The 72089-nt window shown below is 40.4% G+C and overlaps 1 protein-coding gene across 2 annotated transcripts; it reads left to right on the top strand.

Moving 5' to 3' along the window:
• Positions 1–33163: 33163 nt before the first annotated feature.
• Positions 33164–68103, top strand: LOC140575222 (cholinesterase-like). Of its 2 annotated transcripts, XM_072695448.1 has the most exons (5): positions 33164–33296; positions 50615–50714; positions 55784–57319; positions 58137–58294; positions 65449–68103. In XM_072695448.1, exons 3-5 carry the CDS (start codon positions 55797–55799, stop codon positions 65574–65576), a joined length of 1809 nt encoding a protein of 602 aa, XP_072551549.1. In that variant the 5' UTR covers positions 33164–33296; positions 50615–50714; positions 55784–55796; the 3' UTR covers positions 65577–68103. The 2 variants fall into 2 exon arrangements, with proteins under 2 accessions (XP_072551549.1, XP_072551548.1); XM_072695447.1 differs by lacking the exon at positions 50615–50714.
• Positions 68104–72089: the final 3986 nt, after the last annotated feature.

Below are 72089 nucleotides of genomic sequence, written 5' to 3'. Positions count from 1 at the left end.
CTAGAAAGATTAGAGAAAATGGTTGGAATCACAGGGACAGCCCTATCATGGTTCCAATCATATCTAACGGGACGCTTCCAATTTGAAAAAATAAAAGATTTATCTTCAAACTATGCAGAAGTAAGATATGGAGTTCCGCAAGGCTCATTTTTAGGACCACTATTATTTACATTATACATGTTACCACTGGGCTCAGTTATAAGGTTTGTTGACGGTGGAGCAGATAGATGCTGGTGTTCTCAGGGTACGCCCGTGTCCGTGTTACCTTCTGGCTCTCTCCTTTTAATTATGCTGTGATAATCAGACCTGCCGGAGTCGTCAGACATACCCAGATGCTGATTCTCAACATTCTCTGCACTCCATAAAATTCCTCTTAGAACTAACTTTTCTCTCTTTACCTTCTTCGAGTAAATGACCACCCAGCCCGATCTGCAGGAAGATTGCCCGCTGAGGTCCCCTCTACTTGCATCTAACCAGCTGCCACCTACCAGTCCGGCCAGCGGGTCCCCCCCCAACCCGCCACCACCCATGGCTCACCCGCCTGCCGCTGCTGCCTGTTTGGTGGCCGTACTGAAACCTAGATGGACTCGTGCCTGTCTGACACTATTAATATCACCACTATCAACTTTCTGTTGTATCTGCTTTGGTAATTTTTATCATTAATGTTTAAAACAGTCTGGCCAGAGGAGGATGGGTCCCCCTTGTGAAAAAGCAGTGGAAAGCAGTGGCACTCAGGCGGTGGAGTCTATCAGAGTCAGATCTGCTAGGAATCAGTCTGTGGTAAGTTTTGTCAGTCAGTGTAAACATTAACAACATTAGCAAACCTACTGATAACAATTTGAGTGGACACTGATGGAATTAACATTGATCTTTGATCACTGATCACGAACATGAGTAAATCTGTCCTACCGTTCAGCCCTGCATTCACTCCGGTTCAGATTAACTCTGGTTTCATTGGTTGCCTCATTAAAAATTACAGAATTTTTCTGCTGGAGTTGAATGTTACTAATACTAGAGATGCGCCGATCCAATATTAGGATCAGATATCGGTCCCGATATATAACAAAATTAGCTGGATCACATTTCACGGTTACACTACAGTCATTTTCCTGGTTACACTACGAGTAATGAGGATAGTGGAATGTGATCCAATAGATCAATAGATACAATAGATCATTCTATATTACTAGAAAGATTAGAGAAAATGGTTGGAATCACAGGGACAGCCCTATCATGGTTCCAATCATATCTAACGGGACGCTTCCAATTTGAAAAAATAAAAGATTTATCTTCAAACTATGCAGAAGTAAGATATGGAGTTCCGCAAGGCTCATTTTTAGGACCACTATTATTTACATTATACATGTTACCACTGGGCTCAGTTATAAGCAGACATGGCGTTAATTTCCATTTCTATGCAGATGACACACAGCTCTATATATCAGCCAAACCTGACGATAAATTTAGATTACAGAAAATGGAGGACTGTGTAAAGGATATAAAACTCTGGATGTCACATAACTTCCTTCTCCTCAACAGTGACAAAACCGAAGTTCTCCTTTTAGGTCCAAAAGACTCTAGAAATAAACTATCAGACTTAATGTTAGACTTGGCTGATTCTTCCATCATTCCTGGTTTAGCAGCTAAAAATTTTGGCATCACATTCGACTCAGATTTATCATTTGAGCAACATATAGCTAATATTAGTAGAACAGCCTTTATGCAGCTTAGGAACATCTCCAAACTAAGAAACTCCTTATCACTACAAGACGCAGAAAAGCTAGTACATGCTTTTATTACCTCAAGGCTAGATTATTGTAACGCATTACTGTCAGGTTGTTCCAGCAGGAACCTCAATAAACTTCAGCTGGTGCAAAATGCTGCAGCCAGGGTCCTTACTAAAACTAGAATTTTGACCATATCAGTCCAGTTCTATCAGCACTTCATTGGCTCCCAGTTAAATTCCGTATCGAATACAAAATTCTTTTATTAACATATAAAGCCCTACATGGCCTCGCTCCTGAGTACCTGCAGGATCTTATAGTATATTACGAACCATCAAGACTACTTAGATCTCAGGGTGCTGGCCTCTTACTCGTTCCCAAAATTCAGAAAACCTCAGCAGGGGGAAGAGCCTTTTCTTATAAAGCCCCCCAGCTCTGGAATAACCTTCCAGATAATGTTCGGGACTCAGACACAGTCTCAATCTTTAAATCTAAGCTGAAAACTTATATGTTTAGTTTAGCTTTTGGTAATGAATGTTTCTTAGATAAGGGCTGCAGGTCCAGGGGTTCGCGGACCCAGGGAATTGTATGTACACTGAGATGCTGGAGCTGTCATCTCGCTGCTTACACGCGATCACTCAGGTTTGTTGACGGTGGAGCAGATAGATGCTGGTGTTCTCAGGGTACGCCCGTGTCCGTGTTACCTTCTGGCTCTCTCCTTTTAATTATGCTGTGATAATCAGACCTGCCGGAGTCGTCAGACATACCCAGATGCTGATTCTCAACATTCTCTGCACTCCATAAAATTCCTCTTAGAACTAACTTTTCTCTCTTTACCTTCTTCGAGTAAATGACCACCCAGCCCGATCTGCAGGAAGATTGCCCGCTGAGGTCCCCTCTACTTGCATCTAACCAGCTGCCACCTACCAGTCCGGCCAGCGGGTCCCCCCCCAACCCGCCACCACCCATGGCTCACCCGCCTGCCGCTGCTGCCTGTTTGGTGGCCGTACTGAAACCTAGATGGACTCGTGCCTGTCTGACACTATTAATATCACCACTATCAACTTTCTGTTGTATCTGCTTTGGTAATTTTTATCATTAATGTTTAAAACAGTCTGGCCAGAGGAGGATGGGTCCCCCTTGTGAGTCTTGGTTCCTCCCAAGGTTTCTTCCTCCAGCTCTGAGGGAGTTTTTCCTTGCCACTGTCGCCGTTGGCTTGCTCACGGGGGTCTTTGACGCTTCATGTTATTCCTTCTTTCTTCTCTGTCTCTGTTCTTTATTAGGTACTAATTATGTAAAGCTGCTTTGTGACGACAACAGTTGTAAAAAGCGCTATACAAATAAATTTGACTTGACTTGACTTGACTTGATCATTGTGTAAATTAAGATGCAACGGAAAAGGATAGTTAAGGTAAAAGTGCAAGTATTTGTCACTGTACAATGTCCAGAGAATTGTGTCCTCTGCATTTGACCCATCTGTGGTGGTGAACACACATACTAATGAACAAGGGGCAGCGAGCACACACACACATCCAGTGCCAACTCCAGTACCCAGGGAGCAGAGAGGGTGAAGGGCCTTGCTCAAGGGCCTAACAGCGGTAGCTTGCGGAGCCTGGGTATCGAACCCACAATCCTGTCATCAATAGCCTGGAGCTCTAACTGCTGAGCCACCACTGCCACCATTTTTTTTCACTCTTCAATGCTAACAGTACCATTACTGTATTTTTGCTCCCCATTAGCAGATAAACAGTGTAATTGACAGAGCTAACTAGCTGGTTAATGCTAGCTGGCATTAACATTAACACTAGCTTTTGCTAGAACTTGAACCGGCAGAACTAGCTATTAAACCTCAAGTTAACTCCATCCCTAAGTTTTACTCAATATCACCAAAGCACACTATTCTGTTTCCACTATGGCTGCTCCAACATTAGAGCCAAAGTCTCTCCACACCACACCATTTATTGTTTACCAGCTTGCCAACCAAACCAAAGCTATAGTTTCAAGCACAAAATATATTACAAAAGGAGCTGAAAGACTGACTTCAAATCCAATTACTGAAGAAATGCGTCCTGAACAAACCCATGGCTGCAAACTGCAGACGGAATTCCAACTTTCTCAGGCTAATTTGCACACAGCTATTATACTCAAATAATCTAAACATCCCTTTAAGCTTTTTTTCTTCATTTCCGCTCTCCCTCCTTCCACAGTTGTGTGTTCTGCCGTCTTTAGCAGAGTTTTATTGTCAGAGAAAAGTGCTGTCTCTGCAGACTAGCAGCTAATATTTCTCTGAACCTCCTCTGTGTGTACTCTTCTGAAAATGCTCCCGTGTGTAGAATGATTTATATGGAAAGTGTGTGTGTGTGAGTGTGTGTGTTTTGCAGAGCTGTTTTAAGTGATTATCAGTCATATTTCAGCTATTTGCATGGTGACACTTTTACGTTAGTTTCAAAGACAAAACAAAAAAGAATCAGGCAAAAATTGAAGTATTCAAAATTAATTGAAGTGCCACATTCATTATTTCAGCCTTTCAGCTGTAGTTCATAGGATTTCAGCTTTATTTCAGAGTAAGTCGGATTTATTTTAGCCTTATTTCACAGTATTTTGGCCTTATTTCAGAGTATTTCAGCCTTATTTCAGATTATTTCAGCCTTATTTCATAGTATTTCAGTCATAATTCAGAGTATTTCAGTCATAATTCAGAGTATTTCAGCCTTAGTTCACCGTATTTCAGGCATAATACAAAGTATTTCAGCCCTATTTCACAGTATTACATCCATACTTTAGAGTATTTAAGTCATACTTCAGAGTATTTCAGCCATAATTCAGAGTATTTCAGCCTTATTTTAGGTTATTTCAGCCTTATTTCACAATATTTTAGCCATAACTCAGAGTAATTCAGCCTTATTCCACAGTATTTCAAGCATAATACAGAGTATTTCAGCCTTATTTCAAATTATTTCAGCCTTATTTCACAGTATTACATCCATACTTGAGAGTATTTTAGTCATAATTCCGAGTATTTCATCCAGGAGAGGATTGTTGTATTTACAATGTATAGATTGATTAGAGACTGTGTAGTAAAATGATCACTTCAGATACAATTGGGTCTTCAGCAAACAGGGCCAGTGCATCCAGGGATACTGCAGAGCCCAGTCTTCAGTCTGACCAGAGAAATGGTGCTGATTGTTCTGGTCTGGCCTGTCTGAATAAATGTGTTGCCATCAAAACGGCTCTTGTTTATGCTTATGAAAAAATTAGGCCAATGGCCTCCACCTCAGAGGTGAGCATCATGTTGGACGTGTGTGCACTAAACAAGCCAATGTCTTTTTTCACATTTCACATTCCAGCCAGATACGCTCCCTTCATTTAGCGAGGCCTCCCCACTGCTCACACAACTTGAGCCTAATTTTTATCAAAGCTTTAATTGACTTGCCCCGCTGTGCCTGGAGGTCGATAATAATCCAGGGGTGACAGTGACCCAAAGAAATCAGGCTACAACCTCCCCCCCCACCTCTTCACACAGGTCACCCAGGCAGTGTGGAGCTAATCACAGTGTTTATGTCACACACACTCATACAGTCACACTCCTCTCCACAGGAATCCTCATAATTACCCCCAAAAAAGAAGCTGCTGGTAATTAGCATAAATTATCCGGCTAGGCCCGGGATCCGTCACGTTTTATTTTTCCTCTCCAAAGCTTTCTGGGGAGAGGTTAAGTTAGTAATCAGTGGCTTTCGTCGCCCAACCGCCGCGAAGCTTGATTGGGACACTTTGGGTGAGGTTTCGACATAATTGGGTGTTTGGGAGCTTTGTTTGCTGACCTTTTTTTTCCTATATCGGCGTCATTTCCGTGGTGGTCAAGGCCCACGAAAAGGTTAATGAGTTTCCAGGATATCGTCTCCAGAAGACAATAATGATAAGTGGCGCAGAGGTTAAGTTCTGTAGCCCGAGCTTTCATTCATACGTGGTTAGATCATTAAAACGAAGCCTAATAGCGTTATTTGGAGGGAGGGTGTGCAGAAGGGGTGCTTCCTGCGCTAGCTGATGATGAGTCATGATGGAGAATCTGGAGGAGAATAGAAGGAATTAAGTAGTTGAGTGAGAGGAGAGATGAGGCTATCAGCTTACAGAGGAGCTGAGTCATTAATGAAGTGGATGCTACTTGCCTTCTGACCGAGCCATCAGTTGCTGTTTAATTATCCAGGGATCTTCACACCACACGCCCGAGGCTGTGATGTTCGCCAGGGTAGGCTATAGGGCTGTAGTCAAGACCACCAATCAATCGAGTCAAGAACAGGTCTATGTGATTGAGACCCAAACATTTCAGATTTTTTTAATGACTCAATACCTGTTAATGCAAACTCCCCCTATCATAACACAAATGGTCAATATGGTTGTCTTATCCTGTGTTGTCTCATAGTGCTCTCTCAGACTCTGGCTGTTGATGGCAAGCAGCATGACCTGATATTCAAACTATTGATCCTCAGATCATAGTCCACTTAGTCCACTGGAGTCCTAAACTCATCTTTAACTACTTTTACACCCCTTAAGACTCACTTTAGACAATCAATGCATTAAGTATTTTTTTATGAAATGATTGAAAGGTATTGCATAATCAAATTCTGATTCTGAATTGACATTCTATCATTATTATTATTATTATTATTATTGTATTGTTGTTGTTATAGAATAGTCTCTATGGCATTATTGCATGTATGCTGTTATATAGAAAAACACTGATTCTGTTCATTTCCTTATTTTTACATTTGAATGTAAGACATAAGAATATTTCTTTATGAAAAATAAATACGTGTTAAACAGGTCAGGGGAGCTGGATGTAAGGGTGTCTGGAAAATGCACTTCTAATACTGAACTGTGATCAGTACAAACCAGGCTTTCAGTTTCCTCTTAGAAATAAGAGGAGCAAAAGTGTTGTGCTGTTTTCTCATTTTAACATATGACCTGACCTTACTTGACCTGACCACTGTGCACAGATGCATTCCAGTGATCAGTGTATTTATACATAAATTATAATGTTTTGTTCTTCAAACCAGCTCACAGCTCAGCTACCTGTTTTAATGTAATCTGTAGTTTTTAGAGCAACAAAACTCTTTTTACTCTTTTACTTTTTCTCTATTACTGAAATAATTCAATAAAGAAATAGGTGTCTAAACATCTCTACAGTGCTGTATATGTAATTAAAAAAAAATTAATGTTCATATTTAATTAGATATTTAGACTTTATATTTTATTATTTTTATTTTGATTATTTATTTACCATTAAAATGTTTACAATTGTAAAATGTACAATTAAATTCTAATAAAAGCAATGTCCAGAATGAAATTCTAAATATGTTTATATTGTAATAAAATTAATATATGGTCACCTTATTGACTTGTATATGGACATATAATATATGGTCACCTTATTGAGTTGTGCTTAGTAATGTCTAAAGCTTAAAGGTATCTTTAAACTATTAGTCTATTCTAACTAGCTAAGGTTTTTCTTGGGTAAATAGCAAAGCACTTTTGTAAGTCGTTCTGGATAAGAGCGTCTGCTGAATGCCTTAAATGTAAATGTAAATGTAAATATACAAAATGCTATTTAATTTGTGTCACGTCAGGAAAAAGAAAAGTACAGTATTTGACTATATGATATTAAATGACATTATTGTTTTTTAATGTATAAAAGCTAAGGGTGGTTTCAGACTATTGAACAACAGTGGGCATACAGGAGTATTTAGCAGATCAAGTGGCCGATATTTGAGTGGTTATTGTTTTTTTTAGCCAATTTACACCTTTTACTCACCGTCATCTAAATCTATGTTAACGTTTTGAATCAGTTTAAACATTGCATGAAATCGTCTTTCTTGAGCTCCACCCTCAATAATGCTCCTCCGCTCCCTCCCGTTACTCCTCAATTTACACCCTCAGCAGCTCTCTCATATCTGTCCCGGCCTTCCCCTGACAGATTAAATGTGATGTTTTCTAATCGAAGTGTGGCTCATTCTCGTGCCATTGCCTCACATACTCCAATAACACAGTGTTTGAAAAATAATAAAGATATTAAATCTGTGCGATAAAACGGAATTACTTACTGAGGCCCTGCTATTTTAATGTATTCAGTTTTATTTTTGTATTCATTGAAATGTGCTTTTCCAATTTTGCCCCCGTGCGTCACCATGGAGCAGTGTCTCCTTCAGTGCCGCTAGTCATTCTGAAATCATTTGGGCTCCTCCATCCTGACTCGTTGATTTGCATGTATTAGCGCGTTCTTGTGCTTCTGCACGTGTGTGTGTGTGTATTGATTAAACTGGAACCAAATTATTCATGATGTAGACCAGCTCTTTGCTCCTAAGAGGCCTCATAGATCGTAGAGTTCAAATGTAATCTATTCACGTGAAAAAAAGGGACTGTATGCAAACACATACAGTGAGTCTTTAGGGTTGGGCGATATAATGGTAATACCGTATACCGCAGTACTTAAAGATGTTAGGGCGTGTCTGATGTGTCTAGTTCACGGCCAGATAGGAGCCACAGAGTGGGGGCGCTGTGGGAGCTCACTGAAAACAGCCGAAAACACTCCCTCGACTCTGCACTCTTAGGTATGCTTCTTTATCTTCTAATTGTGTGTGACATGAGCCTCAGTTAGCTGAAACACGGACTGTGCTGTGGTGTTTAGCGAGCTGGCTAACCTATCTAAATATAGATGGATAGATAGATAAGTCCAAACCCGTCAGACCCTCAGTCTTAACTTGATTTTTTGTTACTCCCAACGGCAATCGCCCAACTTTACTCTCAGGCACAAGTTTTTATTGCCTGTACCTCAGCAGTTGGTCAATAGCAGCTCCGTGGAGCTTCCTGTTCTTTCAGCAGCGGCCGCTCGAGTCATTTTCATCTAAACGTTTAGAAGTGTGCTTCCAGTCGGTCAGCTAGACTTGAATTTGTCCTGTGGTGAGCACCTGTGGTATCTTACTGAGTTAAGGCTAACCAACTCCTCTCTCCTGACTCAGAGCAGTTTAACATTTGCAATTGTTCTCCTTTTATGATTGAACACTTCTTGAATTACAAATTTAAAATTGAACTTGTCCACTTTCACCCTGTAAGAAAACTGAACTTTATATATGATCATTTTTTCATTTTAAAATTGGCAGGTTGAGGTGATTCAGAAGCCATATAACTGTAGAACTATTTGCGCTACTTGCACAACTTATAGCCCACGGAACTACTTTTAGAGATGGTATAAAAAATGTGGATACCACCCAACCCTACATAAACTAATGCCCGATCCTCTTTATCATCCAAGCAAACAGCAACTCGTCCTGTAGAATGGGTTGGTAGGCCAACCATGAAAGTGTCTCCAATGGTCAGGGTGAATAAAAGACAATATTAGCATGTGAAATGCTTGCTAATAAGATTTTCATTTATTTACACTGAAAAAATGGTTCTTGGGGTGAAGCCATTGGATGTTAGAAGTGTGTATACGGGTTCTTTACTAACTCAAAAGTTCTTCACACTCCTATCTCTTTTACAAAAATGGTTGTCATTCCTGCTAGAGCCCCTGCAGGATTTGTAATGCTATGTGATGGACATTTTTAGACCATTCAAGCTGAACAACTGACATTTTAAGCTCTTTAGTATATATAACCAAACAACTTTTAATGAAAAGCATATCTACTGGATGATTGGTTGTGACATTTTTGACACAATATAAAGGTTCACATTATGTCAAAAGGTCAAAAACACCAACTGTTGATGCATTAGGCATGACAGCACTGATACTGAGAGTCACTGGTAATGCTTTATTTTAACAGGCCCTATTTAAGAGGAACTTAATAATTATATAATAGTTTGAGGAGCAAAATCAACAAAAAAATAATTTTACTATTTTACTACAGACCAATGGAACTTTTTCATTTCCCTCCCCTTTTTATATATAATATATGAAACCAAGAAAGGCAAATTTCTATTATAGTCCACAATTAAGTCACTGTCTTAAAATAGAACAAAATCACAGTGAGTGTCCAATATTAGAGTATAAATATATAAATAAAACAGAGAGTAGATAATAGACACAACACAAGCGACATTTCTCACCCACCTACACAGAGTGATAATCATGTCTACTCTCTACGGCAAAGCTCTTTCAGCTGGTCACTGCTGAGAGGTCAAGGAGCAGGACCAACATCAACAGCACATTTTTATTTCATCACTTTTATGTCATTAGTTTTACCTAATCTACCCCTCCCCCTCTAGACAACCTACGAAAGTTAACCTATGAAAGTTCACAACAGTACAAAAGCAGCACAACTGACCAGATGGGGAATCTTCGGGTCCAACCAGGCCTTCAAAGAAAGCCTAATGATTTCATTCAAAGGTGCTACAGAAGGCCCCTTTAGTGTTTAAGTTGTTGTAAATTGTTGTTGTGTGATGAATATATAGCAGGCTTGTGACATTGGTTGGGGTGACAAATGCTCAGATGTGGTATTACAAGCCTATTTACCACCCTGTTATTTTCCTTCCGAATGAAACACACTGATTTTCTCTTTTTGGAGGGCTCCTGTGGAAAATAAAACATGATGAGCTCTGCTATGTTGGCTAGTGTACATCACAGCAGTGGCTCACAGCTGCATAGCATAGCCTAGTCTTTCATATAGACATAGTGTGTTTAGGCCATGCCCATGCTTTGGAGGAAACAACTGTGCACTTTCCACTGATTTGTATTGCAGATTTTGCATTATTGGTTTTAAACAAAATGGCAAATATGCCAGAAAGCTGTTGTGTGGTGGTTTGCCAGACAAATAAGATTAAAAACCTTGATTCAAGGTTTTACAGGTCCAAGACATAAAGCAGAGCCAAAAAGATGTCAAAGTTGTCCTAAATCTATCAACAGACAGGAAGGCTCATGTGAAAACTGAAGCTGTATAGAGACTTAATGGGACTTAAAACAGGACTAAATGGGATCCTCATAGTATCCAGGTCTATGAATTTGTTGTTAAAATTGTACTCGATTCTCAGATATATTATTTAAGCTGTTTAGTTAAGCTATATGCAATATTTTGAGAGTTCAGTGATCCTTCACATGTGCATTAAAGACAACTGGAGAAATGATATGGTCCTCCATGACACATTCACTGATAATGAAACAGGTTTCATTTTTCACAGTCGTAGGTGTGTAGATTTCAAACAACGATTAGGCGTTGCTACTCTAATGCTCCAACTACCCAAATTACATGTTGCGACAGTGACAATAAGGTTAATAGTAGTGCAGTGAATAGAGCATTTGATCTTACATGACAATATTGGAAGTTCATATGACTTTTTTTTTCAGACTGATACAGGTTAAAAAGGATAATGGTGGTAGTACTGCTAATAATATGTAATAGTGCAGCTATACAGTCAAGCTGGAAAATCTGCACGCCCCTTCTCACCTTCTCCACCTTTTATTACATTACAGACTTCTTCTACAATAGACTGAGTTGATTTTTTGTCACAATCGTTCTACGAGTGAAAGCAGGTTTTTAGACATGTGTGCCAATTTATAAAAAATCTAAATGTAAAATTTAAATATAAATATGTGCACACCCCTGATATGACACCCAAAAGTGAGCTGAGGTGCATTTTGATTCCACTGATAGTGCTTGAGGTTTCTACAACTTCCTTAGAGTCCACCTGTGGTAAATTAAATTGATAGGACATGATTGGGGATTGCCAACACCTGTCTATATGAAGTCTGTTGTCAGTTAAGAGTGCATGTCAGAGCAAACTCCAAGCCATGAAGTCTAAGAAATTATCTGCAGACCTCAGAAAAGAAGGGAACAGAACAATTGCTGCATTTACAGGTCCCAAAGAGCACAGTGGCCACCATCATTTGTAAATGGTAGAAGTTGTAAACCACCAAGAACCTTCCTAGACCCCGCCAAACTGAGTGCTTGGAGAAGACCGGTCATAGCCAGGGAGGTGAGCAGGAACCCGAAGGTCACTCTGACAGAGCGTATCCTCAGTGTATCCTTGTGGAGATGGGAGAACTTTTCAGAAGACCAACCATCCAGGAAGGAAACATTTAATGAATTGATTATTAATTCATTTTATTTAATTGATTATGCATTCTTAATGCATCCTAAAATATTAAATATACATATTTAGATATTATTGTCAAGCATCCCTCTGTAGCTGTAGGCTTGCATTTACAAAGAGAGATTCATTCATTCATTTTATTTAGTACAGAATTCTCAGTCTGTTGTTAATTTAAATACTGAGTCAGAGTTGCACTCTAAATTAAATTTTGCATGTTTAAATGATGCTAACCAATCAAAAACACTGCTAAATGTTTCAATTAAGAGAATAATAAGACATGTTGTAAGCTATTTTATCCTTTTCCGGAGTAGAATATTGGTTTTAGAGTTTGAGCATGATGGCTTTTAGATGGATTAGTAAAGCAAAGTGCATCCGGACAAATGTATTATTAATGGCTTGCTGTTTAAGAGAGGGAAGAAATATGTGATTGGATTGGTATCGGCAAATACTCAAAGCTGTGGTATCGGACATGAAAAAGTGGTACTGAGCCACCCCTAGCTTAACCATCCATGCTGTGTAAAACTGTAAGAACTTCAGCATGGTAGCTTGGTACTAACATGTCATTAGAAATTTCATTGATGTAATAGCAGAAGTACGCTTCATGAACTTGTTTTTAACTCAGTTTCTTTTTTGATACATTTGAATATTTATGACTTAAGCTACCTCTAGTCGCAGTTTGCTGCAGATGTCTAGGACAAAGTAAGCTGCCTAAGCTATAACAGTGGGGGGAAAAAGCCAGGAACCAGGTTCACTGTCATTGCAACGTGAGAGATACTTGTACTTATTTGCTGGAGGTTTCCTTCTGTTAGTGTAGGAGCGAGTGTGGGGGAGTGTGAAGGAGTGAGGGTCCGCAAGCCTGAGCGCAGTGAGGCATTTGTGCCTTTCTCTGCACCAGGCAGGGGGTGCACTTTGAGCAAAATGTTCTATCCAGTAACACTGCATCAGCACACCACACACACATACGCACACTAAGGCACACTGTCATCCCAATCTGCTGCATTTTCCCTGCAGTAAGCACCACAGGACACTGTACGGCCATCAGTTCTACACACTCCTGCACTGCCGAGCTGCTGTTAGTTTGCCAGGAGGGACAGCTGTTCGAGGAAGTGCTGTGCTGGGCTCGACGTTACTTCCTCAGCTGTGCCCATAATCAATGTCCTTGTTTTCATTTGGCATTGGATATATCTGATCATCATCGTGACCTGATCAATAATGATCACCATGATTATTATTCAACCAAAGCACCAAAGCACAGTATGTTTTTAGTTTAGTTTGAGGCACTAGGCTTTGGTAGACTATGGGTCAGTTTCCCAGACAGGGATTAAGCCTAGTCCTGGACTACCCTGTCCTTTCAAAGAGGAATCTTCAATCAGCATGCATTGCAGTCCAGCAGTAGGCTATATGTACTAAGGTAAGCAGACAATATTCAGATGTTTCAGTCATGCCTGTTGCTAAACCAAGGCCATGCTCATGTGATCTCCACAAACAAACACTGTCAGTAGAATGAGTCAGTAGTGGCATTGTTATAGGATGCTAGTGAGTTTGTGAAATGTCTGCCCTGCTAGAGCTGCCCTGGACAACCGCAAGTACTATTGCAGTATCTCTGCCATGAAGTGGTAGAATATGTAAATGTACAGAGAAGGGCCACTGAGATCTCCAAACTGCCTCTGGAAGCAACATTAGGACTGAGCATCACAAGCTTCATGAAATTGTTTCTATGGCTAAACAAGTGCACACAAGTCTGAGATCAATTTAGATGTGGAAAAGTGTTCTCTAGAGTAATGAATCATGGCTTGGCAGTCTAATAGAGGAATATGGTTTTGGTGAATGCCAGGAGAACACCGCCTACCGGACTGCAGAGTGCCAACAGTACAGTTTGGTGGAGGAGGAATGATAGCCTGTAGACAGCCTATAGGACTATGTTTTCAGGAATTGGACTCAGATCCTTAGTTCCAGCAAAGGCTGATGCTACAGCTAAAGCACAAAATACTGTATGCTTCTAACTTTGTTGTCGCAGTTTGGAGAAGACCCCAAATCAATGTGAGGTCCATAAGGACGCACTCTGACTTGTTTGGTGGGGAGGAACTCACAGAGCCCTGACCTCAACCCACTCTAAACAAATCTGGGATGAACTAGAACATTCATTGTGAGGCAGGTCTTCTTCTCCAATGTCAGTGCTTGACCTCAGAAATGCTCTTAAGACCTAATTGTCACAAATTCCCACAGATACGTTCCATATCTTGTGGAAAGCCTTCAGAGAATGGACGAGCAACACTACAGGCCAAACTACACTCCTTAAAATAAATGTTTTTTAAAAGGTTCAATAAGTAGAAGGACCATTTCTGGTGTCATAATGAAGCATGGTTGTAACAGAGCTGTCTGGTTGTGAACAACCTTTTAAAGGTCTGAGGAACCATCACTTGATGTTAAGGTTCTTAAACAGTTAAAAGGTTTCTATTACAAAGATGGTTCCTTAACCAAAAGTGTTTTTTCCTATGAGATCGCTCAAACCATTAAAAGCGTGTTTATTTATTGGTTGTGAGAACTTACAGTGGCTGGAACTAGGTTTGCGAGGGAAAAGTCACTTTAGGGCTTCTGGAGGTCTTAAAAATACCAGTTTTACAGCACTGGTCTATTATCTCATTCATTTGCCTCATGCCTTTAGATGACCATCTCATGGACTAATGGAGAATGGGTAAATCAAGGATACTCCTTTCAAGCTTTAGTATGGTATACTTGTGTGTGTGTTCTCGGTGATCTCCCTCACACCCACACACATACCAGCATTGCCACCACTTCCACTGCTAGGCGGGACCACCTTTTCAGTCCCACTCAGTCTAGCTGGCTTTTCTCCTTGAAATCCATTCGCCTTCTTTTGCGGTGAGTCACTGCCACAATTAAGCACAGAACGGCAGCTTGCTTTTTTTCTCCAACACCCCCCCCCCCCCTCTCTCTCTTTCTCTCACTCACTCTCTCATCCTCCCATCTCATTTAGAAACAGCCACGCTCCACTCCTCTCACCCAGGCCCCATAGGCAATTTAGGGAAACTAGGCCAAAATGAAATATGGGCGCAATAAAAAACACACAAGACTTCAATTGCACAAGGGCAATAAAAACCTGTGCAAGTGTGTACAGTGGAGGGACACTAAACAGCGTGTTAGATGGCTAAGTATGTTATTAGGAGATGGCCAAACGAGGTCCTTTCTTCGCATGCTCTCCCTCAGGTCCTGGAGCAGAGCCATAAAGCCAGGCTTAGGCATTATCAGCTGAACCCAGATCCGTGGATTAGGGCAGAAACGACTGCAGAAAACACATTCACCTCAGCTCGAGAAGATGACTCGGTAACTCCTTTGACGCTATGACCGGCCTGTGGATCCACATGAGCTACAGATCAGAATCTACAGAATCTAGGAGAGGGATTTTTAGTAAAGAATTTGGTCGCAGTGGTTTGCTCCAGTAGTCTGACCTAAACACTGCCTCACTGAGCTCCACACTAAAACCATATTTCTATAGAATCTAACATATCATATCTCACATATCACGCATGCTTTAAGTCACATATTTACTGACCAAGACTCCATTCTGTCACTTATCAGCAGAACCCCCAGCTTCAAGTAGCCCATGCAGACCACATGCTGACCTCAGGGCAGCAGATCTCTGCTGGGGACTCATAATAATAATAAATAATTACATTCAATACACAGATTTTAGACACAAACACAGTAATGGGCTTGTTTAACTGGTTACATTCAGGAACACCATCATCTTTGGGATGTTTTTAATGAATCATACATGCAAACAATAGCACAGCAGCACTGACACACTCTCATACAGAAGATCATAGAAGCCCCCCCACACACACACACCAATAAATAATAGTATGTGTGTGTGTGTGTGTGTGTATGTGTGTGTGTGTGTGTGTGTGTGTGTGTTTCTGCACATTCTTCTTATACAGCATTTCTTACATATAGCTCCCAAAACGCTGTTCAAATGAAAAGCAATAAGACAACACTGTACACACACAAGAGGCTCACTTAACAATACAACTGCCAACCACGCAGTCTACACACTCAACTGAAACTCTCAACATGCTAATTAAACTGTGACTGATAAATAAACTAACAGCAGGCATGCAGTAATGTGCAAAAGTTTTACTCCCCTGTGAATATTAGAATGACAAAGCTTCTTATCTGGGTAGTATCTGTTTATTGAGTCAGTAAAAGACTGATATTAGAATAAGTGCTAATAGCATTCACATAAAAAAAGCTAAGGTTTTAAATCACTGTGCTCATTAAAACATCTCCTAAGCTCTGCTCATGAAGTCTACTATTAGTTATAGTTACCCTCCAAGTTACGCTTGGTTTGGTAAACCAGTGCTCAATTTGGTTAAATCAGGTGAGCTGGTGATGGAATTGAACTGGCTGGAGGGGTCCAGGAAAAATCTGTAATTGAGCTCAGTTCTTCAAACTAGATCACGGGATCTAGATCTACTTTCTTTAAAATGGGAAATTCTTGTTACTTTTCACTGTGTTTATGTTTACATGCATCTGTTCTAGTGTGATCTGGAGGTGTTACAGTAAACACTCTCATATAACTGAATGAAATGCTCTGTGATTTGTTATTTGACATTCATACTGATGTATTACATTTAAAAGCTCATTAATATTGAGTTATTTTCATTTAGCAAAGTGGGTAAAAGCACTAAATATTAAACACTGTATGAAATGTAATGCTAAAAAGTTAAACAATCTGAAAACTCAATTTAAAGCTGCCATATAAATATAAAAATGATATGTATGTATAAAAATGATATAGTATGTTTGAAAAATGCTCATATGTAGTTTAACAGCTTCTTTACCACCCTGTTGTTTAGAGCACTACAACAAAAACACAAGTCTTATTGGATAGTGCCATTTCATTCTGTCTCCTCTTGGCATGGCATGCAGTCCACTAGCTGAATAGGTTGTAGCTGGTCAGCTAGTGCTAGCTGGTAGCCTAACACAGATATCCACTCGCACCCCCCATGTTTGGCTTTCTCAAGCCCTGCTTTTAAGTTCCTCTTCTGATGTGAGGTTAGCTGTAGTCTTAGGTAGTCGTTTGTTTCCAGTGGCTCGGTCAGCTAGTGCTTTTATGCTACCTTTTAGCCTAGCACAAATACCTGCCTGCTTTCTTGCACACTGACAGTTTAAGCTCCCTTTCTGCAGACACTGGCACAGGCAAAGTCTGTTTTTCCAAAACTGGAGTCTGGAGGTGATGAACTGCTCTCTAGTATCAACAACAATATTCTCCTGAGGTTTCACCAGCTTTGACTTGGGTTTTCTCAAGGGGGCTAGGTTTAGGTAAATTTTGCGGGTATAAATATATAGAGTCAAGACTGTTACATAACAGTTTGGGGATTTTAGAATTGGACCATTTTACAGCTCTGTCTTGGTTCTGCTGGACTTTCTTTTAAATGAAATGGTTGGTCAATTCCATCTATTGAGGATTGAACCATATCAAGATAAATAGAGCTTTAGGAAAACATTTTAGAACCCTTTCAGGATTGCTGTAAGAATATAATAAGATAATTTACCATATGATTTTCATGTTTTTAATGCCATAGTGTCTTTTTATTTGCTTATTTCATGAAATAATGCAGCTATTTATTAAACAAAAAGAATGGAATTAATACATTTTCAATATAAAGTTACTTTAAAATAAACTATATAATATTTTATTAATAATAATAAATATATTTTTGCAATCTACATTCAGACATTCGGCCTGAAAGTGCTATAAAGGAGCAAATGGCCATCTAGCTGGAGTGTTTGTTCCCAGATTACACAGATAATAGAAAGCTCCAAATCCTGCACTGCCAAAGTGCTTGCTTATCAAAAGCCCAATGCATTAGAGGATCCAATCGATGCTGTACATTTCACACAGACACAGCCAGAGAGCACCATGTTAATGTCTGCGTTTGGGAAGTGGGGTTCAATTTTATTTCAATTGAAATGCCCCAGGCCTTTCAGACACATTCGGAAGACTGATGAAATGGTGACATTTTATTCACTCTGAACATGTGCTAATGTATGGCAGTGGATCAAGTGCCCATTCTGTCTGATCACAGAGGCGTCTGAAGGCTAGAATTCACGCAGGCCCGAACAAACGGTCTTTGTCATTCAAAAAGCTCAAGCTCAGTTCATAAATAGCAGCTGCTGTTTACATTGTGTGGATGGTTCATGATGAATAGCCCAATTGAAATTTGAGCTTGAACTATAATCGTGTTTCATTAACTAACGTTACAAGTATAAAATTACTGTTTCCCAGAAAGGAGGTTTTTCTATAGTTAAGAAGAGCTGGCATGAGCACGCAGAAGAGCGAGGCGAGACACAAAAGTGAAAAGAGATCAAAAACTGAACGACAGGAAGCAGATTTTCTCTCTGAAAGAGAGAATGGATTGTTTGGAAATGTTGCAGCAGATAATCATCAGTAAAACTCTTTTTCTGGCTGTGACGGCAGCTTTTGAGTCCAGAGTCGTGTTCACATGCGAAACCAACACAAACCCTTCTTAATATAATCCCTGTCCAACTCCTGTCATGATTTGGAACGAGCTTCATGACTGCAACCCCTACATGAACCCCTAACCTGTTTCTAGAAGTTGTAATCCAGCTTTACACTCATACTGAACTTCCATTTGTGCCTGAAACTGCCATGAAAGGCTCAGTGCATCTGGTCCTCCTTGGTTCTTCTCAGTGGTTCTTCTTCATGCTCATAGAGTGGCTTTTAAAAATCGAGTCTGGCTTCTCTTGAGTCCACTTGAGTCTTGATTCATCCAAATGCTCTTAATGAGTTCTTTTAGTTATCTTATTTTATCTTATCTTGGATCCTGGATCTACTTTGACCGGGTTCTATTTAAACTTGTCATTATAATGCGACCCCAGTGTGATCGGATAAGATCCGATTTTACTTTCCCCTGCGTACGTACGTACATCGTTTCCATTTTACTTCCTGTAAACAACGGTTTCTCATTCAAACTGGAGCAACGATAGGGGTTCTACAACACAGTGGAACAATAGATGGTTCTTGCATTCCCGTAATGGCTCCATCAGAAAATACAACTTACTATTTAAACCGTGAAGGAACAAACTCTGCTCGCATCTACTGGTAAATACCAATGAGCGCACAAGCACACACACACACACACACACACAAATACACACACACACATAATGAGAGAGAGAGCAAAAGGAAGAGAGAAGCCAAGATATATTATCTAGCATTAACATTTTTTCGACAGACGTATTTCCGCTTGCCTGGCGGAATCTGAACACAGAAAACTCATTCCCATAATACTTATATTTAATTGTGGACGAGATCCGTCTTTAACCACCTCCTTCCGAGCTAGCAGAGAACTTATTCATCAAAGTTTTTAAAAGGTTCCAGAAGGGTTGGCCGTTAACACTACAGAAATAGCATGTGATGTTATAACGTTATAACTGTAAGAATATAATAAGAAATAATGAAATAATGCAGCTATTTATTTAAAAAAATGGATTTCATACATTTCCCATATAAAGTTACTTTAAAATAAACGATATAACATTTTATTATTAATAATAATTATATTTGCATAACAATACTATTGAAACCTTTCTTACACAACATTTCCAGTTAGACAAACACTAAAATTGTAGAAACATCTGAAGAAACTTTCCCAATCCTCAAAATACAGTAAATAAAATACTTTTAAAAAAGCTTAAACTGATACGTAACCACATTAAGAAATAATATTATTGAATCTGGCATAAAATATTATCATACACTGATAATAAAAATAATTAAATTAAGAACTTGCTTACTTTTTAAAATATGCCTACTAAATGTGAAAAGCCCAAATTCAAAGTTAGAATTAGAATCAGAAATATTATTGATCCCAAGTAGGAAACTGCAGTTGTTACAGTTGCAACCGTTTGTGTAAAAATAAACACTATAAAACAATATGTACATGTATATGAATTATGTGAATATAGTATAGTGGCATAGTGGTAATACCTGTGATAATAAATTTAGAAAATTATTGCACACATATTAAATTGAATTACAGTACTACATTTAGGTGTGAGAATACATGAATAAACATAAGCGAAATTAAAGCGTTCTAGGAACTTCCAGAAAACTCGACCAATTGAACATTCTAAGAACCAAAAGTCATATTGTTCAGAATGTTCACACAACGTTCTGCTAACCAAAACTAGCGGGGTAGTGGTTCATTCTCAGGGTTTTCATGAGTTCTTCTTTTCAGTGGTTCTTCTTCAGGTTATTGGAGAATCTTTCATTTTGAATCCTAGTTCCTCTAGCTAATTCTTTCTTGTTCTCATAGCGTGGTTTTGAAGTTTTGTGTCTTGGCTTCTCTCAGTGGTTGCATCTCAGGTTCTCTGAGTCTTCATTATGCTCTCAGTGTGTTCTTGTTATAGTAGTTATATTGGTTCTTTGGTGCCTCTTGGAGTCCCTGTTCCTTTTAGTGGTCCTTCCTCAGGCTTTTGGAGAGTTCAGGCTTTTGAGTCTTGATTTCCATCAGTGGTTCTTCTGCATGTACTGAAGGAGTGGCCTCAAGAGAATGACCATCATCATCATGCTGGTCTGACCACACTAGTCCACCAGTTTGACAAACTTGCCTAAACTGCTCAACCACCTTTACCTAACTAGTCAACCAGTATCACCAGCTTGACAACCGGCTTGCTCATGTTGGTCATGCTGATCGTCCAGCTAATCCTTCAAACTCAAATAAAAAAGCTACGATGGATTAACAGCATAGGGCATGTTTTTCCCTGGATGACCAGCTTGTCAACCAAGTTTACCAGCCCAGACCACCTGAGCTACCATCAAGCTACCAGCAAAATCTGATTTTGAGCTGGATTTTTTTTTGATATTTTTTGATATTTTTCTTTTGATATTAATGGCCTGAATTAAAGGTCTGGCTACATACACATGACTTGCCTCTGGTATAATTGATATCAGTTGCAAATGATTACCCAATCTCCTGAAACGTAAAGTAAACACTGGCTAACAATCTAACTCATGATAGTTAACATTAGCTAATGTTATCTTGCCTTGTTTGCCAATTTGCTAAGTGTATCTTGGCTGTTACCAGCAAGTCTGTCTAAATATGGCCAGTCTGTCTCATTCCTTCTACAAACACATGTTCAGCAAATCTTCAGCAGCTACTGTCTCTCTGTTCCACATATTGAATTGTATATCCCAGTGATTGGGTTCTCAAGGATTAATTTAGTGGGCTCGATGTCGATTAGCAGACGAGCCGGACTGTCTGGCTACATATCCACACCCCCCTCAGACACTCAGGCCATCTCAGCTTTTAGTCAAGTGCCTACTGTTGTTAAGCATATGGACCAAAGGATTTTCAGAAGGATTGCCGAATTACAGAGTGACTCCAAACACATTTCCACTCAGTTTGGACAGTAAGCACACAAATGACCGCATGACAAAATCCTGTCTGTAAATCTTAATGGCCTACTTTCAGAGATCAAAAGGATCAAGAAAGAAAGAGATTAAACAAATATACAGTATAGCATCATGCTAATGTCACATATGAAAGGCTAAGGCATGAACTATATAACATTAATTTATGTTATTTCATTTAAATTGACTTGTATAGTATAATCACATTTACGTATTATAATAGACATCTCACACACACACTCTCTAACATCCTAGTTAATCTATTCTTAGCCTTAGACGCTCCACCCATACATAAACAAAGCATTTGTTAACTGCTGTGCATTATGTATATACAGTCATGCCCGAAAGTATTCATACCCCTGTCAAAGTTTGACTTAAATTTACTTTTATTTAACCAGAAATTATATTTTTGCCTGGAAATGACACAGGCATCTCCCAGGAGATAACACGATGATGTACAAGAGGCATCATTGTGGGAAAAAGTATTTCTCAGCTTTTATACACATTTGAACAAAAAGTGGCATGTCCAAAATTATTCATACCCTTCTCAATAATTAATAGAAAAGCCTTTATTGGCTATTACAGCAATCAAACGCTTCCTGTAATTGCTGACCAGCTTTTTGCATGTCTCCACTGGTATTTTTGCCCATTCATCTTTAGTGATGAGCTCCAACTCTTTGAGGTTCGAGGGTCTCCTTGCCATCACCCTGATCTTTAGCTCCCTCCACAGATTCTCAATTGGATTCAAGTCAGGACTCTGGCTGGGCCACTGCAAAACATTAATGTTTTTGTCTGCTAACCATTTCTTCACCACTTTGGCTGTGTGTTTTGGGTCGTTGTCGTGCTGAAATGTCCACCGGTTCCCAAGGCCAAGTTTCTCTGCAGACTGCCTGATGTTGTTGTTGAGAATCTTGATGTATTGCTCTTTTTTCATGGTGCCATTTACTGCGATCAAGTTCCCTGGTCCATTGGCTGAAAAACACCCCCAAAACATTAGGTTCCCACCACCATGTTTGACAGTGGGGATGGTGTTCTTAGGGTTGAAGGCTTCTCCTTTTTTACGCCAAATGGTGCACACATCATTGTGGCCAAACAATTCAATTTTTGTTTCATCTGACCATAAAACAGAACACCAGAAGTCTTCTTCTTTGTCCAGATGAGCATTTGCAAAGGTCAAGCGGGCTTTTGTGTGCCTTTTCTGGAGAAGTGGTGTCCTCCTTGGCCTGCGTCCGTGGAACCCAGCAGTGTGCAGTGTCCGTTGAACTGTCTGCCTTGAGATGTCGCCACCAGCAGAGTCCAGATTCACCAGGATGGCCTTGGTGGTGATCCTTGGAATTTTCTTCACCTCTCTCACTATTCTCCTGGCCAGCACAGGTGTCACTTTTGGCTTCCGACCACATCTTCTAAGATTTTCCACAGTGCGGAACTTCTTGTATTTTTTAATAATACTTTGCACTGTAGCCACTGGAACTTGAAAACATTTTGATATGGCTTTATAGCCCTTTCCTGACTTGTGAGCGGCCACAATGCACAGCCGCAGGTCCTTAGTGAGCTCCTTTGTCTTAGCCATGACTGTCCACAAACCAACTGCAGAGAGCTGCTGTTTTTCTCCTGTTGAGTTGATTAAAACAGCTGTTCCCAATGAATCAGGGTAATTAGGATGCTTTAAAACAGCTTGGACTATTTGGAATGGTATAGAACTTTGGATTTTCCCATATACTGTGACAGTTTTCAAAGGGTATGAATAATTTTGGACATGCCACTTTTTGTTCAAATGTGTATAAAAGCTGAGAAATACTTTTTCCCACAATGATGCCTCTTGTACATCATCGTGTTATCTCCTGGGAGATGCCTGTGTCGTTTCAAGGCAAAAATATAACTTCTGGTTAAATAAAAGTAAATTTAAGTCAAACTTTGCCAGGGGTATGAATACTTTCGGGCATGACTGTATACATCATTGAAAATGAACAGATAAAACCTCAAATAGACTCAAACACATACCCCAACAGGAGGAGCTGTATTCACTGTTTTGTCTGTGTTTTTGATCAGTGGTGTTAAACATCACTCCAAAAACAACCTACAGATCGTGTGTCTGCATCCAAATACTTAACTGACCCTTCCTTTCCTGTCTGCTCTCTTTGATTCTGCTAGTCTGTATGGTCTCACTAAATATACTAGCTAATGGATCCACAAAACTATCAGATCAACAGAGTATAGGAGAGGACATTTCAGTAAAGTATTCGGACGCAGCTCCGGTAGCCTGACCTGAACACTGCTTCATTCCTCCTCCAGACATACCACTGATCCAAACATTCCTGATTTCTAGTTTTGGGATTCTGTTTTGTGGAGTGATGAAACAAGACAGGTACTTTTTGGGCCTTTGGATCAGCAGTATGTCTGGAGGAGGAGGAATGAATAAAAGACAAAAAGACCACCCTGTCTACAGTGAAGCATGAGGGAGGCTCAGTGATGCACTGGGGTTGCTTTGCTTCCTCTGGCACTGGAAACATGCAGCGTGTGGAGGACAAGAAGGAAGCAATCAGGAAATCCTAGGAGAAAACATCATGTCTTCTGTGAGAAGGCTAAAGCATTGGACATTATTGGACCTTTCAACAGGACAATGATAACAAACATACCTCAAAGTCCTAGACTATTAGTGAACTAGAGGCCATTGTCCATTAGGAATCGGCTAACGCTGCCAGAACCCTCCTACATAAACAATATTCACTTTGGTTTCCTGCACTAAAGAGCTTGAACTGGTTCAGGTGATTCTGTATAATGAATGGCATGAATCTAGACCACTGAAGGAACATATAAGTGGTTTGGCTATTTTGGCTTACTTTAAGAAAAGGAAATGCAAATGTATGTGTACTTGTGAGGACATTTGCAACACATGCCATGTGTCTCACTCCTCTGCAGGTTTCTACAAATTTCTAGCAGCTTCCCACCAGAGTGTGGGACGTAGATCATGCACATTTCACTGCCCTCCAAATGTGGCACAAATATATCTCTCCTATCTTCACCAGATATCTCTTCAACAGTGAGACTGCGCTCTTAAGCTTTTCTAGAAAGCGCCACGCCCTCCTGGGCAGCACTTTATATATATATATATATATATATATATATATATATATATATATAGTTCATAAGTTCATTAAATGTTTCCTGAAAAGACCTACAGGTAACTCTTGCCACAGTTGATGTCAAAGTACAGAATCTACCATCAGAGACTGCACAAGTGTGATTTTTCTGGGATATGAGCAAGGAGGAAACCTTGCCGTCAAACAATCATGCACGACTCAGGGCATGACTCAAGATCTCTATAAAGCACATTGTCCTGGAGTCCTGGTCTTGGTGTTCTTTGGCAAGCTAGTTCTGCCCTGATGTCTTTTTTTTGACAGCAAGGGTTTCCTCCTTGCACACCTCTCATGAAAATCAAACTTCAGCAATCTATTTCTGATGGTAGATGATGTACTTACTTTGACATCAACTGTGGCAAGAGTTACTTGTAGATCCTGTGAGGACATTTTAGGATTGTTGGAGACTTCTTTACTCATCTTGCTGGTCTGCTTTTAGGCTGAACTTGCTGGGACGACTTTGACCTGTCATGTTGGCAGTTGTTTCACTTGTAAATTATTGTGTGGACAGTGGAACAGCTGATTTCGAATTGTTACGAGACTCGACTGCATCCATAACCTTCTTTCTGAAGGCCTCTGAGAGCTCTTTTTATATATAATCTCCAAAAATTCTGTTTTTAATCATCCACAGCTGATGTGCTGCACCTGATTCTAGTTTTAGACATTTTAGGAAGTAGTCATTGTAGGGGGGAGTTCTAACTTTTTCTTCACAAGAAAACTGCATTTCCAATGATTACCTTTAAGATTACCTATGAGAAGCATTGCAAATGAAATAGGGCTGTCTGTGGCCGAAAAACCTAAGGCATGGGCTAGAGGGGTATAAAGCCCTCCAGCATTGTACTGTGGAGCAGTGGAACTGTGTTTTCTGGAAAACTGTTGCTGAATGCAATCAAATCCTCACAGCAATACTCCACAATCTAGTAAAAAAAAGTATTTTCTGGACAGTAGAGCCAGCTACTCCAACAAAAGTGGGACAAACCCTTTTCACACCCCTTTTAACAGAAACCGTGAATGAGAAGGTGTCCATATAGTTCAAGAGGACAAAGGTCTTCATGGGGTGTCCTTATTTTTTCACACGACGATGTAATTGTCTTTTGTCTAGTTATCATCTGCAAAGCACTATCTATCCTATTTTAACTCATTTCATTAATATTAAGGCTTATTATAAATAGTTGAAGCATCTCCTGCTCTTAAGGGGCTCCACAGAGGCATGTCCCCAGTGGTATCTATAGTTGAGTGCAGTGCTGAGTTGACGCTTTGTTAGTGTTAAGGGGGACCGTTGCTCTGTATAGCGGGGAGACTCTGATGTTGCCCTACTTTTGAAGACTGTATAGAGGCTGTGGGAAGATCAATGCTTCACTGTCTGCAGAAGGAGACGCTCACAGAGTCTACACACCCACTCTTCACTCACTCATTCATCTGCACTCATTCATTCACTCCTTCTCATCAATACTTATCAACCAAACCAAACCCTCCCACACAATCCAGAGCTTTAGAGTGACAGTTCAGCACAACCTAATGTACCGTTCACTTACATAAGATATAGTCAATTAGACATTTGCTTTCTTTGGTTTGGCACTGGAGCTACGAGGCTAACTCAGCTAATAAGTAATGGAGGCTTATGTGCAAAATAAAGGTGAGGGTTTTGGGTTGAGGTTAAGGTTATGGTCAGGATTAGGGTCAAGGTTAGGATCAGATTTGGGGTTGATGTTAATGTAAAGTTTAGAATTAGGGCCAGGGTGAGAATAGGGATTAGGATAAGGGTTAGGATATGAGCCAGGGTCATGATTGGGGCTAATTGGAAGATTAAGGAATAAGGTTAGGGTTAGGGTAATGATTAGGATTAGGGGCCAGGGTTAGGATTAGGATTTGGTTTTGACTTGAGGTCAAGGTTATGGTCAGAATTAGGGCCAGTGTTAGAATTAGGTTTTGGGTTGATGTCAATGTAAAGATTAGGATTAGAGCCAAGGTGAGAATTAAGATTATGTTTAAATTGGGGGTAGTAATAGGAATAGGGCGAAGGTTAGAATTAGGGTTCAACTTGAGGTTAAGGTTTAGGTCAGCATTAGAGCTAGGGTTAGGATTAGGGTTTGAGTTAATGCTGATATTAAGGTTAGGATTAGAGCCAGGGTTTAAATTCAAGTTAGTTAGTGTTAGGATTAGGTCAAGAGCCAGGGTCAGGATTAGGGCTAGTTCAAAGATTAGGATTAGGACTATGGTTAGAATTAGGGTTAGGATTAGGGTCAGGGTTATGATTAAGTTTTGACTTAAGGTTAAGGTTAGGGTCAGGATTAAAACCAGAGCGAGGGGCAGGATTATGATTAGGGTTTGAGTTTGAGGTTAGTGTTAGCACTGGGGTTAGTGTTATGATTAGGGTTAGTTTTGGGATGGGGTTAGTGTTAGAATAAATTTTAGGGTTAAGATAAGAACCAGAATTAGGATTAGGTTTGTGGTTGAGATCAAGGTTAGTGTCAGGATGAGGATTAGGGCTAGTTTTTTAAGTAGTTAGATTATTGTTGGGGTTAGTGTTATGATTATCTTCAAGCTGTTTAATGTATTCAGATGCATCACTACTTCTACTTCACTGATTCATTATTGAGATAATTACGGATTAAGAGTTTATTAACCATTTAGAAAGGACCACTCAAATGAATGAAAAATAAACAAATAATAATAAGCAATTATACAAAAACAATATACAGAACATACCACAAAATACACATAACACAAATAACAAAAACAAAATGGATAAATAAAGTCAATCAAACTGTATTTAAATTAGCTTTAAAAATAGTAAGAAAAACAGTCCCAGATGTTTCCTCCTACATCTCCATCTTTTATAGTACATACACACATAACAACATATGGAACAAACTTTTACAAGCTTTAAATGTCTAGGTAAATGTGGAAAGGTCAAAAACAGTCAATGTGCATCAGCTTTAGCTACTAGAAACCCTATATCTGTACTAGCAGGAATTAGCATTATTGCAAAGGTGGGTTTGACAGAGGTTTGACATTTATGGCCTGAACTGAAGGCGTAATAGTCACGGCCCACCACTGTGTTTAACATTTCATTAAATAACCGAAAAAAAAACGACGAAAATTCATTCATATGAAAGGTAAGGTGTACGATACTTCTTGAGCCAATTGAAGCTGTAAACAGTAACAGCTGCCATAAACCCTGAATTCTGTCTGTCAGTCCATGTTTGCAGATACCAGTGAGCAATACAGTGTCAAAAACCACATAAACAAGCCTAACAGAAATTCTGCCCATAGTTTGCACCATGCTCACCAATAGCCATAAGCTTGCATTGCTTATTAGCTACATAAGCCACATAGCTTTAGCCTAAAACTAAAGTAGCAAACTTTAGACACCAAATATGTCCTTACTGGTCATTTACGTTTATAAGAAAGGGGACGAACTAAACATTTGATTTAGATTTTTTACAGAACTTTTACTGTAAATGTTTTAAAGGAGGTAATTGGCAGCCCACTATGAATATTTCAAATCAATATTTACGAAGATTCAGAGAGGCATGTAAAAAAGGGACCTCTCTAAAATTCAATAGATCAATAAAACGTCTCCCATAGCAACAGACTAGCGCTGTCACCATTAGATGATAAGGGCGCCCTACAGCAGACGATTAAATCAAATGAGTCTGCTGCGTTCTTGCACAGCCTCATGCCAAGCCTGATGAGTGCTTTCACCATAAGGGCTGTTTAGGCCTGTGCAACACACACACACACACACACACACACACACACACACAAACACACACACACACCTATATACACACTGTCCCAGTCTGAGACACCCAGCCCATTACATGCCTCTCAGCCTATGTGTGTGTGTGTGTGTCTATGTTGGTAGCGGCCCTGTCAGTCACCTGCTATATTTCAAGAGTGTCTTTCACCAGCCAAAATATATTTTTTTTAAAAAAGTAAATAAATAAATAAATAAAAAACACTGTCATCGCTGTTCTTTGACAGCTTGCCTGTCACCAAACACATCTCTCACACACACACTCTGACAAGTTTGTGCACAGATTACACAGAGGCGTCTGAACTCCCGTCTGCGTCTTGCCGGCTGTATCAATAGCTGCTTTAATTATCTTCACTTTGACTCTCCGGTGTGATATGGAAGAAGAGCTCGAACCATAGAAACACGCTCACATACACACACATACATACAGTACACACAAACATAACAAGCAATATCAAGTCTTAAAGGCCTCATATTGTACATTATTGGTACAATTTGAACCATATGTTCAAAACTTCACAGCAAATAACAGCCTCTCATAGCCCAGTATTGCGACTGTGCCTTTAAAGGGGGAATTCTACCACTTGTTCATACCTTCCTGCATAATTCAGTGTTGGAGATGAGCACATTCAGAGTAGGGGATTAGTGAGGAATTGAACCAGGCATCACCATGACTAATATAGCCATTTTAAATACTTTCCAAACCCACCAGTAAACATATATGTGTGACAGTGATCAAATAGTGGCAATCTTAAAAATGAATAAAAATAGATATTATATTAAGTTTTTCCGACTAAATGGTTGCTGTAAGACTGACCGCTGAGGTCCCCTCTACCTGTGTCAGACCAGCTGCCACCCTCCAGTCCGACCACCAGGCTCCCCCACCACCCATGCCAGGTCAGCGGCACACCCTCCTACCACTGCTACCTGTTTATTGAGCATGTTAAAACCTAAATAGACTCTTAACTATCTGCCACTACTAATATCACCACTATTACCCATCATTACTCTCATTATTCTGACCACCACTGCCATGACTATATTAAGCTATACTAGACCATGACTATTATATTATAATTAAGAATATGTTGCACACCTGAGCAGTACAACAGTTTAGGTGGATCGGTGACTTTTATCAATAATTTATAAATAGCTCTGACCAGAGGAGGATGGGTTTGGTCCCCCCCTGTGAGTCTTGGTTTCCTCCTCCAGCTCTGAGGGAGTTTATCGTATATACAGTCTGTGAGTTTTAATAACTTCTTATTTGACATAAAATAAAATGTAATTTGACATCTAAATTGCTGTATGTAGGCTATCGCCCTACCCTACCCTCAATTTAATCCATTAAAATTAAATTAATAAAATGAACAGAACAATATTAATGAATTAATGGTAAAATTAAACATAATCAAACAATTTGGTTAAATTAAGGTAAAAGATAAAATAATTAAATATTATGTATTTGTAATAAATGTATTTGTATAGCGCTTTTTACAACTGTTGTCGCCACAAAGCAGCTTTACATAATTAGTAATTAGTAAAAGACAGTACATAATTACATTAGTCTTATAGCTACTATATATATTGTATATAGGGTCTGTGAATTTTATTTACTTCTAATTTTATAAAAAAATTAAATGTAATTTGACATCTAAATTGCTGTATGTAGGCTACCGCCCTACCCTGTCCTCAATTTAATCTGTTTAAATTAAATTAATATTACCACTATTAATATTACCAGTAGTAATATTACTATTAATATAACTATATAAGTCAAGTCAAGTCAAGACAAGTCAAATTTATTTGTATAGCGCTTTTTACAACTGTTGTCATCACAAAGCAGCTTTACATAATTAGTAATTAGTAAAAGACAGAGACAAAAAAAAGAAGAAATAAGGTAAGACAGGAAGGATCAAAGACCCCCAGTGAGCAAGCCAACAACAAATAACAACAATAACAATGGGGATGTATAATAAATAGATATACATAATAAATACACTGATAAATAAATAATATAATATTTTAACTACAACATAAAAGGAAAAAGTGAAAGGCTTGTAAATAGTAATAAAAAACAAAAACAATAGAATTAAGATTATTCTCAAATAAGAGAATTAATTAAGAATTGAGTTAGCACAATAACATTTCATTTAATTCTACAAGATACAGAGATGCTGAAAAATGTTTCTTTTGAAATGCATGACAACAGTGTTTATGAGTAACCCCAAAATAAGGAAGAATTCCATTCAACACTGTTCAGGGATGAGATCAAACTTCTTTAAGTGAAACAAAAGTTTTTTGTTTTTTTTTATGATACGAGTCCTTTAAATGTATTTCAGCTTCACAACATGATGAGTCGCACACGAGCGAGTAGAGAAAAGTTCATTTTCATTCACGCTCCGGTGCGAGTGCTCTCCCCAGTCAACAGTAGTGCAGTGTAATCGTTCTTATCAACTAAATTAAAGAAATGCAGCACCATGAAATTGGCACATGTATTGGCTGTACCAATCATCCCTTGCATCGGCTCTGTGCAAACTTTAAAGAGCCATTCGGGGAATAAACAGATGCAACCAGCAGAAAATCAGCCCAGCATGTGAGCAGGGAGGAGGAGAGCCACATGGAGCGGACTGAGAGCGTAGAGCTTAGCTTTGCATTGTGCTGTACAGAGCGGCGGGGCAGCGAGACGTCAACACAATCTGATTTATCCAGTGCAAAACTGAAGCTGAGCCAGGTGTGCACATACATTCTCACCTAACTGTCCAAACAAACTCAAGACCCTCGGTCCAGTGCCACGGTCAGATAATTAGCCTGGCAAACTGAAAGTCTGAAGTCTGACTAAAATGTATTGTTATGATTAATGTTATGAATGCTTTTGCATTTCAATCAATTCCAACTCCAGATTGTTACTAGAGCAACCACTAACCAACACCATGGCAACCACCTAGCAACACTATTACAACCACCTAGTAACCATTAAGCAACATCCAGTAACACCATAACAACAACCTGGGAAACCATAGCACTCACCTAGCATTACTGGAGCAAACACTTACCAACACCATAGCAACCACCTAGCAACACTATTACAACCACCTAGTAACCATTAAGCAACATCTAGCAACACCATAACAACAACCTGGGACACCACAGCGTTCATCTAGCATTACCAGAGCAACCACTTACCAACACCATAGCAACCACCTAGCAACACTATTACAACCACCTAGTAACCATTAAGCAACATCTAGCAACACTATAACAACAACCTGGGACACTATAGCACTCACCTGGCATTACTGGAGCAAACACTTACCAACACCATAGCAACCACCTTGTAACCATTTTGCAACATCTAGCAACACCATAACAACATCCTGGGACACCACAGCGTTCATCTTGCATTACCATAGCAACCACTTACCAACACCATAGCAACCACCTAGCAACACTATTACAACCACCTAGTAACCATTAAGCAACATCCAGCAACACCAAAACAACAACCTGAGACACCATCTACCCACATACCAACACCATAGCAACCACCTGGCAACACTATTACAGCCACCTGGGGCACCATAGCAACCTGAAGTCCAGTCCAAAGTTCTCAGAGTTATCATATGCTGATGGCATGGTCTGAGCATGCGACAACTTGGTTCTCCCCCAACTGAAATGAGAGCCCACATCTTTTCTTTACTGCAGCGCCTCTTTGACAGTTTGGACTCAACTGTAACGTATTGCTAAATTTTGGTAATAAACCCAGCCTGTGGTGCGTTGGAGGAGTTTTATGACTGAGGAGACCCCTGATAAATGAATCCAGTGCCAACAGGGCTTTCGTCAGCTGTTCATGGAAAATTGGTATTTCCCAGTTCACACAACAGCACTTAAATGAAGCATTATGTTCTCTTGATCCCTCAATCGCACCTCCAAGAGCTTATCTAATGAACTCCACTGGCGAGTAGATGAGGGGATATTAAAAAACTGTATTGAAATGGGAGCAATATCTCCCGTATACACACCAGCTCCCGTTTTAGCACCTGTGGAAAGAAGTGCCAAATCTGCTAGTGTGTTTCCTTTCCCACTTGTTGGAGTCATTCTCAGGAATGGGGGGGTGTCTATGTGAAGGCACAAACTGTGAGAATCATTCAACAGTTCCAGCCTGGTGGAAAGTTAAGGGGTGGAAGGTTTCCTGCTCAAATGGCTAATGCCTTTCAATGCTAACACGTATGCTAGTGCCTGTACCTGGCACTACGCCAACTATTTACACGTAAAAATGTGTGAAACAAGATTTTAAGCGGGTTCAGACTTCAAACATTGATCTGAAAGTAAAAAGAAAAAAGTATTGTCACAGAGACTTTGATGATGTCACTTCCTGAAATTAGTTTTAATTAATTAATTAATTTATTTATTTATTTATTTATTTACTCTTTTTTTTTACAGGGGGAGAAATTACAGTGTTATAGGATTGAATAGGGGACAGAGGGACACAAAAATAATGCCATTAAATAAAAAAATGTATACGGAATTTTAATACATAATATTTTTATACATTATAAATCATCTTAAAACAAAACAACATTTTATTTAAAATAAGTCACATGTTCGTAGAAATGTTAGTAAACTAAAAACTGCACCCTTTTATCCAACTTTTTGTATTTTTAATACTCCACTCAAACGAGATGTCAGTCAAGTCAATGGGGACATAGGTCCAAAGTGCTGACATTTGTCAGGAAACACAAGGTCTACATTTATTATTTATGTATTTATTTATTTATTTGTTTATTATTATTTTTTACATTTATTTATTTAAGTTTTGGGGACTTAAAAAGGATACGGTTTACCACGAAACCCCGCCCACCGGCACAAGGATTGGCTAGCACAGGGATTGGCAAACCGTTTAACGTATAGCAGAGCAAAAAGCACTAGCCAATCCTAATTCAAAGGACAGCACCTAATAGCCAATCCGAGCGCAGGAGGCAGGGCATGCCGGAAAACGGGTGTGAAACTAAATAATAACGCTATAGAAACATTAGGCATCGTGAATATAACCGTGTACAACATAACACCTACCCTGCTGCCCGAAAGAAGACAGAGAGAGAGAGAGAAAAAGAGGAGAAGGCAGCAAGGTTTGGAGGAAGGTAAGTCCCGCGCGTGCGTGCGTGCGCGTGCATGTGTGTACATGTGTGTATGGGTGTGTGAGAGAGTTTCATATGTGTATCTCTGCCCATAAACCTCTCTCTCTCTCTCTCTCTCTCTCTCTCTCTCTCTATCTCTATCTATCTATCTCTGTTGTTCAAGCCAGTGTATGCATTGTCCATTTATAGGGAGCCTGGAAAGAAGCGCTTGGAAACCATGTGATGTTCTGAGCCATTGTCATTGTCTTGTCAGTTTGTGGGTCTAAGGAAATCAACGTAGCACTGTGGACTCCTGCTCAACAGCCTATTGTCCACATTCCTGTAAAATGCATTCAGATATGCCATCAATAAGCATGCTGATGCTGAGGCCTTTTAATGCAGCGTTCAATACCCAGCACTCACTCATCCTCTTGCTACTGGCTTTGCTTTCTGTTCTGGGGTTCTGTTTAGCCTCACAAGCTTCTCAGTCTTCTCTGTCTCATTTCCCACCTTCAGATTAGGGATTACCAGGCCACATCAGAGCTTTATAAGGACAGTAAGGGTAGTGCAGTGCTTATCTGCTCATGGCTCTGCTCCACCATGTCATTTATCCTCCTGTTGCTTTACAACATGACTTTCAAAGTGAAGACCTTCATACAGCTTCACGCAGCTGTCCAAGACCTGTTTTGTGTCTATAAATTTGCTTGTTTAGTTTAACATGTAGCTAACAAGCAATCAAAGCGTAGGTACACCAACTGGGTAGGCTGGACAGCTTCAGTGTGGAGGTGTTCAGTAGGGCTGTGTATTGGCAAGAACCTGGCGATACGGCATGCATCACGATACAGGGGTTACGATTTAATATTTAGCAATATATTGTGATAATGTTAACAAATATTGCTTTTTAAAAAATATAATTTTTTTGTAATCAACCAGGGTTATGTGGTATCCCTTTTTTCATACTTTTATACCATCACAAAGTAATACTGAGTCTTATTATTAACGCGGCGTCCATACAATCAAACCGAAAAATGACCAGTCTGCTCGCAGGATGACCACCTGAACATTGCACAGTTTTAAACCATTCAATAAATCCTAAACCCTCAGTCTGACCACTACAAATGTTAAAGAATGACTCGAGTGTCTGGTGACGAATGATCGGGCGGCTGCTGTTGAAAGGGCAGAAATTAATGAGAAACGTTTTAGCTCAAGCTTTTATTAGTTTTGAAATCCCGTCAACATTTTTTCGAATACAGCAGTATACAGTATTGCTGCTTTACCTCCCAAGCCGAAGTACAACACTAGCCACGTTGACATGCAGCCTGATAATCCATTAATAATCTGACTAATAGCTAGATCTGTATTGTAATCGGTCCTGCATCCGATTACATTCCTAATCGGAAAGTTTAAGTGTGTTGTCCGTAAGTGCAAGGCAACTGCAACATGTGTTACTACTGGAATAGGGACTCTCGTGGTTCATGTCTTCTGCTCAGATTATTCATGGATTATCAAGCTGAATGTGACTACGCCAACTATTTACACGTAAAAATGTGTGAAATGAGATTTTAAGCGGGTTCAGACTTCAAACATTGATCTGAAAGTAAAAAGAAAAAAAGGGCTGTCACAGAGACTTCGATGATGTCACTTCCTAAAAAATGGTGTCGGAAGTATCAGACCATTATTATTTTTTATTTATTTCTTTATTCATTTTTTACAGGGGGAGAAATACAGTGTTATAGGTACCTTTTTCAACAGGTACCTATCAGGCCTGATCATTAGTCACCAGGCGCTCAAGTCATTCTCGTCTAGACGTTAATAAGTGGGCTTATTAAATTCTGTAGTGAGCAGACTGTTGTGCTGCAAACTAAGCTAATGCTAACCAGCGTTTCTCTCCTGATTCAGAGCAGTTTAACATTTGTAGTGGTCAGACTGAGGGTTTAGGATTTATTGAATGGTTTAAAACTGTGCAGTGTTCAGGTGGTCATCCTGCGAGAAAACTGGTCATTTTTCGGTTTCAAAATAAGGCACATAAAATCATGAATTTTGCTCCAGATCAAAATTGGTGAATTCCTTCAGTACGACTCTCTCTGCCTTTAGTCTATGCTGCGCACTTTCATCCAAAGGTTTCGGACTCGCGTGATGCTAGTTGTACACTTGAATGGTGCTCTACTCCTTGAATGGTGTGCAATTTTGGATCGGATTAACTGTAGTGTGCATGTAAACGGGGGTCTTAATCGTCTCAGAAGCCGCTTAAAGAAGCAACATTTTCAAAATGTGGTTTTCAGTCCCCATGTGCAACACACAAGCAACATTATGCAGCAATTGTAGCTTTAAAATCGCAGCTTCAGAATCATGTCGATGGTATGTTGATTGCAGCAGGGAGAACGTTGTCTCCGTCATTGCCACTCCAGGCCGGAAAGCTGCTACTGCACTATGAAACTTTGGTGGAGCTGCATGAGAGCCTCTTGCCAGAACTGCGTAGCACTGCGTAACCATATTCATATTCCTGTAATATTACTCTACCGCCTCCACACTTCTTTCTCAGATGCCACTTCTGTATCTTATATTTTTTGGCTTGTCAACAAATACATGTGATGTGTAGAGGGTGATTTGTATTTACTGTGGTGGAGTAAAAGTGAACTACACTCCTCAGCTGCAGGGGGAGCCCAAGAGCTAAAATACCAAATCTCACCATAGTGCTGCATAAAAGATCAGCTGCTAGCGTCTTGGGGTGGGGAAGCCACAGGACATTTTCAGAGATCTTGTGGAGTACCTACAAGTCAGAGCCATTTTGGTGGTAGGAAGAGGACCTTGTCATCTGCCCACAAATCCCATCTCTGTGCGCTTCTTTAGGACACATGAAGATTAGCTTTTACTGAAATTGTGTCTTGTAGCCTGTCAGCACTGATTCAGCATGGATTTAGCCCTCTAAACACAGCTGTGAGGCTTTAGTAGCTGCCGCTGTACCCCCCCCCCCCCCCCCCCCTTTGGCTTTGAGAGACCCAGTGCATTCAGAGTTCATCCACATGCCTCTGAGCACGTTCAGCTGACTCTGGGAGTTCAACTGGTGATCATCTATTATTTAACACATTCAAACTCCTACGCCCCAAAGTTTACACAGCCGGGCTCTCTTTCCATCCGCAAGCAGCTTTTCACGGACGGATGCGCACTAACTTTTTACGTGTCAAAAAAAAAAAGTTTCTGGACACCCCCAACCCAGTGAAGACACTTGACGATGCTTCTGTGTGTATCACTGGATGAACCACAGTCTACTAAATGGGCCTGAAGGCAGTCAAAGACACTCCTAAGACTATTCTGCTGCCATGGCGATGGCACAGGACCGTATGACCGCATGTGAGGAGAGTGGTCCAACGGCAACGTAACTCGACCCCACTTGATTCCTACACAATCGCCAATGAAATGTAACATGCTTGGAGAAGATCTACTACTACTACTCATTAAAAAGACACGTTTTTTTTTAACCAGGTCCATTTATGTATGGACAGTGGATACTGTCCAACCCTAGTCAGGGACACGGGGCACAGGACACAGGACCACCCCAGAGCAGGTATTATTTGGGTGGTGGATCATTCTCAGCACTGCAGTGACACTGATATTGTATTGATGTGTTCGCGTGTGTTTAGCATCCTGTGAGCAGCATCCTGTGACCACTGATAAATGACTAGACAATGACCCACACAAACTGTGCAGCAGCAGATGAGTATCTGTCTCTGACCTAATAGAGTAGCAGTGAGTGGACACAATGTTTAAAAACTCCAGCAGCACACACTACTAACCCACCACCACCATGTCAGCCAGTGTCACTGCAGTGCTGAGAATGACCCACCACCCTAATAATACCTGCTCTGTGGTGGTTAGTCCTGTGGGGTCCTGACCATTGAAGAACAAGGTGAAGGGAGGCTAACACAGCATGCAGAGAAATATATGATAGAACTACAAAGGGTTCCTATGTGGTAAGGAGCTGACAAAATGGACAATGAGTGTAGAAACAAGGAGGTGGTATCAATGTTATGGCTAATTAATGTATATGACAAGGTAATGACGTGTTGACATGAAGAAGACCACACGCAACGCTCCACACGCCATGTTTTGGTGTCTGTAGGCCTATCAGAAAGCTAAGCTGCTGTTAAGCCGTGGTTATCCACACTTCTTATTAATGCCTGCTGGCTGTAAACCCTTGAGCTTGGAGAACGCGCTGTGTCCAAACCCAGAGATTAGGTCAGAACATGGGCTGTGGCTGAAGGCTTCGTTATTGTTGCTGTAATTACTCCTCTGCCCACTCAGCCTAGCCTCAGCACACTCACAGCTGGGCTGATCGCAGCGTGTGACATGTTAAGGTGTTTGTTAAGAGGACGCATCAGCTTTAACAAAGCCACGGTGTGTGTGTGTGTGTGTGTGTGTGTGTGTGTGTGTGTGTGTGTGTGTGTGTGTGTGTGTGCGGGGGGGGGGGTCCAAATCCCCCAAGGACGACAAACATGAACAGTTTTGGGTATATTTAACTTTTTTGTTGTTGTTGTTGAAAAGTGATGAGAGTTATATAATGTCTATGAGTACACTGATCAGCCATAACATTAAAACCACTTAATATATATGCCTAATATTGTGTAGTTCCCCCTCATGCCACCCAAAACAGCTCGGCATGGGCTCCACAACACCTCTGAAGGTGTCCTATAGTATCTGACACCAAGATGTTAGCAGCAGATTCCCTGTAAAGTCCTGTAAGTTGTGAGGTATGGCCTCCCTGAGCATCGGTGAGTCTTGGGCGCCCATGACCTCAGTTGTCGTCAGTTTACTGCTTGTTTCACTTCTACTGTATGTAAAAATTTTGGAACATTGGGCATTTCTCCGTTGATGTTTATGGAACATGCCTGTGTCCTCATCGTTTCCCATATGTTGGCGTCTTGCTCAATGTGTACAGTATTACAGCACCCTGGTCTAGGCAATAACATAGCTTTTAATGTTGCTCTAGGTAAGGGCGTCTGCCATAAGCTGGAAAGTAAAGCAAATGGATATGTATATAACTAGGGTTGGTCGGTATCCACTTTTTAAAGTGGTATTACCGGAGGCAAGGTGTTGCATGAGTACCGCAGATGGTTTTACATTTATGTTTATAATAAAAACTTGAGCGACTGGTGTTGAGAGTAACAGGAAGGACAAAATGTGTGATTCTGCTGTGTTTGGACCCATAGCCGACTATCTAGGCTTAGAGAAGTTTGCTAACAGGCTAAACACCACAGTGCAGGCCGTGTTCCAGCTAACTCCGGCTCAAAGGATAAAGCCTCAGGCCTGAGAGCGCAGTGAAAGTCAAGCGAAGGGTCTTGGAGGAGTGGTGGTGACTGTTTTCAGGCACATTTAGCAAGCTGGTTTATCCAGGTTTGCTGGTTGTCCCTTTTCCTCAACCTCTGTGACCTTACCAGTCGTTGAGCGTCCACTGTGCCCCTAGCCTGCGGTTCTTTTAAATGCTCCTGGAGGAAATTTGCTTGTTTGGCCATGTATTAGATAGACACCAAACAGTAATTTGACACATCAGACATATAGTCCTCAATCCTCAATTTGAGATACTGTAGAGCTTTTTAAATACAGTGGTATGTGGTATTACTAGTATGCCATCCAACCCTCTATAGAACCCTTTTTGCTTAGAACGTATATCTTTAATCTATTTATTTCTATAAAAAATACATTTCAAAGAATTCCTAATAATTTACACTGAGATATTTCAGTTTTGTTTAATCAGTAATTGAAATGAATTATTAAGGGAACATAGGCGGTTTATGCCAAGTGAAAATGTGGTGTAATGGAATTAAGTTTATATAGCAATTTGTTTCTTTTTAAGATGTAATTAATATTTCTCAAATGCTTAGCATTATTCAGGAAGCAGCTAAATACTGTATGTAAAATTGCTTTCTCCTGCTCGCCATTGAGTCTTTCACTGTTGAAGTTTATGGGACATGCCTGTGCTGTGCTGACCTTGTTTTAATGTCCTAAAATATACCCTCATAATTTCCCATAAGAAGCCATAGTGTTTTGCTATACCAGCAAACTACATAGATCAGACAACCAGGAGACCTGATTTCAGGTGTTTGTTTTTTTTGTTTTTTTTTAGCACAAGGTGCAGGTAAATCATGAACAATGAGTTCTACTCAGCATTAGTCCATAAAATAATCCTATTTTTAAATCGCATACTGTATCAGATTTTTTAGATTTATTATTATTATTTTTTTAAGCTGTATCCTTGATTCCAGTAAGGTTGTCATAATGCCATAACGTTGACTTTGCACTGACACACAGTGTGCTTGGGCTGTCAGCTGGCATTAGAAGTTCAACTTGATTTTTTCTTTTAACATTTCATAACTAACATATTGCAGTATGTAGAGAGAGTACAGGGCCATTTGAGATTCAGCCAAGATGTAATACTACTTGAGGCAGCTCTAGCTATAAACAGACATTTTAAGCACGTATGACATTCAAGAACCGTTTCCGTTATTTTTTTCTAGCCGTTTTACAGTGAATCACTCAGGAAATGCATTCAGTTCAAACGCCTAACCCTGAAAGGCATGGTTTGTTAGCAGACTTTCAGCCTGATGGCTATCTGCCGAGACGATAGCTCTGGCTCTTCTTGTTAAGAAATCAGCCCTTGAACGTATCCACGTATTCTGCCTACTACAGTTGACGGTGTAGCCCCACTATAGTAATATACCACTATATGTCACACTGTAGTTATAAGGAGGTTCAGGCCGGGCTGTATTTTGAATGGGGCTCTATTGAGGCAGCTATTCTTCCATTCCATTTCACTGTAATGGAGAAAGAGAGATTGGAAAACAGTCATAAAAAAATGAATTAGGACTGTTTTTGGTACATAAACCAACACTTCAGGCCCACCACAAGACCTCCGGGGGAAAACTGAAATACAAGAAAAATGTAGGATATTAGATCTTAAAAACTTTTGCTAGATACATTAGCTTTTGCTGCAAACTAAGAATTTTGGTTGGTTCAGTCTTGGTCGATTATAACATGCTATCATACATTATGGATAAAAAATTATATCAGTCAAATCAATATCCGCAAATAATTGCATTAAGAAGAAGCACCAGCATCAGTTAGATATTTAAGTTTGACAGATATTTCAAAAGAGGAATGCACTACTAAGCAGGATGTAGAATATGGTCTGTCTAAACAAAGAGAAAATGAAACCCTGATCAGCCATAACATTAAAACCACTGCCAAGTGAATTGAATAACATTTGTTGAGATGTCTAGGGGTGAAGTTATTGGGCAGCAAGTGAACGGTCAGTTCTTGAAGGCATTGTGTTGGAAGCAGGAAATATGGGCAAGCGTCAGAATCTAATGCACTTTGACTAGAGACGGTTAGTCATGGCTAGACGACTGGGTCAGAACATCTCCAAAACATCAGGCAGGTCTTGTGAGGTGTTCCCAGTATGCAGTGGTTAGTGCCTACCAAAAAGTCTCCAAGGCCATGGAAGCCCCACCTAAACAATTTGCAGGACTTATAGGATCTGCTGCTTACGTCTTGGTGCCAGATACCACGGGACACCTTCGGCCCATGTCTTGACGGGTCAGAGCTGTTTAGGCGGCTTGGGCATAATTTTTAGGGGTTTTTTTTATGTTATGGCGGATAAGTGTTTATGATCAGTGTATATGCCAATAAGAATATCCCTATACACCTGTAGGCAGAATTCAACGTGGTTCAATTGAAATAATTTAATAAATCGTTGAAAACAGTGTATTGAATGGTTGTTTGCAGTGTTTTATTGAATCCTGCCACTAGATTCTGGCTTCCAAGTAGAATTGGTGGCAGATTTTAATGAGTAGGACAATCCCCAAGGCCGAGAGAATGTGTTTAAAACAGTTTGCCGTGCTTATCAAGATAAATTCTACATTACATAACAGCGTACAGCTTTGTTAATATCATCTATTACAGCGGCACAATCATTACAATAATGCTAATTATTATGCAATTATTTTTGACTGTTATTTTAATTGCAATTAATAATTGCAATTAACAAAGTGCACTATGTAATCGCAGCACGCTCTGCGGGAGTGCTTGGAATTATCTCACAGCCCTTTGCACATCAGATTGCACATGGGTTACTCATTAAGGGTCAAGCTGATTGGTCAGCGTGCTCAGTATGCACTTGACAGAAGTCTCAGTGATGCATTAACATGCTAATATCCTCCATAGCACAGATCATGACTATGAATTTCATGTTCCTTCCTTATGTGGCCGGTGCTTTCTGTCCTCGCAGAGGACTCTGGAATAATCCCAGGACCATATGCCCTGTCTGGTTACCGGAACGTTTTATGCTCTAATTGAATAGAACGGTGTCTGGTTGGTTGTGATGGTTTCCAGCACTGGTCTGTCAGCAGAAATGTGTGCCAAGCTTTTACAGCTTCCCATATAAGCGACTGTAGCAAGCGGCGTTAGCGACCTACCTAAGCGTTTAATAGTCATAATGAATTCTAATTCATTTCTTAACGGCGATGGATATTAAAGGATGAATCTGAGTCTGTCCTTTCTGAGGTACAGTATTTTAGATTTGTTCCATATACAATAAAAGAGATTTAGTGCCTGGGTTTGAGGTGGCTGATTTCCAGGAAAGGCATTGGTTTAACAGACCCATGTTGTGCTTGGGGTGAGGAGGAGACTTTAATGAAGACTTAATATCGATTAACTTAACAACTAATCCTTACTGTATTTATTCTCTTTCGGTTGCTCGTCCACTGCTGCTATCATTAAAAGCTTGTGTCCCAAATGCGCCTTAATTACTAGTACTAATTAGTTTTTGTGTATGTACTATAAAGTATGTAGTATACAGCTCTGGAAAAAATTTAAAGACAATTCGATCTTTTTTTCTTTTTTTGCATGCAAATTTGCATGTCTACGTGTATGCCAGCCATATTATTCCAGGCTTTTTTTTTATCAAACAAAGCTGAGGTACCTGAATTTGCAGACTATGAATGATATAAAGTCACCCAACAGCTATGTGAAAGACCAGTGGAGAGCCTGCCAAGACATGACAGCTATGATTGGCAGTCAAGGTTATTTCACCATAGGGATTTTTGAATGCTCTCAAAGTTCAAGTTTAGTATTGTGGTGTTTCAATTATATTAATAATAACTTATTTGCATTATAATTATTATAATAATTTGTTTCCATTATTTTAGCAGTTGTTTTTGACCAGCTCTGCAAATAAATGCTCTAAATAGCAATATTTGTATTTGCAATTTAGGGGAAATGTTGTCCATGGTTTATGAAATACAACACAAATGTTAATTTTCCTAAACACATTGGCTAGAAATAATAAAACCAGAGAAAATGATAATGTAGGGTGGTCTCTTAATTTTTCCGGGGCTGTAGATTAAATAGCCATCCTATACATACTCAGAACTGTTTGGTTACGATGGGCTGTTATTCCACAATGCTACGGCAAACAGAAGAGCTACTCAGGTCAATAATTATTAGAAATGAAATTACCAATAAAAGCTGATGCATGTTGGCATTTCCTGTTAGTTTAAAAAAAAAAAGGTCTGTTTGTTCATATTTTGTGTGCTGACCTGAAAAACTATAATATATAATACAAAACTTATAGTATTTAGGATAATTTAAGCTTCTGCTTTGAGCACAGAATCTACAGTGTACCATCCTTACATGCGTTTAAATGTTAAAACTCAAGTCTGGCAAGACACTTTTCTAATGCCACTGTGTTGACTTTCCTGGCGTATAGCAAAGGATGGCGGCTGAAACTGAGTAGAGGGAGAATACGTCAGAGATGCATGGACTCTGTTGAGGGAATGCAGGTAGATTTGATGATTTGGTTTGTCATGTGCAGCGATTTCTCACATCAGCGTCCGCACAATCCGCGATCCCCCTTCGTCCAGCTGAATTGAAAAATGGCATTAAAGGCAGAAACATGATGTTACCAAGCAGACCAGTGATCTGCGTCACTATGACTCATAGCTATTGGGTTTGTAGAGTTGACGTAGGTGCATAAATTGGCCATTAATGTGCAGTACACAATTAGGACACAGTCAAAGTTTTGTTGTGCTACAATAAAGCAATAGAATCGCCCCCTATCTTTCCTGTTGTGTACGGCGGTTTGTCACAACAATTTTTCATATTTGAGATGGTTAAAAATATTTGTGTAAAGCAGTGAGGGCAGACTGAGCAGTGAATGATTGTCCAGTTACCATTTATATATATATATATATATATATATATATATATATATATATATATATATATATATATATATATATATATATAAAATAATTCCCCTTACTTCCCCTTCCCCTTTCTACCCTAGATTGTTTGGTCAGTGTTCTCTGGCCTTTAGACTTAGAATGTAACTTGAACTGATTACAGATATATAATATGCACAATAATATGCACAATACTCTTTAAGCTAAGATACTTTGTTTTTCACACAGGATGCACACAGCATTCTAGCATTTTCCAAGTAGAAACAGGACAGTATGCAGTATTTTGGTTAAATGTACAGGATAGGGCAATAAGCGTCTCAATACACAGCTGTAAGTATGCATTTGAAGCCATGGGAGACAAAAGTATGAATGTATGTATGTGTTCATATTCTACAACAATAAGCTAGTTTACCACCTGTAAGATATTGAAACCATGGGAAATGTTCATTGTGGTGTGGATACAATCCAGGCTGAGTCCCAAGGTAGTTTTTACCAGTTTATTGGATGAAACAAAACTGGACAAAACACTTTTTATGATGGTGATGGAAAAAATATACATCAAGACAAAAATCCTAAATATAAGAAAGTTTAAAGGAAATTAAAGATGAATTAAAGAGCCTTTCACCCCAGTAAAAACAAAGTGTCTTTCAAGCTTCGCTCTGACTCCCAACTTCTCAGACTATCAAAATAAGCTTACCTCTGCACATCCTGACCTCCCTTCAGCCCAAACCATTGTTTCCAATCACCATTCGCCACCACACGCTCAGCTTATGCAGCTTATGTGTGTTGTACAGAAATCTTGGAGCCTAACTTGTTTTGGCGTAGATTATTCTGGCAAAAGACACCGTAAAGATAATTCCAAGGCAAATAAAACACTAACTGTTCTACTAACTGCAGTACATTTATCATCCATGCTTATATAAATGAACTTTAGGAACGATTAAATTTCTGATGTAACATTAACTTTTACACTTTTTAATGATTATATTTCTGATTCTGTAATACCGTTGAATAACACAAGTTGGATGGGCAAGATCTCCAGATCTCTTACACACCTTTAATGGCTTATTAAGCTGGACTGTAGATAAATACTTACTTTCTCCCATACTGATCTGTCCATATTTCTCAGAAAAGAACGAAATATTTTTCACATGACCGTAAATGTAGGATATCGGCCCTTTTAAGTTTCAGCCCCCTGAACTCAGAAGGCTGCCCTGTGTAAGTGTGTGTGTGTGTGTGTACAGGTCTCTTGTATGTGAGGTTATTTTCAGGGTGTATAGTGTGTCTCTGGCAGTATTAGCGCTGGCCTGAGCCGGAGCATTACCTGCGTTTGTTGGCAGGCGGGCGGTTGCAGTGCCATGCTGTGATTGCATACTCAGTAATGGCTCCGCTGTAACCGCTGGCACAGACGCAGTGTGTGTGTGTGTGTGTGTATGTACGGACGCAGAGTGTGTGCGTCCTAGTGCCGGACTGGGCGCTTTGCAAGGTCACAGTGGTATAATGTGGGTTCATCTCTCTCTCGCGCTCTCTTTTTCTCTCTCGCGCTCTCTTTTTCTCTCTCGCGCTCTCTTTTTCTCTCTCGCTCTGTGTGTCTCTCGCTTTCCCTAGGCATGCATTAACCTTGGCAGGGGATGTTTGTTGTCCTCTGAAGAAAAAGAACGAGGACAGATAGTTTTATTAGAAGTAGCTCATTTGTTCTGATAGCGTTGGAGTCACCATGCTGATGAGCATGAACACAGTCTGACTAAACTTCTCTCTCTCTTTCGCTCTCTCTCTCTCTCTCTCTCTCTCTCTCTCTCTCCCTCCCTTTCTCCGAGCCGGTGTGTCAGTCTGGCATCACACACTGGCGCATTATTTCATCTGTGCTGTTGGGCTCAGAGATCAGCACTGCAAGGCTCTGGGCTGGGCCTTTGAAGACACTTGAATCATCTCTGCTCTCTCTCAGAATACAAATGCCATTATTTTAGGCCGGCAAACAGGTGCCCCAGTGCAGGCACTCTGAATCCGTAATGGCTCGGTTCTGGATTCAATTAAAGCTCTAAATCAGGCTCTTCCCGTAAGGTTTTTTTTTTCATAGTCACTGCAGCAAGGGTGGGCAAGCTTTAGAAAATGTTGGTGATAGTCATAGTAGTATTGGTGATGGTAGTGGTAATGGGCGTGGTGATGGTGGTAATAGTGGTGGAAGTGGTGGCAGCAGTAGTAATACTAGTAGTAGTAATGGTAACATTAGTGTAGTAGTAGTGGTGATGGTGGTGGTGTTAGTAGTAGTTATGGTAACATTTGTGGAGTAGTAGTGGTGATGTTGGTAATCAGAGTAGTAATAGTGGTGGTGTGGTGGTGGTGGTGGTGGTAGTAGTAGTAGTTATGGTAACGTTAGTGTAGTAGTAGTGGTGGTGGTGGTGGTAGTAGTAGTAGTTATGGTAACATTAGTGCAATAGTAGTGGTGATGTTGGTAATAGTAGTAGTAATAGTGGTGATGTGGTGGTAGTAGTAGTTATGGTAATGTTAGTGTAGTAGTAGTGGTGATGGTAATAGTAGTAATGGTGGTGGTAGTAGTAGTAGTTATGGTAACATTAGTGTAGTAGTAGTGGTGATGTGGTGGTTGGGGTAGTAGTAATAGTGATACTAGTATTATTAGTAGTAGCAGTAATCGCATTGGTGGTGATGGTGGTAGTCATAGCAATGGTGGTGATACTAGTATTAACAGTATTAGTTATATTGGTGGTGGTGGAAGCTATGGGTAATTGGGAGTGGTGGTGGTAATGGTATTAGTAGTAATAGTTCTGGTGATGGTGGTTGTAGTAGTAATAGTACTAATAGTGGTGGTAATAGTTGGAACCGTAGTAGTAATGGTGGTGGTGGTAGTAGTAACAATCGTAGTAATGGTCATATATTATTCACCATACATCAGAAGTAGCAGGTGGTGGTGGTAGTGGTTTAGTAGTTTTAGTAGCTCTAAGGGTGAGCAGGCTTGGGAGAACATTGGCAGAAATCCAGTTCACCTGATCTGCCCTAGCGGTGTGACCTTTGACACACATACAAAATGTACTAATGAGCCAAAACATTATGACTAATTCTGCAGAGTGTGCTGTTCCGCATGCCACCAAAATAGCTCTGGCCCTCCGAGGCATGGACTCCACAAGACCTCTGAAGGTGCCCTGCGGTATCTGGCACATGCACGTCAGCAGCTGCCCTGTAAATTGCAAAGTGAAGCTGCCACAGATCAGATTTGGTCTTCCGGTACATCAAATTGAGATCTGGGGAATTTGGAGGCCAGAGCAACAGCTCATGTAACTCTGTTAGTAATGGTGGTTGTGATAATGGTAGGTGTAGTGCTAGTAGCGGTGGTAATGGTGGTGATGGTGGTAGTAGTAGTAGTTGTAATGATGACTAGTTGTGATAATGGTGATGGTAATGGTGGTAGTAGTGTTGATTACGGAAGCAGTAGTTGTAGTGGTAATGGCAGCAGTGTTGGCGGTTGTGGTAATGGTGGTCATGGCAGCAGTAATAGGAGTGGTAATGGTGATATGTGGTGGTAGCAGTAGGTGATAGTAGTGATTTTGGTAATGCTTGTAGTGGTAGTAGTGGTAATGGTGATAATAGTAATGGTAGCTGGTAATGATAGGAGCAGTAAGCATCTTAGCAAGTGCATATGCTTTTTTTTTTAAAGGGACATCCTGGCCAACGCAGAAGCACATCTAAGAAATTGTTCTCGCACAGACAGACATTACATTACATGAAAAAGTACTTTTGGAAACACCAGCCAAAAGAGATGACCGCAACACCTTTTCTAACAGTAATTGTTAAATAACTCTGAAGTGGATTTGAGTTGATCGTTTGAGAGGTGACGTTTTGCTGCCCCCCCCCCTCCCCCCAGTTCTGAACAAAGAAGCTCAAGATAAACGGGAAAAACTAAAGTAGGCCAAAAAGCGAAAGGGTGCACATCCACCTTCCCTCAGCAGAGCCTTCTCTGAGTTAGGTGACTCAGCCTGAGAGTTTGTGCTAGTTTTTTTTTTTTTAGCTGATCGAGCTGCACTGCATGTCATTGATCAGTAAGTATAGGAAATGACATCGCGGTGTGAGTGCACATATTTTTAGGACCAATCGCGGATGCATTGGCAAGTCCAGAAATGCCCAGAATAGATGTACGTGTGACGCTGTTTGGGCTATTATTAAAGACATCATGCCCGCAGCAGTGAGTTCTGGAGAGAGAGAGAGAGCGGGAGAGGGTCTTTCCATTCTGTGGATGATACATATGCGTGGGTGGACGTTTGGAGTTGGTGGATCCACAAAGTAAACATGCAAATTTGGAGCAAAAGACTCTGTATATAAGATTTTCAAATGCATCAGCATTTTATGGAATGGCTCTGCACGTCTACGGAGCAAGATTGCGCTCACTCATTTGCACTGTGAAATGCAGTAGACTCTAGGGCTGCGCAGTGCACATCGTAATCGCAATGTGCACGTGCACATTATATAGTCCCACCGCACGACAGGGCCTAGGCCATGTCAGATTATATTAAACGTGTCATGCTACAACTTTTAGCCACCTTATACAAAAAATTTTTGAGAGTCCAAAAGTTTGTGGACAATCCTTCTAATGAATGCATTCAGCTCCATTGCACCCATTGACACAGATGTGCACATATGAGCTAGTCTAGTCTAGTCCCTGTAGAGAAGTGCTGCCAATAGAACAGGACTCTCTGGAGCAGATAAGTATGAACCTATTTGCACCATGCCTATTGCCAGGCGTGGGCTAGAGGGGTATAAAGCCTCTCAGCATTGGGCTGTGGAGCATGGAAATGTATTCTCTGGAACGATGATGCTCCATCCAATACTTGTGGCATGAGTTTGAAAGATTGGGATGAGGTGGTGTGGTTATCATCCAACATCTCGACCTCATTAGCGCTCTTCTCATTGAATGCAATCAAATATGGGGCCTGAAATCTTTCGAAACGTAGTCTTTACTGTCTAGCGATGACTTACTACAATTTGGAGCACTGCTGTGAGGATTTGATTGATTGCGGCAAAAACACTTTAACGAAAGCAAGATAATTTTTTTTTTAATACCCTTGGTTTTGGAAGAAACAATGAAAAAGTAGGTGTCCCCATACTTTTGTCCATTTATTTTACTTCTGTCTTGGATACACAGAGTAAATGATTAATATCATTACATGTTGTATCAGATATAATATTATGCAGCCCTAGTAGACAGTCGACTGATCCGTGTGTTTGTTGCAAATGCTTGTTTCAATTATTTATTTGGTGAGACCTAATTTTTTTTTTATGATCTAAACCTCATCAATAGTTTGTGAGGACTTCTGTGTAATACGTCTGCTAACTCATAACTCATAACTCAGTGTAAACAGTTATGAACTGGCTTATAATTATTATTAAAAGACACATTACAAAAGGGGGCTCTGAGGGGACCTTGTTCTTTCCAGGTGGATAAATGGCTCACTCTTTCTCCTTACATCACTTAAGCGTGATGCTGACATGGGCATGGGCATCTGCTTAGTCCTCACCCTCCCTACATGTGATGGTGGAGATAATTAAAGAGAAGGTTGGGAAATTGGGGAGCAAAATTGGTTATAAATTAATAAATAACAAACGCATTTATTGAGACAATCCCTGCCACTAAAGCTGATGCAAGAGCAAACCATGACAAACAAACATGGTATGAGTTTTAATATTTGCTAAATAAAAGAATCCAGTAAACACTCGCTTCAGTTCGGCTGTGTTTGTAGAGCATTGTCATCGTCCTGGCAATGACAGTGTAATTTTCCTGGTAATAAAAATCGGAATTGGGAATGTCATGCGAACTTACCGTCCGAGGCTTCTTAGCGTGGCGTCCAAAGTTGAACTTGGCTTTTTATTTGAAATTGCCATTCCGTCTTAAATGATACAGTGGCATCAGTGGTGCACAGGTGCCAGAAAGCAATTGGGAGGTGGGTTGCTTCTTCTCTGAGGCCTGAAACTGTTTAGTCTGATGTCTGGAACCTGACATCTGTGGTCTGAGGATGCCTTAAACATCTTGTTTGTACGGTGATGATGCATCTCCCTGCAGCACAACCTCATCTAATCATGGTTTTCCTCCAGATTAACCCGCTTAGGCGTTGATATGTGAAGTTATTTTATACTGGCCAAGAAAATCATTTGAAAGGGTTTTGAACGGCCAGGTTTCCCCTAACGGATCCAGATCGGTTTCCGGTGGTTAAAGTGGATTATGGAGTGAAGGTGGGGAGTTAAAAGCCTTTGAGATTTGAAGGTCTGAATGATTCTCAGAGGAGACTGGCCTGCAGAGAGGGAGAGTGGTGCTGGGTAGGGCTGTGAGATGCTTAAAAGCGACTCTCCTGAGTCTCAGAGCTTGCATTATGACTCATCCTCAGTGTCTGTGGTTTCTTTTATATAGGGATTCCCTGAGAGTGCGTGTGTGTGTGTGTGTGTGTGTGTGTGTGTGTGTGTGTGTGTGTGTGTGTGTGTGTGCATTTGATGAACTTAATGCATTGTTCTAGGATGCACAAGATATTGTTTGGTTACCGTAATGGCAATTAGGGGTGGACGGTATCCACCTTTTTCATACAGTGTCCAAATTTTCTGCGGTATATGGTATTACCGTGGATGTGGGGTAGCCACGTGACTACGTGGGTTCCATACAATCTCATTCTGCATTATTTTAAAACTAGTTCAATACTTAATCACTTTCTTCACAGGGTCACAAACTAAGGTTGTGTTTATACTTGTTGTTCGATTCCCTTGATCCAGACCAAGCAAGAAAATGGTACTCTGTTGCATTTTAGTCCTGGTTTGTTAGTTTGCTTGAACCAAAAGGTTACAAAAAGGATAAAGCCTCTTTATATCTGAGCGCACAAATTCGAGTGAACGGTCGTAGGAGTGTTTTCAAGTGTTCCGCCGGTTTTCAGGCACATTTGGTGCCTCCACACTGTGGCTCTCTTGAATGAACATGGGGGGAATGAGCTTATTTGGCCAAGTACTGGATAGACCCTGAACTGAAATCTGATGCATCATAAATGTAGCAAAATACTGACCTTATTTTAATAGCATCATTAACCTTTTTGTTGTTGTTGTTGCTGTTGTTGTTTTGAGCTTTCTAGTTCTAGATCACTGGTTCCTCGTCCTATTCCTGGAAGACCATCTGCCCTGCTCGAACACCCCACCTTGTTAATGAGCTGATCAGCTGGACCAGGTGTGTTGGGAGCAGGAAAAGTCCTAATATGTGCAGGGTGGGGGGTTTCAGGATTAGGGTTGGGAACCACAATTCTAAATGGGTCTCTTGTGGATGTATTTGATGAATCAAGATGTTCATCAGTGCTGTATTGGTTCTGAATAGAAATTGAAATCTAATTGGATAAGATTTATGTTCATTTATTTTTCCACATTTACCACAGTTACAGTTCCAAGCCTGACTAAAGCATGGGCGTTAACCTGAGCTCATCTGGGCCACAGCACTGCAGAGATCAGTGCTTTCACATGCTTTCAAGTCAGAAGGGCGGAGTTGAAGTATGGGTGAATATAAGGAATGCTAAACTCTCATGGAGCTCAGTTATCTTAAAGCTGCATTAAAAAAAACTGTTATTAGTGTACAGCCTATAAACATTCACATAAGCATAGACATATATTGTGAGATGTTTGGTGTCGTAAAAAAACAAATAATGTAAAAAATCTGGACCATGACCTGAACCAAACTGTACACCGTTTGGTCCAGTGTAAGTGTGAATCTTGACACCAAGATTATTAATCTGTATTACCAAGATGATTCTTTATGGAACCAAAAATTTTTCTATGGCATTGCTCAAAGTAGCCTTTTGAATGGTTTAGAGTTTACAGAAAACCTATAAACTTAAAAATTAACCCTGAAATAGTCCTGGGCGATATGGTAAAAATACTAGATCCTAGGGCTGGGCGATATATCGATATATTGAATATATCAGGATCTAAACAACGGGATATGGCGTAGAATTACTGAGGCGGTAGTTTACTACATAGCAAAAGGTCTGCTCCCCGTCTCAACAGTAGAGCAGGAGGCTTCAAACGCTGATAAACTCTTGACCCATGATACCAACTGCCCATTCGCTATTTCTTTACATGAGACGCCTTACACGTACATTCAAGTCAGACAGAGCATTTCCAAATGGCTCACGAGAGATATATGGTCAGGATGCAGTGCTTTGGGCATCGACTTTATCTGTCCATTGATAAGTGCATATTTGAACAAATTAACGTGAACTGCTGTACTGTTATATTTCTCAACGCCGGAATTAAGCAGTTAAAGTGAGTTTATTTAACTGTATGCATTTACAGTGAGTTATATCAGTTACGTATTTGTTACTTATTTAATAAAAAAAACATCCTCTAGCTACAGCATACAATGTAAAATGTCCTTAGACTAGACAGTTTTTCCATAATGACATATACCTTACTTTTTTATTTTAAAAAAGAAAAGTATTTTATAGAGGCCTACTAACTTAAAATTGTAACATTGAAATGAATCTGTAGTGTACACTTAGGTGTTAATCATATTTCATTAGGCCTAAAATAGCTTCCATTTAACAAAGTTCTATTTAACACATAGTTGTCAGCCCCTTGGTATCGCGCCCTCCCCCGGGGCGATTCTGAGCCGCCGCCCACAGGCCCAAATAAGGACTTCCGCCTTGTTTACGTTCATGTGTTTGGTATCGGTTCACGATTCATGTTCATGTGGTTCACGGGTTTGACCTGGGATTTGGGGGTATTTTAGGAGCCTCGACACAGTCATTCGGTGCTGAGAATTGTATCGCTTGGGACCTCGAGATTTCACGAGAGGTTCTCCGTACTGTAGAAGTGTGTGGAGGCCAGCTTCTGCTCAGAGTTCACGTTCAGGAGCAGGTCACCCTGCCAATCAAGTCTTCAGCGAGGCTCCAGGTTACTGGCTACCCACGTCTCAGCTAGGCAACCCACGCTGGCAGCAGCACGCTGCGGTTCCAGGTTTGGACGGCCTAGCCGTTCTGGCTCAGTAGCTGGTCCCCCACCTCAAACCCCCAGTCCCAGGTTCATTTTTGGTTCGCCCTCTTGTTTGCCACTTTCATGTTTTTGTTAATCACTGTCGTTCATGTTTTGCTGCTGTTTTTGCCTCACTTGCCCCCTTTTGTTTATCCCCTTGTGTTAATAAATTTGCTTGCTTTGACTCCATCTCTGCGAGTGTTTGTCCCTCTGTGTCTGGCCTAGCGCTCCATGACAATAGTTATTAAAACGTAAACTCCTATTTATTTTTTTTTACAGGATATGGCATGGATGATGACAGGGTGACCCAGTTTGACCTGTGTTTTATATAATGTTCATAAAATATTTTTTTCACAACGTATATAATATTGTGTCGTATATCGCCATTCAGCTATCAAGATATCAAGATTTTGTCTATATCGTCCAGCCCTACTGGAAAAGGACTTTTTAAAGTAATTTTGCTCTGTATTTTCTCTGTTTACATTTTAATAGCACAACTGTGAGTTTTTGTTATGCTGGAAAATAACATTATTTGAGGAGCATAATTATTTAATATATGCCAGTAGTTTATTTTTGAGCAAGTTGTCATGTACATCTACAGCTGATTGTTAATAAAAGTGCCTGTGTGACCTTTGGGAAGAAAAAATATCCAGATATGTATCGTAAATCGCAATTTTTGGTCCATATCACCCAGCCCTACTATATCCTGATATTTAAAGACATTTTTCCTGATACACGATATGACAGATTCTTAAAAACTACTATTCAGATACTCTCCTGTCTAATTTCACTGTTTATAATGAAATCTGCAGCTGATCAGTGTTTATTAAGAACTAACAATATCCTCAATATGCTTAGAGAAGTATGTGATGTATCACAAAAACAAAATGTATCACAATACGATATAATATTGTCATATTGCCCAGCTCTTCCATTCCAAAGGGGTGAAATGATACACATCTAGTATGCATGTAATCCAACAAGCATCTGTGGTTTTGGCTAGTTGACCTATTGTTGACCTATTTTTTTTTTTTTTGTGTTTTCAATATGTTGTAAGGAGTATCACAAATGCAATAAATGAAATTATTAGTAATTATATTTCCAGTAGGCCTATCAATCTAGTATTTCTTTCACATTGTGATGCTCTAATATGTGTACTTGTGTTAGTAAGTGAAAGAATGACGAGACTGGGGCTGAAAGCAAAATAAAATAGTGACATTGGTCTGGAGTCTTGTTCTAGAGGGAGAAAAATCAAAGAAAGAGGGCGGAAATAAAGAGGTGCCTTGTCTTTCTCATTTTTGGTGCCACGACCACTGGAGATGTGCTGTTTCTGCTTGAGATATGCAGATTTGGGTCTAACAAATGCATTAAAAGCCCTTTGGGACATACTGACATTTAACTTGCCTTTTCCATGAACCCTGATGCTCATGATACGATAATATCATCGCTGTCTGTCTGATAAAGCAATCATTAGACGTTCTAGTGGTATTTGTCTCAGGAGTCATCCCTTTACATTACTGCACCGCAGGGCTGACGGGGCATGTTTTTTTTTTTTTTTTTTTTTTGGTGGGGTTGGGGGGGGGGGGGGGGGTATTCTTTGTATTGAATGAATAATGGCACTAGTAATGCTCAAAGAAATCGTTTCCAAAATATATAAATAAGTGCAGAATAGAAAACATGTCTTGTAAATGTCCCTTGTGGGCAATAGTATAGCACTCCCTCTCTCCCTGATGGCTTCCACTTTGGGGTTTCTATCAGTCACGCAGTAAATTGCTGGACTGGTGGTCCCTTCCCAGTTCTAGGGTTTGTCACACTTAAGATGACTAAAATGAACCTCAGTTTTTCCGTGACCTTGCGGTGGTTTAGCTCTTCCATAGTGCTAGAGACCAGAGCTGGGCAATATGGTGATATTTTATGGTATTAGGACTGGTATTAGTGCTTAATAAACACGGTTCAACTGCAAGTTTCATAACAACCAGTGTCATTAGACTGGTTTAATTAGATGAAGTGCAGTGAATATTAAATAAAAATCACTGAAAAGCAGTTTTTATGAGTCTGTCGCTACTGATGTATTTAGTGTGTAATTACATGTATTGTGATAAATATCTTGTATCGAGAAAAAAATATTTAAATATCATGATATGATTTAACCATATCGCCCAGCCTACTACAGACTGTCCGTTGAGAAGATCAAGCACAGGCCAAGAAAACCGTGAATGATTATTCTCCCCAATGTAATGGAAGCCAAGGCCTGTAAAGTCTGGTTACCCAATGTGGGTGATGACAATCTAGTTCTTTAGTGATGTTCCTGAACTAGCATTCCATGGCTGAATATTGGCATTACATTCTTATTATCATTCATTCTGTGGTCAGGAATTAGGGAAGTGCTTTTCAATTCCGAGCCAGAAGATCCCTTTCAGTCCAGATTGTGGTTCTATCACATCCGACATAGCACAGTATAATTATCTAATGAGGGCAGGAGAAAAGGTGCAGCCCACAAGAGTCCCCAAAGAACCGAGATTCTGTGACTTCAGCTTTGCCTCATCAAGTGTTATCAGCAGATCAACTGCATCTTTTCTAACTGCAGAGGCTTAATAAGCTTTTAATTAGATTCCCCTGATTAATTTAACATGTCATGAACTTACCTCTCCATGCACCTGTCCAAAATGCCATCACACGACCGCAAAAGTGTTTACTCTGATTCCTTTCCCATTTGGTGAAACTGGGTCCCTCTTGGGTACCACGGGAAGTATCAGACTTCTGGGACGATCCGTCTGGCCAAGGCAGGCTGTATTAATCAAGCAGGATTTACCCACTATCACAACAAGCAATCAGGGCTTCTAATTTTAGAAATTGATTCTCCCCCCACCCCTTGCTAGCTGAGTAATCTGAGAGAGAAGAGAGAGAACGGGGCGTCTAGGCCGTCTCATGCTGAGTGAGTCACCGAGAGCATTTTGATTGTCTCTGCCTTCCCCTCTCTCTCTCTCTCTCTCTCTCTCTCTCTCTCTCTCTCTCTCTCTCTCTCTCGTCAGCTGGACTCAGCTGCACCTAAGGTGTCATTAATAGCTGCCTGTTGGACTTCATGTCTCTCAGCCTGCCCCAGTTGTTTTGAAATGTAGCTGTTGCGTAATATATTAAAACAGTCTCCCCAATGGCAGACAAAACAAGTGGGAAACTGGGTGTAATTGGGTGGCATCGGCCTACGCCATTAATAGGCTCCGTTGGTTGCTGAACCTCATATGGCTCTTTGCATGTGTTTGTCTGTTTGTTTGTCAGGCTTGACGACATCATGGCAGGATCTTGCATCAGCCCCTTGCTGTGTCTGTTTGCTTTTCTGCTCCTCCGGCCAACGTTGGGATGGGATGAGTTGGTGGTCCCCACCAGCAAGGGTAAAGTCCGGGGTAAGAAACTGTCTGTACCATGGAGCTCCGAGACTGTGGTGGCCTTTCTGGGAATTCCCTATGCCAAACCTCCAGTGGGTGCCCTCCGTTTCAGTCGTCCAGAACCTCCGATGGCATGGAGCGGGGTTCGAAGTGCTGTCCAGTTTTCTAACTCCTGCTGGCAACATGTGGACAATACCTTCCCAGGGTTTGCTGGAGCTGAGATGTGGAATCCTAATACCGACCTGAGTGAGGACTGCCTTTACTTGAATGTTTGGACTCCTTCCGGCAGACTCCAAGACCCTGACCAACCCCTAGTTCCAGTCATGGTGTGGATCTACGGAGGTGGATTCTCCACAGGAACTGCTTCCCTGGATGTATACGATGGGCAGTACCTCAGCCAGTCCGAACAAGTCGTGGTAGTGTCCATGAACTACAGACTGGGGCCTCTGGGATTCCTGTCATTGCCTGGGAGTGAAGAGGTTAAGGGAAATGCAGGCCTGTTTGACCAGAGGCTTGCCCTAAGCTGGGTTACAGAGAACATTGCCACCTTTGGTGGAGACCCATCTTCCGTGACTCTGTTTGGGGAGAGTGCTGGTGCAGGATCTGTTGGACATCACATGCTTTCCGTGGGCAGCCACAGCTTGTTCCACCGTGCTGTTCTGCAGAGTGGTTCCCCCAATGCAGTTTGGGCAGCCACAGAGGCAGCCGAGGCGTGGAACCGATCCTTGACCCTTGCTCAGCTTCTAAACTGCCCACTTGGACCATCTAATGATGTGTTGGCCTGCTTACGAACTATAGATCCAAAAAAGATTGTTAAGATGCAGTTTGATGTACTGCGTAATCCCACGATTATAAGCATACCGTTTCCTCCGACTGTGGATGGTGACTTCCTCCTGGACATGCCCGATATCCTACTCCAGTCTGGACGATTCTTGAAGACAGAAATTCTGCTAGGTCTGAACAAGGACGAAGGTACTTATTTCCTTGTATATGGCGCAAAAGGATATGGCCTTCACCACCAGAGTTTGATTACGAGAGAGGAGTTTCTCCAGGGAGTTGTCTCGAGTCTTCCAGGGTTTAGTGAGATGGCACGGGAAGCTGCTGCTTTTCAGTACACCGACTGGACAGATGAGCTGAGTGGGCAGAAAAACCGAGATGCCCTGGGCTGGTTGGTTGGGGATCGCTACTTTTCCTGCCCCTTGCTTGATTTTGCCCGAAGGTATGTGGAGCACGGAGGCAGTGCCAGTGTGTATCTCTTTAACCATCGCTCCAGTTCCAACTCCTGGCCGAAGTGGATGGGAGTAATGCATGGGGATGAGATTGAGTTTGTGTTCGGGATCCCACAGAACAGCTCTCGGGGGTACACTGAAGAGGAAGTTGCCATGAGCAGGAGGATGATGAGACACTGGGCCAACTTTGCTAAAACAGGGTACGTTTGTTGTATTTGCTTTGCATTAAGGAATGGATGATACCCTCACACACCTAGGATAATTAGAATAATGCCTATTTAAGGTGGCTTCTTTAAAACCTTTTGCACTGGCTTATTTTGTCAGTAAATTATTTTGTGCAATTACTGACCAATATTTGTGTATTTACTGATCTCCTCAGTGTAGATCTGGGATCAGTTCATGCCTTTTTACGTAGCACTGAATGCTGTGTAAACCAGGGACTGATGAGATATGATCTCAGAAAATGAGCTTGATAAGCACGGACCAAAATCTGAAGTCATTCTACCGTTAATAAGGTTCTCTGATGGCAGCCACTGACCGGTTGTATTGATGCTGGGAGCAATCTTCAGATCTTTTGTTAGCAATACACACATCGCCAGCTTCAGTGGAGCTGAGTGTTTTGGGACAGGGTACCAGAAGAACTTCAACAGCAAACAAGATCATTGTAACCCTCGCTGAAGTTCACCTTTCACCATCAAACAGAGTGACTTTCTTTGTATGCTTAAGGAAATTGACCAAGTGTATCAGTTTAGTTTTTTTTTTCCAGAGTTTGCGTGTTTAAGATTTGAAGCCCCTGGATTTAGAAGGCCACAAGCTGTCCTTTACAGGAGCATGTAAACGTCTTAGCTATTGAATTGTTTCATTGATTCTTTCTGAAGGCTATGTTGCTGAGGTGCAGTAATGTATCGATGTAACTTGGCTCTGTACATAAACTGACCTTTGGGTTGATTTTCACTTGTTTTGTTGTTGCCCCCCCCTCGCCCTCCCTCCCCTCCCCCTTTTTTTTTTTCTCTCAAGGAACCCGAGTGCCGAGGGATCTGCATGGCCACCTTTCACGGTGGAGCAGCAGGAGTTTGTTAGTCTGAATACAAACCCACCGCATACACTCCGGATGCTCCGGGCTCAGCAGTGCAAGTTCTGGGACAGCTTCCTACCTAAACTACAACATGTCACTGGTGAGGGAGTGGTGGAGTGACAGCCCTAACAAACAAACACACATACTCGCGCACATACACACACACACACACACACAAACACACTCAAGGGGTATGTCTCCATCCCTAGAGAGATGCCTTGCTCCTCACTGCAGGCAGCTGTCTGAGCAGGCAGAATTTTAGCTGGAGTGGAACCTTAAAATATACTGAGGGATTCCAGTAAGACAGCGATTACATCACTAATCATCCCTGGTACCTGTATGCACGTACCTCAGCCGTTAACATCACTGCAGGGGTCGTGATGGTTTTATGATTGTAAAGGCTGCTGGTGGAGGACCCAGCTATCAACAGATACGCGTAAGTGCAAATGAACCCTTATAATTCTAGGTAATTATCCCAGAATACTCTGCATAGATGCGACAGTGATTACCTGATGTTACCTTAGCTGAAGATGATTGACAGCTAGACTGTAATAGCGAGTGCAGGGGTCCTGAAGGCGCAGAGTCCTACACAATTTGGTGATTTCTCGTCTAGAAGCCTAATAAAAAACCTAATAATTATATGGTGAGTTGAATCAAGTGTATTTGAGCAGGAAAATCACCAAACTGTGCTGGGCCAGTGTTGCCCATGCCTGACCTAGAACTTGGAGGGTAAAATACCATTGTCCTTTGCTGTGTGGTATATAATATATAGTCTGCCTCTCTGCATACTTTGTTAGCCTCATTTTCCCCTGTTTTGCAATGGTAAGGACCCCCCAAGGCAAGTGACACTGACATGGTGGTGGTGCTTTTGTGTGTTTTGTGCTGGTTTGAATGGATCAGACAACCAGAAATATCCAGCCAACCTGGTTGGTGGACAACCCTCAGTCAAGGGACACTGAGGTGTTTAAGAACTCCAGCAGCACTGCTGTATCTGAGCCACTAATACCAGCGCAACACATACAAACACGCTACTACTACGTCAGTGTCACTGCAGTGCTGAAAGTGACCCACCACCCAAACACTACCTGCTCTGTGGTGGTCCTGTGGGGTCCTGACCATTGGAATAACTACAAAGTTCCCCTGTGTTATAAGTGGAGTGGATGTAGGCCAAGTTCATTCCAAACTAGATGTGGTCCTAATATTCTGATTGGACCTACTTATTATTTATTCTAAGTTCTATTTATTTATTTAATACCACCACAGCCACCTAGTTAAAAAATGTGTAATCCTTAAATGAATGGTTTGACATACCCTAGGTGATCAGCTAATGTTTGGTGTAGTATTTGTGCCACTGGGGCTATGAGGATGATGTTGCTAAGTCCCTTCCACTGTGAGTCACTCTCCTGCTGGTACAGGGGATTGAACCTGCAACCTTATAGTTCCAAGCCCGTTTCTCTAACCTTTACGATACGGCTGCTTCTAGATGCTGTCCGTTTCAGACAATTCAGAATTCTGCCTACAGAAAGCTCCTGAGATATTGACATACACTCTACTCCCATGCCGAATCCTCATAACCACTCTAGGACCTTTCAGTGTTGTTTCCTCTGCTGGTGGCTTTGTGCCTCTATTTCACCCAAGGTCTTTAAGCCATTTCTGGTGTTTCTGCAGCTTCTTCTACTCATGGAGGACCTGCCCTGCCTGGGTTGTGGAGCTCCAGGCTGGGCTGTGTAGGAGCAAGGTCAACTCCTGCCTCACAGCATGGCGGGTTATTAGAACATAAGTAATACCGGGGCCCTCCTCAGCATGCTGATTATGCAGACACGACACTCAGCCCTCGCGTTTTTTGAAGCTGGCAAACGGCAAATTCCGCATTTTCAAAATATTTCAGTTTTGGCTTCACATGCATTTCGAATTCCTTAAGCCCTGAAGGAACGTTCAGGTCAGGCTGTTTGGTTATTCAACTATTTATTTAGCGAGCCGTTGCCGCAAATGATGAGGAGAGCATCGCAGAGTGAAGCGAGTCCACTCTGCTTTGTTTAGTTTCGTAACGAGCGTGGAAGGTCGTGTGGTCGCCACTTTTCCGTATGAAGCGGCACACGAAGGCCTTTCCTGTCAAAACGAACCGCATGTGAAGTGGGAAAAAGCCTTTTGCTATAGTTAGCTTGCTCATTTAAACCATTTGAACTAAGTGTGATGCTCCTCTGCCGTTTGTTGCCCCGGGGTGGAGGCTGCGCGCTCTAAGTGCTGTACTAAAAGGTAGAGCAAAACATTATTCTGAGTGCTTTGTGCTGGAAGGTGTTGCTTGGAAATGTTAAAGCGCTGTGGCGCTCTCCACAATTGCTCTGGTAAGCTGTAGATGCGTGTTTTTAAAAAAAAAAAACTTTTTTTTTTTTTGGGGGGGCATCATTGCAAAGGGAACCACTGAAACTTGTTTCACAGGTTTTAGCAGGGTTTTGGAGGTCTTTGCAAGGTGGTGTTTAATAGTGTACAGGATTGGAGTGCTGGAGATGGGCACAGAAGGGAGGAGTACAGCTGGAGTTCCAGCCAGGGCAATCTTGGGGAGCGGAATTGAATTTGACACCGAGATGGAATGAATCAATTCTGTTTTGCGCCTTGGTGAACAACTGCAAACAGCTTTGCTCGAAAGAGCGTCGTCTTGTTTATTTATTAGAGCACATGCGCACAAACACACGGACAAACACACTCTTCCACATATACATGTACACTGACTCAGCCACCACCATGAAGATAATCTGATTTTTAAATAGCAATAGATTCACAACAATGAGTACTACTACAGTTCAATACAATGTAGGCTACTTATTTTAAAACAATAAAATAAGCTTGAAATATTGCCGGGCAATATGGAAAAAAAAAATTGTATTGCGATATTTAAAGACATTTTTTTACAATATACAATATTTATCACAATATTTCGCAATATGTAGAAAAAATGCACCAGCAGCATAAAACAAAAAAAAGCTTCTATCCAAATACTCTCCCGTACTGAGTACCATGATTTTTACTCAAAATATGCTGCACGCCATTGAATTAAATAAGACTGGTTATACTCTTTGTAATAAAACGTGCAGTTAATCAGTGCTCTTTAAGCACTGACTATATCCACGATACACTCATAAAAGCATATTGTGTACCACGATAACAAAATGTATCACAATACGATAAAATATTGTCATATTGCCCGACTCTAGCTTGAAATGTGCTCTAGATTAACTCTTTCCAGTCGGCTGCACGAAAGGGAATACCGACATCTGTTGCCAAAGACTAGCCCCATAAGTTTGTGCAGTCCCTGTAGTTACTGAATGATACACCTTACTGTGTAATAAGCCTTTCTGTGTTAATGGGTTAATATCCTTACAAAATTGCATATATACTGGTAATATCATTACTGTCATGAAAGAATCTTTAGAACCTCAAACGTTCAGAAAAGAGGAGGGGGAAATTATACTTTTTCAATGAAAATCAGTCAAAAAAGATTCTATTCCAGGTCATATTGGAGCACGTCCATTGGTCAACTGACACATTCTGAAGAACACAGTGAAAGAACTGCCAGATTTGCATTATGTTAAGATGGAACACGGAAATTTAGAGACAAGGATTAGCGTGACCGTGACGATAAAATATTTACTTTAATATACATTTCAGTAATGTTCACTACAAAATGCTTGTATGAGTTTTGTAGAAAGACCAGTATTATTAATGTAGGTGTTTTTATTTTTATTTTTTTTAATTGGAATATTTAACAATATTAAATTACAAAATGAGAGATTATAAAGTGGAGTAGCATCTTCCTCATCTAGCTCCCAATACTGACAAAGAAGCTGAGTATGAGCTAACCACAAATTAGCCCAAGCTAATACGGCAAATATGAACTGGCCTTGCAAGATGCAACTGCTAGCTTGTAGCTGTGAGCTAATGTGCTAACATTCGAAACAAGATCTAACGCAGTCAGCATGAACTAACATTCCAAACTCTGAACTTAACATGGCATCCATGAGCTACTGTAGTGCATTAGCTAATGATGAGCATTCTAGGGCACATTCATCACATTAAATACAAACTACATTTGCAAGAGAAGGTAGGCCTAAGTGCACCCTTTGGAGTAACTTATATTTCTGCATAGATTACTAATAAAACGTGGTCCAATCATCATTAGAATAAAAAGTATAGACAAACACAATAGACACAATAAATAAATAGACTAATAACATATGTACACATGAACTCTTTGCATCCCATCGAGAACATTGAGTAAACATCCCACAGTGCAGGTAATTGGACCTTTTTGGTAATGACTTTTCCAAAGGCTAATTGGCATTGTTGTTTTTTCAGTTCAGGAAATGAGATGGAAGTGTAGGCTTCAAAGGTCCTGCACCCAGGTTACTGACAAATCTGGTCTTCTTAAACAAGATGGCTTAGTGTGAACAATACCTCGTTGCATACAACTTTAGAAGACATGTTATAGAGACAGTTGAAGCTTGAAAATGCTATTAAAGCATTGCTAATCCATGTTGATCCATGATTTAGAAAATTCAGGACTATTTAATACTACTTTATTATTTTATTATTATTATTATTTTATACTACTTTAAATGGTAGTGTGCATTCTGTTTTTTTGTCTGGAGCTAAACTAGCCTAGCCTGTACAGTACATTTTAGGGCATTTAGCTGATGCTCTTATCCAGAGCGACTTATACACAGTTACTTGCGTTTCAGCAGTGGGCTGATGTAGTGTTAAAAATATTGCCTGGGGATTTTTATTGGTATAGCGCAGCATAGTCATCCAGACTGGGAATCGAACCCTGGTCTGGTGTGGTAGTATGTGGCAGGTAGTGGTGTTGGCCATTGTGCCACACCAACCACAGCAGTCTCAGTATGTTGAATGTGTTGTCTGGTTGTCAAGGCTTGTCTCAAATTGGAAGATGTGCTCTATTATTACATACCTATTACTGTTCTTTATGCCATTTCAGGGTCAAGATATATTAGCATAAAACTATAACTGTCTCTTTTCTTTATGTGCAATATGCAGCTATAGCAGTTATGAGCATGCAAATACACCGGTTTAGGCATAAAACACAACTAACAAGCTACTAAAAAGCAGCTCAAACAGCTCCAGTTGCATGATCACATTGCTTATGGATCCATATATAATGCTGTTTATTATTAATATATGCTGACCACTTGTGCATTCTCTTCTGTTCTGTCCTCTTCCTTCTGTCATATTTTTGTGCTCGCTCGCTCGCGCACTCCCTCTTTCTCCCTTACTCGCTCTCTATTTCCTCTCTCACTCGGAGTGGCATTCTGTTGCTAGGCAATTGATGAGTCCTCATGCTTAGCAATGTTGTTTCACTTCTTAGTGAAGAGGGGCTAAAAATGTAACGCTGTAATTGCCTTTCCAACATCACTAATTCACCTACCGACAAAAAGAGAGAGGAATATGGAGCAACAGCTTGCAGTGACAATGCTGATATTGATCTGAGCCATTGAAAAGCTCATGCACAGGGACCTGATGCACTGCACCATGGTACAACAGAACTTACCGCAGTGGTTCATTGGTGAAGAAACATCCGATTACTGATTTCCACACAGTTGTGGTGATAGGAACGAAGAGTCACCATGACTACAACATGATTATAGCCACTTTATTTACTATTCGTACCGACCTGTAAACCTACATAGTCTTTTATGTGAAAAAAAAGCATTTTATTTTTGGACTGTGTTGCTTCACAACGCTGTGCACGTATTCTTCCATTAAGAACTGATTTTAAAAATAAGGCCAAAAAAAAAGACATAACAGTGTCTTAAGACAGTGTATTTGTAACGATTTGGTGTAATTACTAAGGATGTTCTGATCTGATCCAGTGATTTAGGAAATGAAACGTCAGCATTTAAAAATTTCCTACCAAACAAAGTAAATCCATTTACAATGGCTGATTTTCGAAACCGGTGACTAAAACAGTGTTTTTACTGATACCATTCCCAAAATGTTGCAGCTTTTCTCTACATTTGGAACTGAAAATCTCAGTTTTTAGAATTCCTGGGAATTCCAAGCCCTGTTTTGAAGAACCTTTGATAGAAGGCTTCTTAATATATTGCTAATAGCAGAATTTATAGATGAAGTTATACACTACAAAAAAACACCCAAAAAATATGCTTATGTGTTCACTTTGAATGTTTCTGGATTTAAATATAAAACAATGATCCAACAACCTAGAATTAAACATTACCTAATATAATAAACTTTAGGAAACTATTTTATGTATATTTAATAAGACACCCATAGAGTAAGACACAATTGGATCTCACTGTTACAGGTTATAATGAGAGCTAGACATAATTGCCAGAGTATCAGTAATCAGTGAAAGCTATCCAGGCTGAAGTACAACCTTCAAACATGGTGGAGGTAGTATCTCACTGTTACAGCTCATAATGAGAGCTAGAGAAATCTATTTAGATCTATTAATTTACAGAAGCATCCCTCTTGACCCTCTTCACCTGTAATGTCTCACCTTAAAAACGCAGCAACTTCTAAAATCTGCTGCTTTGTTATTGATCAGTTAAATTCTTAAGTCAATTACTCAAATAACGACCAAAATAATCAGTAGGTTACTGAATGCTAAGTGCTTCAGTTCTAAGCTCTTACTCCTAGATATAGTCATTTGAAGGCAAATCTTGTTAAAACGATTAACAAGAGATATGTACAGAGCACGATTGGTGGTGCTGAGTAGTAAACAAAACCAACACATAGCTTGAGTCTGACTTTTAAAGGCTGCTGTAACCGTAATGCCGATGCTTTAATGAGGATCCAATATTCCCTCAGTCGATTCCATGCCCTCTTAACACCGTCCGAATGCTTGTGCTATTGAGCAGGCAGTGGGAAGCGTTTCCAACACCTAGTTCGTCCTGGTTCACACATTAGCAGCGGCGTGTGAACGTTGTATAACCAAGGCCACGACCTTGAGAAACACAGGTTCAGTGTTTGCTTGCGGAAGGTCTGGATCTAGCCGAGGTTGCAGGGACAGGGGTGAACACACAGCTAAGCACCTGGAGAGAAGAAAATCCCTGTGAGAATGGATTCACATGGTCCACAGGAGTGTTACCATAGCAATGGCCATGTAGAGGAATGTGCAGACGCTTGAAGTCATGAAATCTGCTGATTGTTTGGCCTGATTTTGTTTCTTTTTCTGGAAATTAATCTCCTCTTGGCTCTTTTCTCTTCTCTCCTCTCCTGTAGTGAGTATTGATGAGGTGGAGCTGCAGTGGAAGACTCAGTTTCATCGCTGGCTTTCTTACATGCTGGACTGGAAGAATCAATTTAACGACTACAGCTCGGTGAAAAAGCAGCAGTGTGAGAACCTTTAATGTCAGCGCCGCTTTTCTTCTCAAGCGCCGGCCAGTGCACTTTACGAGTCAATACAGCTACAAAAGCCAATGCGCGCACATGACCGAGGACTATGTGTTCTTTCGTACACGCCGACTGTAGCCAAACATACATCTTTTTAAGTACGTGCCTTCCCCCCCCCCCCCCCCAAACCTTACTTGATTGCACAGTCAATATGGCCTCAAGCTGGGCTACATTGCTTGATATAGTGAGTACATACTGTATATTGTAGGCCAGTGTTTACAGAGTTCATCATGAAACGTGTGCTTTTTTCCCCTTCTAATCTCTGCATGTTAGAATGTACCACACATATTGATTTCCTTACTGCTTTACTTTTTATTGCAGCCTCCACTCAACTTTAATCGACTCTGTAATGAAGCCTTGAAGGATTTTTAATGGTGCCTTATGTTCGTGTCTGGTTTCTTCGTGTGATATAGGGGAACAGCGAGGCACAACCTATTGCAGAGCAATTAGTTAAACAGAGTGTGCATTTGGCCATCTTCTCACGTTCCCATAGCAACGGCATCTGCAAATGTTCACAGCGGTCAGACAGATATTCCTCCAGATTGAAGCCTGAAGACAAAAGTAACTTGTTTTCAGTTGTGTAAAAATGAAAAGGTTTACAGCTGTATTATTTGAATCTTCCGTGTAGAAAAGAATCAACAACTCACAGTGAGAGCTGAAGTGCAACCTTCAAACATGGTGGAGGTAGCTTCACACACTGTTGCAGTTCACAGTTAGAGTTAGACAGGCTGAAGTACAACCTTCAAACATGGTGGAGGTTGTTTCACACACTGTTACAAGTGAAATCCACCATATACTTTTACAAAAGATGTTTTTAGACACAGGTGGATCAGAAACATGCTGTATATGTAAAGTTAATAAAATCTAGTTGACTTTGATGGGGCTGATATTTGCTGATCAGCTGGTGAGCCGCACTTCAAACAACATAGTTATATTAAATTAATGTTTGTGTTTGAATTATCATACTTTTAGTTACTGTTATCCCCTCTGTTTTTGGTTAATATAAATCTTTCTCAAATACTTAAGTAAAGTCAAATCGCTTTGTCCTCCCCTACAGTTTGTGTGTTTTGAATGTTTTAAATGTTTGTTTGTTTTTTCATATTAAGTGTAATTGCAAATTGAATTTAGAATGAATATTATAGGAAAACAAGAATTTGTTTTGTGAAGACTGGAATCAGTAATCTCAAACTGAAACAGCATCAGATTCCATGTGTAAGTCAGCTATTGTTTTTTCGTGCTGGTTAATCCTGTCTGCTATACTATTTATATATGTAATTGCATTGTATTTTTCACAGATATGTATATTTGCATTAGGTATACATTGTCTATTAGCAGGCTTGTATCTCTACTTCCCTTTAGCTTGTGTCAAAAATAGCTGAAAATGTGAGGTGGGGGGGGCGTGTAAAGGAGGATATTTTCCTGTTTCATTTTTCCACTCCAGACTGTACACACAACCATAACTCTTCATCACATTCAAATCATAATAAAATATCTTCTACTCACTAACACTGGTGCAGGATGGATTAAGAGTTGAGGAAATCTGCACTTTCCCACAGTTTCTTCGCTGGTTTACCTGAAACTTTGAGTCGGCAATAATTCATAAAAAAACTACAGCATGATTTTGTTTGTTTTCGCTGAGACAGAAAAACGACTAGGCTGAATTTGCTACTGTATCACCCAAGTAACATTCATATCCAGAGATATATTACTATCCATGCCAGTGGGGCCAGTGCCCGCGGGTCGCTGACTGCCAGGGCCTTCAGGGGATCTTGGACCACAGAACCCCGAGGCAGCTCAAAGACAGTGGACAGTCCACTACAGATGCAAAACCTAGACAAATGAATAGTGAAGGCTGTGGTGATATGTACAAATCAGGCATAACATTGAAACCACTGACCGGTAAAGTGAATAACATTGATGATCTGGTTTCAATGGCACCTGTCAATGGGTGGATGTAAAACATAAGGCAGGTCTTCTGGGGGGTGTTCCCAGTATGCATTGGCCCTTTGGATGCTTGAATGGTTCTTTGCCTGGCTAAAGGGTTTTTCATCACTATATAGAACCCCTCTTGTCAATACCTAGAACCTGAGGGGCTGTAATAGAAAGCGCAACCGATAGCAGTTTGTCGGAGAGAGATTTATTAAATATTCATACTGTGGGATTCATTTATGATTTGTTTTTGTGCATTTAGCTCATTAGGTGTACATCAGAAGTGATCACTGGAATCTGTTAGGCTGGAAGTGTATTGACTGTATGACTGTATTTCTAGCACTGTTTGATATCAGAAGCTCAAATGTTCTGTGTGGAATTATCATATACCACCTAAATCGCTTGGATTTGCTGGTGTGTGTGTGGTGTGCCTTTATATATGGTGAATCTGTTGTCTGTTATATTAATATTAATATCTTTTGTGATATTAAAGAGGGATTAAATGCATGACCATGAGAACACATCTTATTAAATTTGTGTCTAATAAAAAAAAAAAAAGAAGAACAGAACAGTGGTTTGTTGTGTTTGTTTTTTTGTTTTTTTTTTAGGGATAATAGTAAATGTGTGTGTGTGTGTGTGTGTGTGTGTGTGTGTATATATGTGTTTGCGCATACCTAACTCTGCTCACTCTCCGGTTAAATTTGGCAGTGTTCTGTGTGTGTGTGGTTGGTGTGGGTTCACTGGTCGAGCAGATGGAGTTTGGGCCTTAAATGCCATAGCTGTTCATTTGTACGCTAATCATTTAGGAACGCTTCGTGTCTGACCTTTTAGAAATGGTTTGGTGGAAGATGGCTTCTGGCTTTCTTCCAGATAAAAGGACAAGAAGAAGGGAAAGACGAGCAATGGAAAAAGGAAAAAAAAGCTTTGTAAAGCGTCTGACCTCTTTGTTGCATTGATGACATTAGCATTAGCATTTATGAAAATATTTGACATTTCCCCCAAAAATTCATAACATACCTTTCTGGCTATGCAGCACTTTACTGACTACACTGTTTCTGATGCAAAATGAATTACAAAAAAAAAGCTGTGAGAGAAAGTCTGTGAACAATTTATATATATTATTAATATATTTGTATGTGTATGTATGTATATATGTATGTATGTGCGATTGTACAACATCTCAACTTCTGTATTCAAAACCACTTGTGAACAGGGACCCCCACAACCCTTGGAGCTGTTCAGGAGATGCATACACAAAATCACCTGGACATTCTAATTGTCTAATTGGACATTTCTCTGTGTCCAACACATCGACTACGAGAAACAAATGTTTAGTTATCGATATTAAAGAGCCTATATGTCACCAATGCATTGAGAAAAAACATGTTACTCAAACTTTTGATCAGCAGTGGAGGTGATGCTCCGATGCTCTTTTCTTCTACACACTGTCAATGGCATTTTTCTTTGTAGGACACCTTAGACCTCTTTGTTGTTCCTCCTTTCCCCCTTTTTTCTGTTCCCACCAGACGCAGATCTAAGGTTTTGCTTTCCATAAGGCCCAGAGTGATACGGAACGGACAAAAACCTCAGCGCTGTTTTTTAATTAGGGCATGTATGTGTGTGTGTGTGTGTGTGTGTGTGTGTGTGTGTGTGTGTGTGTGTTTTAGACATGTGAAAATTCAAAAGCTCTGTAAGTGGGAGTAAGTGGTTATTTACTCGGTAAAACACTAGCTAGTAATAGAATTGAACACAATCCATGCGATGGCTGGGGGTAGCCAGGAGAAATCTGGAACCAAGCTTTGTTCTTCAAACATGCTCACAAGATCTCAACTACTTTCCTCAAAATGAGAACTTCTTGTTCAGTTTTACTGTGTTTATGAAAAGCTGCTTCTATTCTAATGGGATCTGAAGTTTTTACAATTAAAAAATAAGAGAGAGAAACCATGAGTCATAGAGGTCCCACCTCACATCTTACAGGACTCGTGGAGTCTATACTTCGGCAGGTCAAAGTCAAAGAGTCGGATTGCCACCCCAATGATATGCTCTGTCATTTATCCTCATACAACGAAAGGCCATTACACACTGGATAAGACAAGGTGAATGGATGTTTTAGAATATGATCATGCATCACGGTTAGAAAAAAATGAGCAATTGATCAGATCTTGATCAGAAATAACAAAGATGTTAAAACAGGCAAACCGTGAGACTGGCCGGCTGCAGATTTTTTTTTTTTTTACCTTTGGGAAAAGCGAAAGTAACACATAGCTTGGATATCCATAACCCAGTTTAAGCTGCTTGTGGAGATCCAGATCTCTATCCTGTTTGAAATGGTTATTTTAAGAACAATCCATTAAAAGGTTCTTCTGTGCCGTCCCTCCAATGAACTTTGTCAGGCCTTTTTTTAATAATGTCAATTTTAAGACCAGACAACAACTGAACAGATCAGTACTGATACAGCAGTGTAGATTGTTTACAAATGTGTAAATAAAGGTCTTTGCTGTTTATTATTATGACAACAAAACATATCGCTTGTTGTGGGCATACATGCAGAAATCTAGAAAAACAGTTTATTGGCGTGCACATTCATCCATGTGTAAAATTCCCTAACAAAAGAAATGACGGTTGTGTTTAACATAATTTGATACCTTGGTATTTCACTCCAGGTGCTTTGCCTGAAAGAACACTGTGTGTAAACCGCTCATAAATATAATCCGCTGGAGATGAAACTCATAGCCTCGAGCTAGTAAACAGCAGAGAGCGCACCTATGAGATCATTTCCAGCTTAGAGAAGGTGTACTATACTGTAAGTCGGGGGGGGGGGGGTAGTTCTGTTTTGATCCTATTTATGATACATGCTGAGATGTTTACCATCTGATAAACTGAGATTAATGTTTGGTTTCTGCTGTTAATGTTTGACCCTTGATTAGGTCGGAAACCTACTTGTTTCTTTTATGCCATTGAAGACATTCAAGCTCCCTCCACCAGCTTGTCTTCTGTCCACAGTGCATTCTCGTGGTGGTGTCCCTTCCTTATTGGATCAGACCACCTTCTTCCATTGCTTCAGATTCAGATTCAGTTCTGATGCTTGCCTGTTCATTGTAAGCCTTTTAAAGGTGGACGGGCGTTAGCATAGGCACTCTGATCATTCTGCAGCTACACAGCTCCATAGGCTGGGGTACATCAATAAACATTTCTGTTCTTGTGCCACAATAGAATTTTGAATGTTTCCACCCAAGCTAGACAGCTTTTTTTGTACCTACAAGAACGTATGTACGGAACGTAATGTGCAAGTTTGTGGCTTGCCCCCCCCCAGGCCATCATTGGTAGTTACTCACAACTGGTAAATAGGAACAAGCCTTCGTCAAAGTGTCTCAGTTCTTCACACTTGCCCATTTCTCCACGTCCAACACAATGTCCACGAGAACCCTCCAACCGAGATTTAAAAGCCAACATGTTTTTCTCGATGCGACACAGATGACCTCTTTGTTGTTCCTTCTTTCCACCTTTTTTTCTCTTCCCAGCAGAAGCAGATCTGATGTTTTGATTTCCACCGAGGCTCAGCGCCGTACGGAACGGACAAAAAACTCAGCGCTGTTTCTAATTAGGGCGTTAATTGCAATCCAAAGTAGAGATGGATTTAGGCCGAGTTCCCTTTTCCTCTCTGCTGCTTTTGTTCTCGGCATGGCCTCTGGGGGGATCCCACAGTAATCATGGGAAGTTTTAGACACCGCGGTTCTGAAGCAGGGCCTCCACTGCTGATCTAGGACACACTGAGAGGTAGAGAGTCTGAGCTCTGGTGTTAGTGTTGATGATGTAGCTTAACTTAAGGTGTGTAAGTTTTACATGAAGTCCATTGCAGTCCAGTCCTACCTTATGCTTCCATTTATTGGACACTTTATAGGGTCTACCTACCTACCTCTTTATGTGTACAGACTGTGGGTTTAGATGACCATTCTTTTGTGATTAATGGGTAGTAAAGGTAGTACAACAAGGCTATGAAATTCTCCCATTATAATAATCTTTATGATGCATTTATGTATACACTTGTTGGGAACTTTATTAAAAAAAAAATTTTTGTTTTTACTCACTAACCACATTACTAGAAACCAATACTTTCTTCCACTCACTGACCACTTTATGGGAAACATCTACCCCATAAATGATTTGTGCTGCCATATTAATGGATTTGTCCTTGAACGTCTGGTGTTTTAAAGCTAGTAAAATCCAATGTTTTTCAATGCTGTTTTCACAAGTTGTTGGGATTCTGTACACACATCAATGTCACTGCTAAATCAAGAGTGGGTCCACCCTTCAAAAATACATCCAGCTAGACAGCGAGAGGGTGGCTAACAATAGTCTATATCAGCAGTCTAAAGTCTCTTAACTTTAAAATCTATTAAAGTAGCCAGAGAGTGCAGTATGTTTTTTCCCTGTTGAGCTTACAGTGTGGTTACACTGAATTTTTTTACCTGTACATAGTATTTCAATAGGTTGAGTAATTAGGAGATGTGTATTTTGTATTCTGGTTTTTACTAAACAGT

Source organism: Salminus brasiliensis, chromosome 13 (assembly GCF_030463535.1).
Source record: "Salminus brasiliensis chromosome 13, fSalBra1.hap2, whole genome shotgun sequence".
NCBI classification, from domain to species: domain Eukaryota; kingdom Metazoa; phylum Chordata; class Actinopteri; order Characiformes; family Bryconidae; genus Salminus; species Salminus brasiliensis.
This window is presented reverse-complemented; position numbering and strand designations above follow the sequence as displayed.

Excerpts from the sequence above, each read along its gene's own strand:
- LOC140575222 (XM_072695447.1), top strand. The coding sequence starts at position 55,797 with ATGGCAGGATCTTGCATCAGCCCCTTGCTGTGTCTGTTTGCTTTTCTG. Across the intron at positions 57,320-58,136 it reads GCCAACTTTGCTAAAACAGG|GAACCCGAGTGCCGAGGGAT; the intron begins GTACGTTTGTTG and ends TTTTCTCTCAAG. Across the intron at positions 58,295-65,448 it reads TAAACTACAACATGTCACTG|TGAGTATTGATGAGGTGGAG; the intron begins GTGAGGGAGTGG and ends CCTCTCCTGTAG.